The sequence below is a fragment of the Leuresthes tenuis genome, unplaced genomic scaffold (assembly GCF_036924035.1).
Source record: "Leuresthes tenuis unplaced genomic scaffold, fLeuTen1.0.hap1 SCAF_19, whole genome shotgun sequence".
Classification (NCBI taxonomy): Eukaryota; Metazoa; Chordata; class Actinopteri; order Atheriniformes; family Atherinopsidae; genus Leuresthes; species Leuresthes tenuis.
Genome location: NW_027325373.1, coordinates 22,349,817 through 22,421,357, shown reverse-complemented (window position 1 = coordinate 22,421,357; position 71,541 = coordinate 22,349,817). Strand labels below are relative to the sequence as shown.

At 44.0% G+C, this 71,541-nt stretch overlaps 12 non-coding genes and 2 pseudogenes across 12 annotated transcripts; 11 read left to right on the top strand and 3 right to left on the bottom strand.

Annotated features, from left to right (window-relative positions):
- Positions 1-22,951: 22,951 nt before the first annotated feature.
- Positions 22,952-23,064, top strand: LOC140277655 (U5 spliceosomal RNA). The gene has a single exon (XR_011909155.1). It is a non-coding gene; the product is annotated as a U5 spliceosomal RNA (small nuclear RNA).
- Positions 23,065-23,362: 298 nt separating this feature from the next.
- On the top strand, positions 23,363-23,554 carry LOC140277618 (U2 spliceosomal RNA). Its single transcript, XR_011909123.1, has one exon. It is a non-coding gene; the product is annotated as a U2 spliceosomal RNA (small nuclear RNA).
- A 413-nt stretch (positions 23,555-23,967) lies between these two features.
- On the top strand, positions 23,968-24,081 carry LOC140277643 (U5 spliceosomal RNA). Its single transcript, XR_011909144.1, has one exon. It is a non-coding gene; the product is annotated as a U5 spliceosomal RNA (small nuclear RNA).
- Positions 24,082-24,388: 307 nt separating this feature from the next.
- Positions 24,389-24,580, top strand: LOC140277597 (U2 spliceosomal RNA). Its single transcript, XR_011909104.1, has one exon. It is a non-coding gene; the product is annotated as a U2 spliceosomal RNA (small nuclear RNA).
- Positions 24,581-24,993: 413 nt separating this feature from the next.
- On the top strand, positions 24,994-25,107 carry LOC140277642 (U5 spliceosomal RNA). Its single transcript, XR_011909143.1, has one exon. It is a non-coding gene; the product is annotated as a U5 spliceosomal RNA (small nuclear RNA).
- A 277-nt stretch (positions 25,108-25,384) lies between these two features.
- LOC140277625 (U2 spliceosomal RNA) lies at positions 25,385-25,576 on the top strand. The gene has a single exon (XR_011909130.1). It is a non-coding gene; the product is annotated as a U2 spliceosomal RNA (small nuclear RNA).
- A 403-nt stretch (positions 25,577-25,979) lies between these two features.
- LOC140277641 (U5 spliceosomal RNA) lies at positions 25,980-26,093 on the top strand. The gene has a single exon (XR_011909142.1). It is a non-coding gene; the product is annotated as a U5 spliceosomal RNA (small nuclear RNA).
- A 277-nt stretch (positions 26,094-26,370) lies between these two features.
- Positions 26,371-26,562, top strand: LOC140277623 (U2 spliceosomal RNA). Its single transcript, XR_011909128.1, has one exon. It is a non-coding gene; the product is annotated as a U2 spliceosomal RNA (small nuclear RNA).
- A 390-nt stretch (positions 26,563-26,952) lies between these two features.
- LOC140277657 (U5 spliceosomal RNA) lies at positions 26,953-27,065 on the top strand. Its single transcript, XR_011909157.1, has one exon. It is a non-coding gene; the product is annotated as a U5 spliceosomal RNA (small nuclear RNA).
- A 3,911-nt stretch (positions 27,066-30,976) lies between these two features.
- LOC140277634 (U2 spliceosomal RNA) lies at positions 30,977-31,153 on the bottom strand (annotated as a pseudogene).
- A 5,001-nt stretch (positions 31,154-36,154) lies between these two features.
- LOC140277635 (U2 spliceosomal RNA) lies at positions 36,155-36,328 on the bottom strand (annotated as a pseudogene).
- Positions 36,329-36,639: 311 nt separating this feature from the next.
- On the bottom strand, positions 36,640-36,750 carry LOC140277658 (U5 spliceosomal RNA). Its single transcript, XR_011909158.1, has one exon. It is a non-coding gene; the product is annotated as a U5 spliceosomal RNA (small nuclear RNA).
- A 24,137-nt stretch (positions 36,751-60,887) lies between these two features.
- Positions 60,888-60,997, top strand: LOC140277601 (U5 spliceosomal RNA). Its single transcript, XR_011909108.1, has one exon. It is a non-coding gene; the product is annotated as a U5 spliceosomal RNA (small nuclear RNA).
- A 308-nt stretch (positions 60,998-61,305) lies between these two features.
- On the top strand, positions 61,306-61,496 carry LOC140277616 (U2 spliceosomal RNA). Its single transcript, XR_011909121.1, has one exon. It is a non-coding gene; the product is annotated as a U2 spliceosomal RNA (small nuclear RNA).
- Positions 61,497-71,541: the final 10,045 nt, after the last annotated feature.

Here is a 71,541-nt window from a genome sequence, read left to right as displayed (position 1 = left end):
CGGAGGTGTTCGGCTGCAAGAAGGTGTGAACGTCCGACCAAAGTTTGTAAAAAGCAGTTAAGAAAAGGTTCGAATATCCAACCAAACATAATCAAAAGCGGGAGCAGAGCTGTTCGACTGCAAGTAGGTGTGAATGTCCAGCCATAATTACTCACAAAGGGGTAAGAAAAGGTAGTATTGCCAGACCATACATGATCAAAACAGGGAGCTGAGGTGGTTCAGCTGCAAGGTGTGAATGTCTGACTATAGTTTGTAAAAAGCGGGTAAGATAAGGTGCGAATGCCCGACAATGTATAATCAAAAGAGGGAGCAGAGGTTTTCGGCTACACGAAGGTTTGAATGTCCGACCATAGTTTGTAAAAAGCGGGTAAGAAAAGGTTCAAATGCCTGACTATACACCATCAAAAGCGGGAGCGGAGATGTTCCGCTGTAAGACGGTGTGAATGTCCGACCATAGTTGGTAAAAAGCGGGTAAGAAAAGGTTAAAATACCCGACTGTACACAATCAATAGCGGGAGCGGAGTTGTTCGGCTACAAGAAGGTGTGAAAGTCCAACCATCGTTTGTAAAAAGCTGGTAAGAAAAGGTTCGAATGCCCGAATATATACCATCAAAAGCGGAAGCGGAGGTGTTCGGCTGCAAGAAGGTGTGAACGTCCGACCAAAGTTGGCAAAAAGCAGTAAAGAAAAGGTTCGAATATCCAAACATAATTAAAAGCGAGAGAGATTGTGTTCAGCTGCAAGTAGGTGTCAATATCCAGCCATAATTACTCACAAACGGGTAAGAAAATGTAGTATTGCCAGACCATACATGATCAAAACAGGGAGCGGAGGTGGTTTAGCTGCAAAAAGGGGTGAATGTCCAACTAAAGTTCAAATATATTAACAAAAGCGGGAGGAGAGGTCTTCGGATTAGAGTGGTTGAAATTTCCAACCATAATCTATAAAATGCGGTGAAAAAAAAAGGTGTGAAGGAATGAATTTTATAGCAAAATCCGAAATCATGCATAACTCCGCATAAGGAACGTATTGCTCAACCAAAGGGATGCTTCTTTCTCATTCAGGGTAATATGAGGAACTTTATGCTTGATACATTTTAGACATGGATAACTATGAAGGACAAAGCAATTTTAACTTGGTTTGAGCAAAGCAATTCATTTTATAGGAAAATCCGAAATCGTGCAGGACTCATGAAAGTAAGTTTATTCTCGGATTCCTGATCCTCCAGTGTTGCTCTTTCCTATACTGCAAAATACAGCCTTGTTCTTTGTTGAAATCGATATAGACATTGATAAATATGAAGGACAAAGCAGTTTCCACTTTGTTTGAGTGAAGGAATTAATTTTATAGCAAAATCCCAAATCAAGCAGAACGTATGAAAATAAGCGTGTTTTCGGATTCCTGATCCTTCAGTGTTGCTATTTCTTCTACTGCAAAATACAATGTTGTTCTTTGTTGAAGTCAATCTAGACATTGATAAATATGAAGGACAAAGCAGTTTTAACATAGTTTGAGTAAAGGAATTCATTTTATACATAAAATCCCAAATCATGCAGAACGTATGAAAATAAGCTTATTCTCGGATTCCTGTTCCTTCAAGTGTTGCTCTTTCTACTACTGCAAAATACAATGTTGTTCTTTGTTGAAGTAAATCTAGACATTGATAAATATGAAGGACAAAGCAGTTTTCACTTGGTTTGAGTGAAGGAATTCATTTTATACATAAAATCCCAAATCATGCAGAACGTATGAAAAGAAGCTTATTCTCGGATTCCTGATCCTTCAGTGTTGCTTTTTCTTCTACTGCAAAATACAATGTTGTTCTTTGTTGAAGTCGATCTAGACATTGATAAATATGAAGGACAAAGCAGTTTTCACTTGGTTTGAGTGAAGGAATTCATTTTATACATAAAATCCCAAATCATGCAGAACGTATGAAAAGAAGCTTATTCTCGGATTCCTGATCCTTCAGTGTTGCTTTTTCTTCTACTGCAAAATACAATGTTGTTCTTTGTTGAAGTCGATCTAGACATTGATAAATATGAAGGACAAAGCAGTTTTAACTTGGTTTGAGTGAAGGAATTCATTTTATACATAAAATCCCAAATCATGCAGAACGTATGAAAATAAGCTTATTCTCGGATTCCTAAAACTTTTGATTTGCTCTTTCTTTACTGCAAAGTACAATGTTGTTCTTTGTTGAAGTCGATCTAGACATTGATAAATATGAAGGACAAAGCAGTTTTCACTTGGTTTGAGTGAAGGATTTGCAGCTGAAAACCTCCCGCTCCCGCTTTTGATTGTGTATAGTCGGAATTTCGAGCCTTTTCTTACCCGGTTTTTAGAAATTATGGTTGGACATTCAGACCTTGCAGCCGAAGACCTCCACTCCCTCTTTTGATCATATATTGTCGGGCATTCGCACCTTGTCTTACCCGCTTTTTACAAACTATAGTCAGACATTCACACCTTGCAGCTGAACCACCTCAGCTCCCTGTTTTGATCATGTATGGTCTAGCAATACTACCTTTTCTTACCCGTTTGTGAGTAATTATGGCTGGACATTCACACCTACTTGCAGTCGAACACCTCCGCTTCCGCTTTTGATGGTATATATTCGGGCATTCGAACATTTTCTTACCAGCTTTTTACCAACTGCGGTTGGACATTCACACCTTCTTACAGCGGAACACCTCCGCTCCCGCTTTTGATGGTGTATAGTCAGGCATTTGAACCTTTTCTTACCCGCTTTTTACCAACTATGGTCGGACATTTACACCTTCTTACAGCGGAACACCTCCGCTCCCTCTTTTGAATGTCTATATTCGGGCATTCGAACCTTTTCTTACCCGCTTTTTACAAACTATGGTCGGACATTCAAACTTTCTTGTAGCCGAACACATCCACTCCTGCTTTTGATGATGTATGGTTGGGCATTTTCACCTTTTATTACCCATTTTTCAGTAATTATGGGTGGACATTCACACCTTCTTGCAGCTGAACAACTCCTCTCCCGCTTATGATCATGTGCGGTTTGATATTCGAAAATTTTCTTTCATGTTTTAAAGCAATTATTGATGGACATTCAAATCTTCTTGAAGCCGAACACATCCACTCCTGCTTTTGATGATATATGGTAACCTTTTCTTACCCGCTTTTTACAAACTATGGTCGGATATTCAAACCTTCTTGTAGCCAAAACACTCCGCTCCCTCTTTTGATCATACATTGTCGGGCATTCGCACCTTATCTTACCCGCTTTTTACAAACTATAGTCAGACATTCACACCTTGCAGCTGAACCACCTCCGCTCCCTGTTTTGATCATGTATGGTCTGGCAATACTACCTTTTCTTACCCGTTTGTGAGTAATTAATCCCAAAATATTGAGCATAAAATAAGTCTTTATGCTGATGATGTATTACTTTTCCTTCAGAACTCACAGACGTCTCTCAGTCACACGATCACACTCATAAATAAATTCTCAGCACTTTCTGTCTAAGACCACAGTTCTGCCCATTAACTGTAGGGTTCATAATATACCTGCGATCACTTTACAGTCAGGAAATATTAGATATTTAGGCATAAACATTTCCTCCAGGCTATCAGAGCTAACAAAGCTAAATTATGTGCAATTATTAAAGACAGTAGAGGACGATCTCTCGTTGGAAGTCCTTACCAGCCGCAACGGTTGTAGCGTTATACAGCCTGTTGATATCTTAAGGACCTAACTGGTCACACCTGGGACTAAATGTCATGTAGAGATTGTTTTTACATGACATTACAGCTGAACATATAGCTTTCATCCACAAACCAACGTGGGAGAGCCCGAAGACGCATGTGCCAGACGCACATAGGCATGCGTAAAACCAATTTTGACCACTTCATACTGTTTATTTGCTTTCTTTTAGTTAACTTTCGTTTCTTTTGGATTCTTGTGCGTGTTATGGAGCCGTTTTGGTCCATGTTTGTAAGCCTTTTTTTCCTGGATTAAATTTTCGGAAGTTGAAACAAGTGGCATTGGAGTGTGTGATTGAAAACCACCGCGGACTGCTTCGCCTCCTCCAGTTGCCGAGACTTTGTGTTTTTAATAACGCTTGTCTATAAACATGTTAAACATATAAATTGCATGAACAGAAAGAAGGGACTCACCTGTTGAGTAACACACATTTCCTTATACGGAAAGCCTTGTCGGAATGGTGGGACATTTGAACGTCAGAATAGCGGGATGTCGCAATGGTGGGATGTCGGAATGGTGGGACGTTTGCATGTCGGAATGGTGGTATGTCGGAATGGTGGTATGTCGGAATGGTGGGATGTCGGAATAGCGGGATTTCGGAATGGCGGGATTTCGGAATGGGTGTTGCCACCCCCTTCATCATATACACAGTTATTTATACATCACCTTCCACCATGAAGCGTTGTCCCTTTTTGTTTCTCTCTTTGTTCTTAAAATGCTGTTATGCATGTCTAAACCAATCCATTAAATTAGATCATTTTGGCAGTAAAGCGATCTACAATGTGCTTGGTCGCAAAGCTGCTCATCTGTGGTAAACAGCTCTTCAGAAAGGCATTCTTCAATTGATTTCACTAATTCTATGTAATAATTTTGTGATTTCCTACAAAACTACACTTCTTCTCCCATCTGTCTGAGTATTTAATATTGTCTGGGTCCCGTTAAAACATGTATTTTTCCCATCTAATTCCTTGTTTGCTTTAAAACAAGTATTCCCCATTTTCTATCCCTTCAGTAGCCAACCAGTTTGTATGGAGTACACTGGAGCAACTTGACTGATCAGTAAAACACTGCTTTTGTTGTCACCGCAAGGCTTCCCCCGTCGGTTGCTTCACTGAGACACTACTGAGTAACTATAACTCAACACAGTTTATACACATAACATTCCTATACATACTAACAAACAAACAAACAATTATTTATCGCAATTTTCTCATCTCTGTTTGAACGTACACCCAGGTAAATATTCCTGTAGTCTTCTCATACCGACTATGGACCCATTCATTGTTTAACTTCACTGTTTTGCAAATCCTAATTGAATATTACACATTGACATTGAACTTTACTTGATAAGCAGGTCTTCATTGCATTCAGCAGCCTATATGTGAGCATCTATGTGTAAGCTGTTCTTCTTTGCATTTATCAGCAGCAAGCAATTCTTCATTGCACATGCATATGAAAATAGTAAAACAATTCCAATGCGTTAGCGAAACCTTCTATATCAGGAGTGTCCATCATGATGCTGGGAATAGAACCTCTTTCCCAGAATAGTTCAACCTTCATTACTCAACTGATCATAACTCCGCAATGAGCACATTTCAAAGTATCATTCCTCTACATATATTCAAAAATCTATGTGTAAATGTTTAATATTTCTTATATTTGTTGATGTCATTCTGTGTGCATGTGGCCTAAACCCAATCTCTGTGTGGCAATTTTAATTTAAACAAGTTGAACTCTGCCTCTGATCATTTAAAAAAGGTGTGTACCAATATCAACCTTTCTCAGGTAATTACAGATCCTACAAAACCAAAGAGATCCTTCAAGGTTGTCCCTTATTGGCTCAATCTTAACAAATCAAAGGTAGAAAATCCGCAGTATCTGAACTTGGTGTTAGTTATCACTGCTCAATAGCCTGTATCAGAATTGCAAAAATGAAAACATTAGGTCCACGCTTGGTATCCAGATCCTGAAACATCTCCATGAGCAGGCTTTTTTTTAACTGATCTGTTGAATAGTTATATGACACTGTTAAAATCCCAGATGAAGATCTAGCACTTGACCATTTTTGTAAATCTTCTAATTCCATAGTTGATAAACACGCCCCTTTTAAAAAGTATAGAACTTAGAACAGGTCTATCCCTGGCTTTCGGCAGAACTGTCTTCTTTACTTTTTTTTCCCCTTGTCCTGTTCAGCATTATGTCAGAAGAATTGTAGTCTGAATACCTTTGATGCCAAACAGATTTGTTTTGCCAAGGGAAGTTTTATAAATGTAAAGCTCCCCTTGATGCCCATTTATTTATTTCTGTTTACAATATATGACATGAACTGAACTGAACCGGACCGGGGGACAAGGAAAGAAGAAGAGGAAAGAAGAGGAAACAGAACAAAAATAGAAACAAAAACCAGACAACCAGCTGCTACACCTGTAAAAAACAAAACAGACAACAATCCATGGCCTATGAGGGGAATCCAGCCTTAGCGCCACCAGGAGCACCTGAAAGCAGACAAGCAGAGAAAAAACAAACACACAAACAAACAAAAACAAGCACAAGAAGCGGCAATCGCATACAACACAGCTGTGGATATAGATGACCTGAGACGACATGATAATACATCAACTGCTTAGTGACCATGCTACTGGACTAATGAATGTGTGTGTGTGTGTGTGAGAACATGCAACACCCATGGCACAGGACCTACATGATAACCGTGCTTAGTTATGAGTGTATAAGCGTACAGGGCCACAATCCACAGCCCCCCCCCCCCCCCCCCCCCCCCCCCCCCCCCCCCCAAGCAATCAGAAGCAGGCAGAGAGGGCCACAAGACCCAGGCCACCAGCAGCCCCCACAGAGCATAGAACCTAGGCAAACCACCGCAGGGGCAACCACGCATCCACCCAGAAGACTGCAGAGGAAGCCCCCGGAAAGAGCCCCCATAAGCATAGGGCAGAGGCACTCCGGGAACCAGGGGTAACAGCCCACCGACCCCGCCAGGCCCCAGCCGCCCAGACATGGGCCGTGCACTGGACCTGGGCCCCAGGAGCCCGAGCGCCCCCAAACCCCCCGGCAGAGGCCCCACCCAATACCCAGGAGGGCCAAGCGCCCCAGACAGCCACAAAGTGGGTCAGCGCCTGCCCCAGCGCCCCTGGCCAAGTGCCCTGGGAGTCAAGACGTGCCCACAGGTGGGTGAAGTCACGAGCAGTGGGGAGAGGCAACGCTGATGCCCCATCGGGAGAAACACAGGCAGGCCAGGCGACAGCAAGTCCCAGATCCAGGCCCAATCATTACCACACACACTTTCACGTCCCATACATCCACACATCCACACATCCTACCTCCCTCGACTCTGCTGGGGTGTAGTGCAGCGGGCACACCAGGAGGCCAGCAACCCCCCAGCCACCACAGACCCCGAACCAGCAGAACAATTAATTAATCCTCCTGGCCCCTCCTGCCCCGAGCAGACACCAGGAAGCAGGGGTGTGCGAAGAAGACCCCTCCCCTCACCCTTCTGGCTCTTCAATATTTTCTAATAGTGAGCAATTAAAATTGAGGGGCAGCCAAACTTGTAGAACTGGGAGCGCGGCACTCTGGGCAGCCTACATACCCAAAGAGCCCCGCCCACCAGATGCCACTCAGTGTAACCACCCCCCAAGACCTAATGTGTGTGTGTGAGTGTGTTTGATAAGTACTAATGTCTAAGGTGTAATTAAAACAGGGGCAGGGAACTGCAGAGTGCAACCAAAGGGGACCACCTACGTGGCCCCATCCACTGCACCCCACCGAACACACACGCCCCCAAAACCCTTCATGTGTGAGTGTGTGCTGTGTACAGGAGCCAGAAGGGAGAGGGGTATGGGGATATATAACGGGGGAGCTACTCTCCCCCAGAGAGGGCAGCCAGGGACTGGCTGCAATAGGCATCCCCGCTACCTGGGAGCCAACAATGGGCAGGAGGGCCTGATGTCCACCAGGCTCGGGGCCTGCAGCGACCATATTCCGGGAGCTACTGTACCCCCAGAAGGTACCCATCCCGCCCCACCCCACTCAACCCAACCCCACCCAGGAGGACCTCTACAAAAAACAAACAAACAACATCAAAAAACAAACAAACAAACCACCCGGTCACACCAGTCGCAGCAGCCCGGGCCTGAGACCCACCATCACCCAGCAACCCACCACCACCACTATGTGATAAAACTAATCAGAGGGGACCAGAGAGAATGAAATCCAGCCAATTGATGTTTTGAGGAGGCAGACATTGTTTCCATGCTAATATAATCTAAAAGAAAATTTCTAAACTGGTTAATACACAGATTGTTCTTCGCTTTCCAGTTCATGAGAATAGTTTTCTTTGCGATACATAACACTGTGACAACCATGTGTGCTGAGTTAATTTCCATGTTGATGTTGTCTAAGTCACCCAGTATGCACAGTGTGGGGCATGCAGGGATGCTACACTTTAGCCATGTTGATAGGTCCTCACAGACTTCAAGCCACAACTTCTGGACAGGCGCAGAAAAACCCCAAAGCGTGTGCATAATCATCAGGTGTGTTATCTGTGCAATGTGAGCAGATGTTTGAGTGTGTTAGACCCATCCTGAACATCCTTTGTCCTGTATAGTGTGTTCTATGAAGGATTTTGTATTGTATGAGCTGTAAATTAGGATTTCGAGTCTTTATGAAGGTGTTCAAACATATTTGTGGTTAGAAGCTATGACCAGAACTGATGGATAAATCTGCCTCCCATTTTGAGGATGGAAGAGACATTGTGTCATCTATCTTAGACAATAATTTATATATTTTTGATAGTAGTTTTGGGGTACAGATGCTTAGAAATTCTGCTACCCTAGTCGGGGGTTGTAAGTCTGGTTGGTGGAGGATATATCCATCCATCCATCCATCATCTGCCGCTTATCCGGGGGTCGGGTCGCGGGGGCAGGAGCTTGAGCAGAGAAACCCAGACGTCTCTGTCCCCGGCCACTTCCTCCAGCTCTTCCGGGGGGACCCCGAGGCGTTCCCAGGCCAGCCGAGAGACATAGTCTCTCCAACGTGTCCTGGGTCTCCCCCGGGGTCTCCTCCCAGTGGGACGTGCCCGGAACACCTCCCCAGGGAGGCGCCCAGGGGGCATCCTAACCAGATGCCCGAGCCACCTCATCTGACTCCTCTCAATGCGGAGGAGCAGCGGTTCTACTCCGAGCCCCTCCCGGATGACTGAGCTTCTCACCCTATCTCTAAGGGAGAGCCCAGACACCCTGCGGAGGAAACCCATTTCGGCCGCTTGTATTCGCGATCTTGTTCTTTCGGTCACTACCCACAACTCGTGACCATAGGTGAGGATGGGAACGTAGATTGACCAGTAAGTACGCAGAGCCTGCAACACTGCAGGCGCCGCACCGATCCGCCCGTCAATCTCCCGCTCCATTCGTCCGTCATTCGTGAACAAGACCCCGAGATACTTGAACTCCTCCTCTTGGGGAAGGATCTCATTCCCGACCCGGAGAGAGCATTCCACCCTTTTCCGGCTGAGAACCATAGTCTCGGATTTGGAGGTGCTGATTCTCATCCCAGCCGCTTCACACTCGGCTGCGAATCACTCCAGTGAGAGCTGAAGGTCACGGCCTGACGACGCTAATAGAACCACATCATCTGCAAAAAGCAGAGACCCGATTCTGAGGTCGCCAAATGGGACACCCTCAACGCCCTGGCTCCGCCTAGAAATTCTGTCCATAAAAGTTAGGAACAGAATCGGTGACAAAGGGCAGCCCTGACGGAGTCCAACTCTCACCGGAAACGTATCCGACTTACTGCCGGCAATGCGGACCAAACTCTGGCACCGGTCATACAGAGACCGAACGGCCCCTATCAAGGGGTCCGGCACTCCATATTCCCGGAGCACCCCCCACAGGACTCCACGAGGGACACGGTCGAACGCTTTCTCCAAGTCCACAAAACACATGTAGACTGGTTGGGCGAACTCCCATGCACCCTCCAGGATCCTGCCGAGGGTATAGAGCTGGTCCACTGTTCCACGGCCAGGACGAAAGCCACACTGCATCTCCTGAATCCGAGGCTCGATTATCCGACGGATCCTCCTCTCCGATACCCCCGACTAGACCTTACCAGGGAGACTGAGGAGTGTGATACCCCTATAGTTGGAACACACCCTCCGGTCCCCCTTTTTAAAGAGGGGGACCACCACCCCAATCTGCCAGTCCAGAGGCACTGTCCCCGATGTCCACGCGATACTGCAGAGGCGTGTCAGCCAAGACAGCCCTACAACATCCAGAGCCTTGAGAAACTCAGGACGGACCTCATCCACCCCCGGGGCCTTGCCACCGAGGAGCTTTTTAACCACCTCGGCAACCTCAGCCCCAGAAATGGGTGGCCCCGTCTCCGAGCTCTCCGACTCTGCCTCTTCCGAGCACGTGTTGGTAGGATTGAGGAGTTCCTCGAAGTACTCCCCCCACCGACTCACAACATCCCTAGTTGAGGTCAGCAAAGCCCCGTCCCCACTGTAAACAGTGTTGACTGTGAGCCGCTCCCCCCCCCCTGAGACGCCGGATGGTGGACCAGAATCTTTTCGAGGCCGTCCGGAAATCGTTCTCCATGGTCTTGCCGAACTCCTCCCAGGCCCGAGTTTTTGCCTCACAACCGCCGAAGCCGTGGCCCGTCTGGCCCGTCGGTACCTATCAGCTTCTTCCAGGGTCCCACTGGCCAAAAAGGCCCGATAGGACTCCTTCTTCAGCTTGACGGCTTCCCTCACCACTGGTGTCCACCAGCAGGTTCGAGGGTTGCCGCCACGACAGGCACCGACCACCTTACGGCCACAACTCCGACCAGCTGCCTCGGCAATGGAGTCACGGAACATGGCCCATTCGGACTCAATGTCCCCCACCTCAAATATGGTTGAAGCTCTGCCAGAGGTGGGAGTTAAAGCTCCTTCTGACGGGGGATTCTGACAAACGCTCCCAGCAGACCCTCACAATACGTATGGGCCTGCCAGGTCTGATCGGCATCCTCCCCCACCAGCGGAGCCAACTCACCACCAGGTGGTGATCAGTTGACAGCTCCGCCCCTCTCTTCACCCGAGTGTCCAGGACATACGGCCGCAAGTCCGATGATACAACCACAAAGTCGATCATCGAACTGCGGCCAAGGGTGTCCTGGTGCCAAGTGCACATATGGACACCCTTATGCCTGAACATGGTGTTCGTTATGGACAGTCTATGACTGGCACAGAAGTCCAACAACATAACACCACTCTGATTCAGATCGGGGGGGCCGTTCCTCCCAATCACACCCCTCCAGGTCTCACTGTCATTGCCCACGTGAGCATTGAAGTCCCCCAGCAGAATGAGGGAGTCTCCGGTAGGAGCATTCTCCAGTGCCTCCCCCAGAGACTCCAAAAAGGGTAGGTACTCTGAACTGCTGTTTGGCGCATAGGCACAAACAACAGTCAGGACTCGTCCCCCCACCCAAAGGCGGAGGGAGGCTACCCTCTCGTTCACTGGGGTAAACCCCAATGTACTGGCACACAGCCGGGGGGCAATAAGTATGCCCACACCTGCTCTGCGCCTCTCACCACGGGCAACTCCAGAGTGGAAGAGAGTCCAACCCCTCTCAAGAGTACTGGTTCCAGATCCCAAGCCGTGCGTCGAGGTGAGTCTGACTATATCTAACGGTCTGATGAAGTTTCAACAATAAACAACAAACTTTGTATTATGAGAAAGAACCAGACTCATTCTTCAGGAATCCGAAAATAAGCTCTATTTTACGAGTTATGCACGAATTCGGATTCTCCTATAAAACGAATTCCTTAACTCAAACCATGTTAAGACTGCTTTGTCCTTCATATTTATTCATGTCTAATCAAGTTTCAATGATAAACAACGTTGTACTTTGTAGAATGAGAAAGAACTTCTTCAGCAATAAGCATCTCTCGACAAATGACGAAATACAGATTTTGCTATAAAATTAATTGCTATCAGCCTGACTTAAAACTGTTTGTCTTCCTTATTTATCCACTTCAAATCAAGTTTCAACAACTAAAAAAATTTTGTAGTTTGAGAAAGAACAACTTAATCTTGAGCAATCAGTATAAAAAGAGGGTAAGCAAAGGTGCGAATGTCAAACCATACATGATCAAAACAGGGAGCGGAGGTGTTTGGCTGAGACAAGGTGTGAATGTCCACCCATAATTAATGAAAAGCGGGCAACAAGTAGGTTCGAATGCCCAACCATACATCATCAAAAGCAGGTCTGACCATAGTTTGTAAAAAGCGGGTAAGAAAAGGTTCGAATGCCCGAACATACACCATCAAAGGAGGGAGCGGAGGTGTTCCGCTGTAAGAGGGTGTGAATGTCCGACCATAGTTGGTTAAAAACGGGTAAGAAAAGGTTAAAATACCCGACTGTACACAATCAGTAGCGGGTACGGAGTTGTTCGGCTACTAAAAGGTGTGAAAGTCCGACCATGGTTTGTAAAAAGCGGATAAGAAAAGGTGCTAATGCCCGAAAATGTATGATCAAAAGAGGGAGCGGAGGTGCTTGGCTGCAAGAAGGTGTGAATGTACACCCATAATTACTGAAAAATGGGTAAGAAAAGGTGCGAATGCCCAACTATACATAATCAAAAGCAGGAGTGGATGTGTTCGGCTCCAAGAAGGGTTGAATGTCTGACCATAGTTTGTAAAAGCAGGTAAGAAAAGGTTTGACTGCCCGAACATACACCATCAAAAGAGGGAGCGGAGGTGTTCCGCTGTAAGAAGGTGTGAATGTCCGACCATAGTTGGTAAAAAGCGGGTAAGAAAAGGTTAAAATACCCAACTGTACACAATCAATAGCGGGAGCGGAGTTGTTCGGCTACTAAAAGATGTGAAAGTCCAACCATGGTTTGTAAAAAGCGGGGAAGAAAAGGCTCGAAAGCCCGACTATACACCATCAACAGCTGGAGCGGAGGTGTTCAGCTGCAAGAAGGTCTGAATGTCCATCAATAATTGCTAGAAAACATGGAAGAGAATTTTCGAATATCAAACCGCACATGATCATAAGCGGGAGAGGAGGTGCTCAAATGCAAGAAGGTGTGAATGTCCACCCATAATTACTGCAAAATGGGTAAGAAAAGGTACGAATGCCCAACCATACAACATCAAAAGCAGGAGTGGATGTGTTCGGCTACAAGAAGGTTTTAATGTCCGACCATAGTTTGTAAAATGCGGGTAAGAAAAGGTTAGAATGCCCGAACATACACCATCAAAAGAGGGAGCGGAGGTGTTCCGCTGTAAGAAGGTGTGAATGTCCGACCATAGTTGGTAAAAAGTGGGTAAGAAAAGGTGAAAATACCCGACTGTACACAATCAATAGTGGGAGCGGAGTTGTTCGGCTACTAAAAGGTGTGAAAGTCCGACCCTGGTTTGTATAAAGCGGGTAAGAAAAGGTGCCAAAGCCCGACAATATATGATCAAAAGAGGGAGCGGAGGTTTTCGGCTGCAAGGTCTGAATGCCCAACCTTACATCATCAAAAGCGGGAAAAGTGGTGTTCGGCTGCAAGTAGGTGTGAATGTCCAGCCATAATTACTCACAAACGGGTAAGAAAAGGTAGTATTGCCAGACCATACATGATCAAAACAGGGAGCGGAGGTGGTTCAGCTGCAAGGTGTGAATGTCTGACTAAAGTTTATAAAAAGCGGGTAAGACAAGGTGCGAATGCCTGACAATGTATGATCAAAAGAGGGAGCGGAGGTTTTCGGCTGCAAGAAGGTCTGAATGTCCACCCATAATTCCTGAAAAATGGATAAAAAAAAGGGTGCGAATGCCCAACCATACATCATCAAAAGCAGGAGTGGATGTGTTCGGCTACAAGAAAATTTTAATTCAATCAATAATTGCTTTAAAACATGAAAGAAAATTTTGGAATATCAAACCGCACATAATCATAAGCGGGAGAGGAGTGGTTCAGCTGAGAGACGGTGTGAATGTCCACCAATAATTACTGAAAAATGGTTAAGAAAAGGTGCGAATGCCCAACCATACATCATCAAAACAGGAAGCGGAGGTGTTCCGCTGTAAGAAGGTGTGAATGTCCGACCATAGTTGGTAAAAAGAGGGTAAGAAAAGGTTAAAATTCCCGACTGTACACAATCAAAAGAAGGAGCGGAGTTGTTCAGCTACAAGAAGGTGTGAAAGTCCGACCATATTTTGTAAAAAGCGGGTAAGAAAAGGTCCGTATGCACGAATATACACCATCAAAAGCGGAAGTGGAGGTGTTCAGCTGCAAGAAGGTGTGAACGTCCGACCAAAGTTTGTAAAAAGCAGTTAAGAAAAGTTCGAATATCCAACCAAACATAATCAAAAGCGGGAGCAGAGCTGTTCGACTGCAAGTAGGTGTGAATATCAGATCATAATTTGCAAAAAGCTGATGAGAAAAGGTAAGAATGCCGGACCATATATCATCAAAAGCGGGAGAGGTTGTGTTCGGCTGCAAGAAGGTGTGAATGTCCAGCCATAATTACTCACAAACGGGTAAGAAAAGGTAGTATTGCCAGACCATACATGATCAAAACAGGGAGCGGAGTTAGTTCAGCTGTGAGAAGGTGTGAATGTCCAACTAAAGTTTGTAAAAAGCGGGTAAGAAAAGGTAAGAATGCCCAACCATAAATTATCAGAAGCGGATGAGAAAGAACCACACTTGTCATTAAGCCATACGCCCCTTTTGAGGAGTTCTGCATGATTTGAGATTTTATTTATAAAATTAATTCCTTCACTCAAACTATGTTAAAACGGCTTTTACCTTCATATTTATCAATGTCTCGATAGATTTAAACAAAAAAACAACGTTGTACTTTGCAGTAAAAGAAAGAGCAAATCAAAAGTTTTAGGAATCCGAGAATAAGCTTATTTTCATGAGTTCTGCACGATTTCGGATTTTATGTATAAAATGAATTCATTCACTCAAACTAAATTAACACTGCTTTGTCCTTCATATGTACCCAATTCTACATATATTTCAAGCATAAACTTCCTCATACTACCCTGAATGCGCAAGAACCACACTTGTGATTAAGCCATACGCCCCTTTTGAGGAGTTCTGCATGATTTGGGATTTTATCAATGTCTCGATAGATTTAAACAAAAAAACAACGTTGTACTTTGCAGTAAAAGAAAGAGCAAATCAAAAGTTTTAGGAATCCGAGAATAAGCTTATTTTCATGAGTTCTGCTCGATTTCGGATTTTATGTATAAAATGAATTCATTCACTCAAACCAAGTTAAAACTGCTTTTTCCTTCATATTTATCAATGTCTAGATCAACTTCAACAAAGAACAACATTGTATTTTGCAGTAGAAGAAAGAGCAACACTGAAGTATCAGGAATCCGAGAATAAGCTTCTTTTCATACGTTCTGCATGATTTGGGATTTTATGTATAAAATGAATTCCTTCACTCAAACCAAGTGAAAACTGCTTTGTCCTTCATATTTATCAATGTCTAGATCGACTTCCACAAAGAACAACATTGTATTTTGCAGTAGAAGAAAGAGCAACACTGAAGGATCAGGAATCCGAGAATAAGCTTATTTTCGTATGGGCAAGTGGGAACTGCTTTGTCCTTCATATTTATCAATGTGTAGATGGATTTCAACTTCTTCTACTGCAAAGTCCAATGTTTTTCTTTGTTGAAGTCGATCTAGACATTGATAAATATGGAAGGACAAAGCAGTTTTAACTTGGTTTGAGCAAAGCAATTCATTTTATAGCAAAATCCGAAATCGTGCAGAACTCATGAAAGCAGGCTTATACTCGGATTCCTGAAACTTTAGATTTGCTCTTTCTTTTACTGCAAAGTACAACGTTGTTTTTTTTGTTTAAATCTTTCTAGACATGGTAAATATGAAGGACAAATCAGTTTTAACATAGTTTGAGTGAAGGAATGCATTTTATAAGCAAAATCCCAAATCATGCAGAACTCACGAAAAGCTTTTTCTCGCTTTTCCCTGCTTTTTACAAACTTTGGTCGGACGTTCACACCTTCTTGCATCCGAACACCTCCGCTTCTGCTTTTGATGATGTATATTCGGGCATTCGAACCTTTTCTTACCCGCTTTTTACAAACCATTGTCGGACTTTCACACCTTCTTGCAGCCGAACACCACCTCTCCCGCTTTTGATGATGTATGGTCCGGCATTCTTACCTTTTCTAACACATTTTTCAGCAATTATGGTCGGACATTCACACCTACTCACAGCTGAACACCTCCGCTCCCGCTTTTGATCATACAATGTCGGGCCATCGCTCCTGGTCTTACCAGCTTTTTACAAACTTTAGTCGAACTTTCACACCTTCTTGCAGCTGAACACCTCCAATCCCGCTTTTGATGATGTATAGTCGGGCTTTCAAGCCTTTTCCTACCCGGTTTTTACAAATTATGGTTGGACATTCAGACCTTGCAGCCGAACACCTCCGCTCCCTCTTTTGATCATACATTGTCGGGCATTCGCAACTTGTCTTACCCGCTTTTTACAAACTATAGTCAGACATTCACACCTTGCAGCTGAAGCTACCTTCCCTGTTTTGATCATGTATGGTCTGGCAATACTACCTTTTATTACCCGTTTGTGAGTAATTATGGCTGGACATTCACACCTACTTGCAGTCGAACAGCTCTGCTCCCGCTTTTGATTATGTTTGGTTGGATATTCGAACCTTTTCTTAACTGCTTTTTACAAACTTTGGTCGGACGTTCACACCTTGCAGTCGAACCTCTCCGCTTCCGCTTTTTATGGTATATATTCGGGCATTCGAACCTTTTCTTACCCGCTTTTTACAAACCATGGTCGGACTTTCAAACCTTCTTGTAGCCGAACACATCCGCTCCCGCTATTGATTGTGTACAGTCGGGTATTTTCACCTTTTCTTACCTGCTTTTTACCAACTATGGTCGGACATTCACACCCTCGTACAGCGGAACACCTCCGCTCCCTCTTTTGATGGTGTATGTTCGGGCATTCAAACCTTTTCTTACCCGCTTTTTCCAAACTATGGTCGGCTATTCACAGCTTCCTCTCCACCATACTTGTATGGTGGGATATTCACACCCACTTGCATCCGAAGACCTCCGCCCCAAATTTTGTTGATATTTAGTCGGACATTTGCACCTTACCCGCTTTTGTCAAATTATGGCCTTCTTGCAGCCAAACACCTCTGATCTCACTTTTGATGATGTATATTCTGGCATTTGAACCTTTTCTTACCCGCTTTTTACAAACCATTGTCGGACTTTCACACCTTCTTGCAGCCGAACACCACCTCTCCCGCTTTTGATGATGTATGGTCCGGCATTCTTACCTTTTCTAACACATTTTTCAGCAATTATGGTCGGACATTCACACCTACTCACAGCTGAACACCTCCGCTCCCGCTTTTGATCATACAATGTCGGGCCATCGCTCCTGGTCTTACCAGCTTTTTACAAACTTTAGTCGAACTTTCACACCTTCTTGCAGCTGAACACCTCCAATCCCGCTTTTGATGATGTATAGTCGGGCTTTCAAGCCTTTTCCTACCCGGTTTTTACAAATTATGGTTGGACATTCAGACCTTGCAGCCGAACACCTCCGCTCCCTCTTTTGATCATACATTGTCGGGCATTCGCAACTTGTCTTACCCGCTTTTTACAAACTATAGTCAGACATTCACACCTTGCAGCTGAAGCTACCTTCCCTGTTTTGATCATGTATGGTCTGGCAATACTACCTTTTATTACCCGTTTGTGAGTAATTATGGCTGGACATTCACACCTACTTGCAGTCGAACAGCTCTGCTCCCGCTTTTGATTATGTTTGGTTGGATATTCGAACCTTTTCTTAACTGCTTTTTACAAACTTTGGTCGGACGTTCACACCTTGCAGTCGAACCTCTCCGTTTCCGCTTTTTATGGTATATATTCGGGCATTCGAACCTTTTCTTACCCGCTTTTTACAAACCATGGTCGGACTTTCAAACCTTCTTGTAGCCGAACACATCCGCTCCCGCTATTGATTGTGTACAGTCGGGTATTTTCACCTTTTCTTACCTGCTTTTTACCAACTATGGTCGGACATTCACACCCTCGTACAGCGGAACACCTCCGCTCCCTCTTTTGATGGTGTATGTTCGGGCATTCAAACCTTTTCTTACCCGCTTTTTCCAAACTATGGTCGGCTATTCACAGCTTCCTCTCCACCATACTTGTATGTTGGGATATTCACACCCACTTGCATCCGAAGACCTCCGCCCCAAATTTTGTTGATATTTAGTCGGACATTTGCACCTTACCCGCTTTTGTCAAATTATGGCCTTCTTGCAGCCAAACACCTCTGATCTCACTTTTGATGATGTATATTCTGGCATTTGAACCTTTTCTTACCCGCTTTTTACAAACCATTGTCGGACTTTCACACCTTCTTGCAGCCGAACACCACCTCTCCCGCTTTTTATGATGTATGGTCCAGTATTCTTACCTTTTCTAACACATTTTTCAGCAATTATGGTCGGACATTCACACCTACTCACAGCTGAACACCTCCGCTCCCGCTTTTGATCATACAATGTCGGGCCATCGCTCCGTGTCTTACCAGCTTTTTACAAACTTTAGTCGAACTTTCACACCTTCTTGCAGCTGAACACCTCCAATCCCACTTTTGATGATGTATAGTCGGGCTATCGAGCCTTTTCCTACCCGGTTTTTACAAATTATGGTTGGACATTCAGACCTTGCAGCCGAACACCTCCGCTCCCTCTTTTGATCATACATTGTCGGGCATTCGCAACTTGTCTTACCCGCTTTTTACAAACTATAGTCAGACATTCACACCTTGCAGCTGAAGCTACCTTCCCTGTTTTGATCATGTATGGTCTGGCAATACTACCTTTTATTACCCGTTTGTGAGTAATTATGGCTGGACATTCACACCTACTTGCAGTCGAACAGCTCTGCTCCCGCTTTTGATTATGTTTGGTTGGATATTCGAACCTTTTCTTAACTGCTTTTTACAAACTTTGGTCGGACGTTCACACCTTCTTGCAGTCGAACATCTCCGCTTTCGCTTTTTATGGTATATATTCGGGCATTCGAACCTTTTCTTACCCGCTTTTTACAAACCATGGTCGGACTTTCACACCTTCTTGTAGCCGAACACATCCGCTCCCGCTATTGATTGTGTACAGTCAGGTATTTTCACCTTTTCTTACCCGCTTTTTACCAACTATGGTCGGACATTCACACCCTCGTACAGCGGAACACCTCCGCTCCCTCTTTTGATGGTTTATGTTCGGGCATTCAAACCTTTTCTTACCCGCTTTTTCCAAACTATGGTCGGCTATTCACAGCTTCCTCTCCACCATACTTGTATGGTGGGATATTCACACCCACTTGCATCCGAAGACCTCCGCCCCAAATTTTGTTGATATTTAGTCGGACATTCGCACCTTACCCGCTTTTGGCAAATTATGGCCTTCTTGCAGCCAAACACCTCTGATCTCGCTTTTGATGATGTAAGGTTGGGCATTCAGACCTTGCTTCACCTGCTTTTCACCAAATATAGTCGGACATTCACACCTTCTTGCAGCCGAACACTTCCGCTCCACCTTTTAGTGTTCTATCACACCTTTTTTTTCACCGCATTTTATACATTATGGTTGGAAATTCTCAACCACTCTCATCCGAAGACCTCTCCTCCCGCTTTTGTTAATATATTTGAACTTTAGTCGGACATTCAAACCTTCTTGCAGCTGAACCACCTCCGCTCCCTGTTTTGATCATATATAGTCTGGCAATACTACCTTTTCTTACCCGTTTGTGAGTAATTATGGCTGGACATTCACACCTACTTGCAGCCGAACACAACCTCTCTCGCTTTTGATGATGTATGGACCGGCATTCTTACCTTTTCTAACACATTTTTCAGCAATTATGGTCGGAGATTCACACCTACTCACAGCCGAACAACTCCGCTCCCGCATTTGATGGTGTATAGTCGGGCATTCTCACCCTTTCTCATCAGCTTTTTGCAAATTATGATCTGACATTCACACCTACTTGCAGTCGAACAGCTCTGCTCCCGCTTTTGATTATGTTTGGTTGGATATTTGAACCTTTTCTTAACTGCTTTTTACAAACTTTGGTCGGACGTTCACACCTTCTTGTAGCCGAACACATGCACTCCTGCTTTTGATGATGTATGGCTGAGCATTCGCACCTTTTTTTACCCATTTTTCAGGTATTATGGCTGGACATTCACACCTACTTGCAGTCGAACAGCTCTGCTCCCGCTTTTGATTATGTTTGGTTGGATATTCGAACCTTTTCTTAACTGCTTTTTACAAACTTTGGTCGGACGTTCACACCTTCTTGCAGTCGAACATCTCCGCTTTCGCTTTTTATGGTATATATTCGGGCATTCGAACCTTTTCTTACCCGCTTTTTACAAACCATGGTCGGACTTTCACACCTTCTTGTAGCCGAACACATCCGCTCCCGCTATTGATTGTGTACAGTCAGGTATTTTCACCTTTTCTTACCCGCTTTTTACCAACTATGGTCGGACATTCACACCCTCGTACAGCGGAACACCTCCGCTCCCTCTTTTGATGGTGTATGTTCGGGCATTCAAACCTTTTCTTACCCGCTTTTTCCAAACTATGGTCGGCTATTCACAGCTTCCTCTCCACCATACTTGAATGGTGGGATATTCACACCCACTTGCATCCGAAGACCTCCGCCCCCACTTTTGTTGATATTTAGTCGGTCATTCGCACCTTATCCGCTTTTGGCAAACTATGGCCTTCTTGCAGCCAAACACCTCTGATCTCGCTTTTGATGATGTAAGGTTGGGCATTCAGACCTTGCTTCACCTGCTTTTCACCAAATATAGTTGGACATTCACACCTTCTTGCAGCCGAACACTTCCGCTCCACCTTTTAGTGTTCTATGAGGCATTCACACCTTTTTTTTCACCGTATTTTATAGATTTTGGTTGGAAATTCTCACCCACTCTCATCCGAAGACCTCTCCTCCCGCTTTTGTTAATATATAGTCGGGCATTCTAACCTTTTCTTACCCGCTTTTTACAAATTATGGTCGAACATTCACACCTACTTGCAGCTGAATACTTCCGCTCCACCTTTTAGGTATGTATGGTTGGCATTTGCACCTTTTCTTACCCTCTTTTTATACTGATTGCTGAAGATTAAGTTGTTCTTTCTCAAACTACAAAATTTTTTTAATTGTTGAAACTTGATTTGAAGTGGATAAATAAGGAGGACAAACAGTTTTAAGTCAGGCTGATAGAAGGAATTAATTTTATAGCAAAGTATGTATTTCGTCATATGTCATGATGCTTATTGCTTATTGCTGAAGAAGTTCTTTCTCATTCTACAAAGTACGACGTTGTTTATCATTGAAACTTGATTAGACATTAATAAATATGAAGGACAAAGCAGTCTTAACTTGGTTTGAGTTAAGGAATTCGTTTTATAGGAGAATCCGAATTCGTGCATAACTCGTAAAATAGAGCTTATTTTCGGATTCCTGAAGAATGGTTCTTTCTCATAATACAAAGTTTCTTGTTTATTGTTGAAACTTCATCAGAAGGGAAGAAATAAATGAATGCCTATCAACAAATGTGGGATCTAAACTCTAGTGCTTCCTCTAAAATAATTTCCTTTCTCAATTCAGAAATGTGTGTGTGTAAGTCACAACACCCGTGACACCAAAACGGCTTTCTTTTCTCTCTTTTCTCTACACTCTGCACTGTGAGCACACACACCAAATCAGAAAGGCTTTTTTCTCTCTTTTCTACATTATGGACTGTGGGGACACAAAACCGCTCTCTCTTTTTTTTTTTGATTGTGTGCAAGGGCGTTGTCTCACGTATTAGATTATGCTTAAGATACGAATGGGTTTATCAGTCACATCAGAATCCATACATACTGATCCTCCCGTAATAAAATGGTCGGATCTTATCAAACACGCTTTGTTTCTTGTGACAATCAAGTCAGTGAAACAGCGTATACACGTCAAGACACTGAATCAAGTTTGCCACAAGAACTCATAAGTTTGGCAGAATTGCTCTGCCATCAGCAATCATACACCCATTTTATTTTCGTGAGACATGTGCAGGCACCTGTTCATCTACTGTTCTATCACTATGAATTAGTTTATCTATTATCAGTAAGGATACTTCTACAACTACTATCAAAGTATGTCCAGACTTCTTATGTTGTCAGTTGCTATATATGAATAAGTGGATAGCTACTGACAAGCATTAAGCATGTCACACAGCCCAAACATATAACATTTCAGGACACACCACACAGTTAACAACCACAGTGAAGTGTCAACCCCAAACATGTAAAATTCAACAGGACACTTACACAACACATTCAAATCAAACAGTCAGACAACATACAAGAACATATACCCCAGCCGGCATTGCTCCCTGCCTATTTTCCTACAGCTCACTATGTGTGCGCACACCTTTATTCACAAACTCTTCAACTTATACTCTTTTACCGAATCTGCTACAGCTCGATTGGCCGAATACCGAATAATCCTATTTCGGTGAATTTGACATCTGCCTTACATGTAACAGATTAGCGGTTTAGCAGTTTTAATTTAGTTTGAGTGAAGGAATTCATTTTATAGCAAAATCCGAAATCGTGAAGAACTAATGAAAGTAAGCTTATTCTCGGATTCCTGAAACTTTAGATTTGCTCTTTCTTTTATTGCAAAGTACAACGTTGGTTTATTTGTTTAAATCTTTCAAGACATGGTAAATATTAAGGACAAAGCAGTTTTAACATAGTTTGAGTGAAGGAATTCATTTTATAGATAAAATCCCAAGAGTCTGCTGAGAAAAGAGAGTGAATGCGAAGTAGACTTTAACACGGCTCTGGGAGCGAGCCGAGTGCGGGCTAACCGGGAGAATTGCTTGAAAGAAACGCGACACCGAACAAAGAACAAAGCCTCAATACGGTGTTCCCGTGGTGTTTTTGTTGCTGCCTTGTCTTTTGCACAGAGTAAAAGACAAGGCAGCCATCGAATAGGGCCCGATTGTTCCTACTTGGTCAGCCGAGGAGCAAGGGGGGGGAGCAAGCGTCTCAACCAAGCAAAGCTCACCATGGGGAAGGTGGCTATGCCAACTAGCCTGATGCCCTGCTCCCGCAGTGACGGATAATCGTACTCTGGTTTCTCTTCATAACAACAAGTCTTTCGCCTTTTACTAAAGACTTCCGTGGAGAGCAGCACTAATGAGTTGTTTCTATTTTTGGCAGGCTTTACCTTTGCGGGTGAACCCCTTTCTGTCTGTGCAAAAGAAATCTTCTTACTATGCAGAGTGACTTCTCTGAGTAGAGTCGCCTTACTTGTTGCGACTGTGCCGATGTTCGAAGCTGTAGTGCAAAGTTGTTGCTTGAATGGTGCGTGCGGGAGTGCAAAGTTATACCATTTAAAAGGGCTGAAGAGTGCTCAGTGCAGCGGGTGGGCGGAGGTGCAAAGTGACACTCTGGCCACCTATGGCCATAAAAAGAACATCGCTACAAGTGCGCATTGTGCCTGGAAGGGCCCTCGGACGTGAACCAGTGGACAGTTATCGCTTCTCGGCCTTTTTGGCTAAGATCAATTGTAGTATCTGTTCTTATCAGTTTAATATCTGATATGTCCTCTATACGAGGACTACATATTAAATGGATTTTTAGGAATAGGAGTTGAGAAAGGAGCTTGCTCTGTTCACTCCAAGCATCGACCCAGTACTGCAGTGCCGCTGGGAACGGTGCGCTCTTCTCTGCTCTTGTGAAAAAGCAAACAGCGGTGCAGGATGGATGTTTCAGGGAGCCCAAGATGAAACTTTCTTTTAATCTGCTGAGAAAAGAGAGTAAATGCAAAGTAGACTTTAACACGGCTCTGGGAGCGAGCCGAGTGCGGGCTAACCGGGAGAATTGCTTGAAAGAAACGCGACACTGAATGAGCGGTCAGAACAAAGCCTCAATACGGTGTTCCCGTGGTGTTTTTGTTGCTGCCTTGTCTTTTGCACAGAGTAAAAGACAAGGCAGCCATCGAATAGGGCCCGATTGTTCCTACTTGGTCAGCCGAGGAGCAAGGGGGGGGAGCAAGCGTCTCAACCAAGCAAAGCTCACCATGGGGAAGGTGGCTATGCCAACTTGCCTGATGCCCTGCTCCTGCAGTGACGGATAATCGTACTCTGGTTTCTCTTCATAACGTACAAGTCTTTCGCCTTTTACTAAAGACTTCCGTGGAGAGCAGCACTAATGAGTTGTTTCTATTTTTGGCAGGCTTTACCTTTGCGGGTGAAGCTCTTTCTGTCTGTGCAAAAGAAATCTTGTTACTGTGCAGAGTGACTTCTCTGAGTAGAGTCGCCTTACTTGTTGCGACTGTGCCGATGTTCGAAGCTGTAATGCAAAGTTGTTGCTTGAATGGTGCGCGCTGGAGCGTGCAGGAGTGCAAAGTTATACCATTTAAAAGGGCTGAAGAGTGCTCAGTGCAGCAGTTGGGCGGAGGTGCAAAGTGACACTCTGGCACCTATGGCCATAAAAAAAACACCGCTACAAGTGCGCATTATGCCTGGAAGGGCCCTCGGACGTGAACCAGTGGACAGTTATCGCTTCTCGGCCTTTTTGGCTAAGATCAAGTGTAGTATCTGTTCTTATCAGTTTAATATCTGATATGTCCTCTATACGAGGACTACATATTAAATGGATTTTTAGGAATAGGAGTTGAAAAAGGAGCTTGCTCCGTTCACTCCAAGCATCGACCCAGTACTGCAGTGCCGCTGGGAACGGTGCGCTCTTCTCTGCTCTTGTGAAAAAGCAAACAGCGGTGCAGGATGGATGTTTCAGGGAGCCCAAGATGAAACTTTCTTTTAATCTGCTGAGAAAAGAGAGTAAATGCAAAGCAGACTTTAACACGGCTCTGGGAGCCAGCCGAGTGCGGGCTAACCGGGAGAATTGCTTGAAAGAAACGCGACACCGAATGAGCGGTCAGAACAAAGCCTCAATACGGTGTTCCCGTGGTGTTTTTGTTGCTGCCTTGTCTTTTGCACAGAGTAAAAGACAAGGCAGCCATCGAATAGGGCCCGATTGTTCCTACTTGGTCAGCCGAGGAGCAAGGGGGGGGAGCAAGCGTCTCAACCAAGCAAAGCTCACCATGGGGAAGGTGGCTATGCCAACTAGCCTGATGCCCTGCTCCTGCAGTGACGGATAATCGTACTCTGGTTTCTCTTCATAACGTACAAGTCTTTCGCCTTTTACTAAAGACTTCCGTGGAGAGCAGCACTAATGAGTTGTTTCTATTTTTGGCAGGCTTTACCTTTGCGGGTGAAGCCCTTTCTGTCTGTGCAAAAGAAATCTTGTTACTGTGCAGAGTGACTTCTCTGAGTAGAGTCGCCTTACTTGTTGCGACTGTGCCGATGTTGCTTGAATGGTGCTCGCTGGAGCGTGCGGGAGTGCAAAGTTATACCATTTAAAAGGGCTGAAGAGTGCTCAGTGCAGCGGAGGTGCAAAGTGACACTGTGGCCACCTATGGCCATAAAAAGAACACCGCTACAAGTGCACATTGTGCCTGGAAGGGCCCTTGGACGTGAACCAGTGGACAGTTATCGCTTCTCAGCCTTTTTGGCTAAGATCAAGTGTAGTATCTGTTCTTATCAGTTTAATATCTTTTATGTCCTCTATACGAGGACTACATATTAAATGGATTTTTAGGAATAGGAGTTGAAAAAGGAGCTTGCTCCGTTCACTCCAAGCATTGACCCAGTACTGCAGTGCCGCTGGGAACGGTGCGCTCTTCTCTGCTCTTGTGAAAAAGCAAACAGCGGTGCAGGATGAAACTTTCTTTTAATCTGCTGAGAAAAGAGAGTGAATGCAAAGTAGACTTTAACACGGCTCTGGGAGCGAGCCGAGTGCGGGCTAACCGGGAGAATTGCTTGAAAGAAACGCGACACCGAATGAGCGGTCAGAACAAAGCCTCAATACGGTGTTCCCGTGGTGTTTTTGTTGCTGCCTTGTCTTTTGCACAGAGTAAAAGACAAGGCAGCCATCGAATAGGGCCCGATTGTTCCTACTTGGTCAGCCGAGGAGCAAGGGGGGGGAGCAAGCGTCTCAACCAAGCGTCTCAACCAAGCAAAGCTCACCATGGGGAAGGTGGCTATGCCAACTAGCCTGATGCCCTGCTCCTGCAGTGACGGATAATCGTACTCTGGTTTCTCTTCATAACGTACAAGTCTTTCGCCTTTTACTAAAGACTTCCGTGGAGAGCAGCACTAATGAGTTGTTTCTATTTTTGGCAGGCTTTACCTTTGCGGGTGAAGCCCTTTCTGTCTGTGCAAAAGAAATCTTGTTACTGTGCAGAGTGACTTCTCTGAGTAGAGTCGCCTTACTTGTTGCGACTGTGCCGATGTTGCTTGAATGGTGCTCGCTGGAGCGTGCGGGAGTGCAAAGTTATACCATTTAAAAGGGCTGAAGAGTGCTCAGTGCAGCGGAGGTGCAAAGTGACACTGTGGCCACCTATGGCCATAAAAAGAACACCGCTACAAGTGCACATTGTGCCTGGAAGGGCCCTTGGACGTGAACCAGTGGACAGTTATCGCTTCTCAGCCTTTTTGGCTAAGATCAAGTGTAGTATCTGTTCTTATCAGTTTAATATCTTTTATGTCCTCTATACGAGGACTACATATTAAATGGATTTTTAGGAATAGGAGTTGAAAAAGGAGCTTGCTCCGTTCACTCCAAGCATTGACCCAGTACTGCAGTGCCGCTGGGAACGGTGCGCTCTTCTCTGCTCTTGTGAAAAAGCAAACAGCGGTGCAGGATGAAACTTTCTTTTAATCTGCTGAGAAAAGAGAGTGAATGCAAAGTAGACTTTAACACGGCTCTGGGAGCGAGCCGAGTGCGGGCTAACCGGGAGAATTGCTTGAAAGAAACGCGACACCGAATGAGCGGTCAGAACAAAGCCTCAATACGGTGTTCCCGTGGTGTTTTTGTTGCTGCCTTGTCTTTTGCACAGAGTAAAAGACAAGGCAGCCATCGAATAGGGCCCGATTGTTCCTACTTGGTCAGCCGAGGAGCAAGGGGGGGGAGCAAGCGTCTCAACCAAGCAAAGCTCACCATGGGGAAGGTGGCTATGCCAACTAGCCTGATGCCCTGCTCCCGCAGTGACGGATAATCGTACTCTGGTTTCTCTTCATAACAACAAGTCTTTCGCCTTTTACTAAAGACTTCCGTGGAGAGCAGCATTAATGAGTTGTTTCTTTTTTTGGCAGGCTTTACCTTTGCGGGTGAAGCCCTTTCTGTCTGTGCAAAAGAAATCTTGTTACTGTGCAGAGTGACTTCTCTGAGTAGAGTCGCCTTACTTGTTGCGACTGTGCCGATGTTCGAAGCTGGAGTGCAAAGTTGTTGCTTGAATGGTGCTCGCTGGAGCGTGCGGGAGTGCAAAGTTATACCATTTAAAAGGGCTGAAGAGTGCTCAGTGCAGCGGGTGGGCGGAGGTGCAAAGTGACACTCTGGCCACCTATGGCCATAAAAAGAACACCGCTACAAGTGCGCATTGTGCCTGGAAGGGCCCTCGGACGTGAACCAGTGGACAGTTATCGCTTCTCGGCCTTTTGGCTAAGATCAAGTGCAGTAAGTGGTTTAAGTTACCAGAGCCAAGCGATGTAAGGAGCCTGGATGATTTAGGTGTATCGTTTTTTGGAGGAAAAAATGGTCATTAAACATCCATCCCAGACAGCATTTTATGCTGGTCTGCGAAATTCTTTGAGGTTTGTTATAAAAGACAAGAAAAGTCACTTTGGAGATCGGGAGTGTTTCGTCAGAACTGTCATCGTCGCAGGTTTGAAAGTTGATCCAGCACAGATTTTCTGTTTGCAATGGAACGCAGCCGATGGGGGATATGATCTCACTTTGAACAGCCAGCAGCAGTCCGATCAGATCCAAGCAACATTTCAGGAAAAGGCAGAGATGGAGCCCTTTTCCAGGTTCAGAGTGGTGCCTCTTTGCCAGAGAAATTTGAGGATTGTGACTATCCACGTTTACAACCCATATGTCGGGGACGAGGCAGTGGCTGGGTTCCTCAAGAGGTACGGGAAAGTGGACATGCAGCCGAAATATCTGCGGGACAGTTTTGGGATCTGGACAGGTCGGAGGCAGTTCAGGGTGCTGTTGGGGGAGGATCCAGACAGCATGGACGGATTAAAGCACCCCCCTGCATACTCTTCAATTGGGGCGGACAGGGGATTTCTTTTTTACTCCGGGCAGCCACTGTTTTGCAGACAATGTCGTAGGTTTGGACACCTGGCAACGGGCTGCGTCCAAGTTTGCTGCCGGAACTGTGGGGGAAGTGGGCACGGTGCTGCCACCTGTGATGCACCCCGGCACTGTCATGGGTGCGGGGATGCGGGGCACCTGCTTCGGGACTGCCCCAAACGTACCCGCACATACGCCACAGTGGCTGGAGGTTTGGAGATCCGGAGGCAGAGGCCGCAGGTGGAGTTGCGTCAGGAGGTCCACGAGGCAAAGATGGGCCTTGGGACGGGGGCTGCACTCGGCTCGCTCCCAGAGCCATGTTAAAGTCTACTTCGCATTCACTCTCTTTTCTCAGCAGACTCTTGGGATTTTATCTATAAAATTCCTTCACTCAAACTATGTTAAAACTGCTTTGTCGTTCATATTTACCATGTCTAGAAAGATTTAAACAAAAAAAACATCGTTGTACTTTGCAGTAAAAGAAAGAGCAAATCTAAAGTTTCAGGAATCCGAGAATAAGCTTACTTTCATGAGTGCTTCACGATTTCGGATTTTGCTATAAAATTAATTCCTTCACTCAAACTAAGTTAAAACTGCTAAACCGCTAATCTGTTACATGTAAGGCAGATGTCAAATTCACCGAAATAGGATCTAAGGGTATTCGGCCAATCGAGCTGTAGCAGCTTTGGTAAAAGAGTATAAGTTGAAGAGTTTGTGAATAAAGGTGTGCGCACACATAGTGAGCTGTAGGAAAATAGGCAGGGAGCAATGCCGGCTGGGGTATATGTTCTTGTATGTTGTCTGACTGTTTGATTTGAATGTGTTGTGTAAGTGTCCTGTTGAATGTTACATGTTTGGGCTTTGACACTTCACTGTGGTTGTGCGCTTCAGTGTGGCTGTATACGCTGTTTCGCTGACTTGATTGTCACAAGAAACAAAGTGTGTTTGATAAGATCCGACCATTTTATTACGGGAGGATCAGTATGTATGGATTCTGATGTGACTGATAAACCCATTCGTATCTTAAGCATAATCTAATACGTGAGACAACGCCCTGGCACACGATAAAAAAAAAAAAAGAGAGAGCGGTTTTGTGTCCCCACAGTCCATAATGTAGAAAAGAGAGAAAAAAGCCTTTCTGATTTGGTGTGTGTGCTCATAGTGCAGAGTGTAGAGAAAAGAAAGCCGTTTTGGTGTCACGGGTGTTGTGACTTACACACACACATTTCTAAATTGAGAAAGGAAATTATTTTAGAGGAAGCACTAGAGTTTAGATCCCACATTTGTTGATAGGCATTCATTTATTTCTTCACTTCTGATGAAGTTTCAACAATAAACAACAAACTTTGTATTATGAAAAAGAATCAGACTCATTCTTCAGGAATCCGAAAATAAGCTCTATTTTACGAGTTATGCACGAATTCGGATTCTCCTATAAAACGAATTCCTTAACTAGAACCAAGTTAAGACTGCTTTGTCCTTAATATTTATTCATGTCTAATCAAGTTTCAACGATAAACAACGTTGTACTTTGTAGAATGAGAAAGAACTTCTTCAGCAATAAGCATCTCTCGACATATGATGAAGTACAGATTTTTCTATAAAATTAATTCCTTCTATCAGGCTGACTTAAAACTGTTTGTCCTTGTAATTTATCCACTTCAAATCAATTTTCAACAATTAAAAAAATGTTGTAGTTTCAGAAAGTACAACTTAATCTTCAGCAATCAGTATAAAAAAGAGGGTAAGAAAAGGTGCAAATGCCAACCATACATACATAAAAGGTGGAGCGGAAGTATTCGGCTGCAAGTAGGTGTGAATGTCCGACCATAATTTGTAAAAAGTGGGTAAGAAAAGGTTTGAATGCCCGACTATATATTAACAAAAGCGGGAGGAGAGGTCTTCAGATGAGAGTGGGTGAGAATTTCCAACCATAATCTATAAAATACGGTGAAAAAAAAGGTGTGAATGCCCATAGAACACTAAAAGGTGGAGTCGGAAGTGTTCGGCTGCAAGAAGGTGTGAATGTCCGACTATATTTGATGAAAAGCAGGTGAAGAAAGGTCTGAATGCCCAACCTTACATCATCAAAAGCGAGATCAGAGGTGTTTGGCTGCAACAAGGCCATAGTTTGCCAAAAGCGGGTAAGGTGCGAATGACCGACTAAATATCAACAAAAGTGGGGGCGGAGGTCTTCGGATGCAAGTGGGTGTGAATATCCCACCATACAAGTATGGTGGAGAGTGCAACTACTGCAGAGTCCACTATTGCAGAGTCCACTACACCCCAACGAACACACACGCCCCCAAAACCCTTCATGTGTGAGTGTGTGCTGTGTACAGGAGCCAGAAGGGGGAGGGGTATGGGGATATACACTGGGGCTACTCTCCCCCAGAGAGGGCAGCCAGGGACTGGCTGCAATAGGCATCCCCGCTACCAGGGAGCCAAAACAGGACAGGAGGCTCGGGGCCTGCAGCGACCATATTCCGGGAGCTACTGTACCCCCAGAAGGTACCCATCCCGCCCCACCCCACTCAACCCAACCCCACTCCGGAGGACCTCTACAAAAAACAAACAAACAACAACAAAAAACAAACAAACAAACCACCCGGTCACACCAGTCGCAGCAGCTCGGGCCTGAGACCCACCATCACCCAGGCCCCCCCAGGCCCCCCCTCAACAGGTGCGCTCTTGTGAAAAAGCAAACAGCGGCAGCAACAAAAACACCACGGGAACACCGTATTGAAGCTTTGTTCTGACCGCTCATTTGGTATGGCGTTTCTTTCAAGCAATTCTCCCGGTTAGCCCGCACTCGGCTCGCTCCCAGAGCCATGTTATAGTCTACTTCACATTCACTCTCTTTTCTCAGCAGACTAAAAGAAAGTTTCATCTTGGGCTCCCTGAAACTTGCATCCTGCACCGCTGTTTGCTTTTTCACAAGAGTAGAGAAGAGCGCACCGTTCCCAGCGGCATTGCAGTACCGGGTCAATGCTTGGAGTGAACGGAGCAAGCTACTTTTTCAACTCCTATTGCTAAAAATCCATTTAATATGTAGATATTAAACTGATAAGAACAGATTTTTTTTATTTTTTTTTTTATTACAAAACTTCCAAGAAACATTTAGAACAACATGACAAAACAGTCAAAGCAATGCTTTACATGTCCGACACAAAAACCATACAAACATAAGAAACAACCACAAAGAAACACTACCCGCTCATGAAAATAAAGTCTTCCATCGCTCTCTTGCAGCGTGATACCCGTACTTTTCCTCCTCCATTCTTCTCATGCATCCAATCTCTGCCTTCACCCTTGCCACCACCCTTCCCACCTGCCAGTCCACATTGTTTTTAATCAACGCCGTCCTTGCATCCCACAGCGCCACCTTTCCCATAGACAGAACCAACCATAACAGAAAACCCTCCCTACCTTTCCCCCTTAAACCCAAGCCCAGCATTATCATGTCATACTTTAAAGACCCCAATCTTGGAAAAAAAAGAACCAACTCAACCCACACTTTTGTTGCAAACCCACATTCCCAAAACACATGCTCAATTGTCTCATCAGCCCCACACCCCTCCCTTGGGCACAAACTCCCCCGTGTCAACCCGTGTCTATTTAAAACTTCCCTGACTGGCAACCTCCTGTGTAAGGCGAGCCAATTTATATCCCTCGCCCTGTTTGTGAGACCTTTCTGCTGTGTGAAAACCCACCCTTGTTGCCCCACCCCATACACCCCCACCGGCCCCCTTTTTTCCACCAGAGCCCTGTACAGGCGCCGGTGACTGAAGCACAGGTCCCCCTCCTGACACTCTGGGTGCTTTTTCCCCCAGCATACCACCTGCCTATAATACGGGGGTAAGACATCCCCCTTTGGCTTTCTATTGTCCCATGACACCAATCTCCTGAAGGGGAATGACAACCAAAACAGCAAAAGTGCCTGAAAATGATGGCCACTGGTCTGTTGCATAGACCTGCACAAAAAGGAAAAGAAAACCACATCCAACTTAAGTGGGATGTCCGGCACACCCCTCCCTCCCATCCGAACTTCCTGGTACATCCACTCCCTTCTCACATATTCACACCCCCCCCATACAAAGGAAAAAACATCTCTCATGAAACTTCTCCTATATTGAGGAGGTAAAGGAAAAACATACGCTAGGTATACCAAAAATGGCAAAATATCAGCCTTCAAAACCAGCACTCTACCACTTAAGGAAAGTTGCCGGGATTTCCACAGCCCCATCCGCGAACGGGCTGCAGCCAGACGCCTTCCCCAATTTAATTCTGCACTCCCCTCTCCCTGAAACTCTACCCCCAGGACTCTCACTGGGCCCTGGCACTGGGGCAGACCAGCTAGGCCTCCCACCCTACCAGCCCATGGTCCAAAAAACTTAATGGTGGACTTCCCTAAGTTTACCTTGGCCCCCGACACTATCGAAAAACTCTCCACCACTTCCAACAGCCGTGTGACCGACCTCTCTGTTGTCAAAAAAAAGGTCATGTCATCCGCATACTGCATCACTGTCAACTTGTCTGGACCTGCTCCAGGAAGGTGCAGACCCACCACACCCGGGTCCCCCCGCACCACCGAACCCAGCGGCTCCATGTAAGCCACAAAGAGCAGCGGGGAGAGTGGGCATCCCTGCCTCACCCCAGTTCTCTGTGCCACCATTGTACCCAAGTGCCCGTTCACCATAACTCTGCTCCCCACCCCCTTGTACATGATCTCCAACCACTCTATGAAACGGGGCCCAAATCCCATCCTCTCCAAAACTGCAAAAAGAAACCTGTGGTTCACCCTGTCAAACGCTTTCTCCATATCTAACCCCACCAAACTCATATTGATCCCCCGCTCCTCCACCCAATGAATACAGTCCCTCACCAATCCCAGATTCCACTGTATTAGCCTTCCCTCCACCCCACACGTCTGATCCTCATGGATTACATGAGGTAGAGCCTTCCGAAGACGACCAACTAGGACTCGAGCCACAATTTTGTAGTCCACACAGAGCAACGTGATCGGCCTATAGCTTTCCATTCGCTCCCTGTCCCCTTTCTTATACAAGAGAGATATGACCCCCTCCCTCATTGTTTTCCCTAAGCCCCTCCCTTCCAAAACAGATTTAACCACCTCCCACACATCCCTCCCCAAAATCCCCCCAAAAAACCAAAAAAAATTCCTTGGGCAGTCCATCAATCCCAGGCACCTTGCCTGATGGCAGCCCCTTCATGGCCTCCTCCACCTCTGCCATGGTCACCGGGCCCTCCATCCCCTCAACTATATCTCCAGGAACCCTTCTCTGCAGAGACCCTAAAAACCTTCCAAGGCCATCCTCACCTACAGCCCCCTCCCCAAAAACTTCCCCAAAAAACAGAGAAGCTACCTCCACCATCTCCAGTGGGTCTGTCACAGAACCCCCACCTTTCCCACGCAGCTGCGGGATACATGCCCTTGCCTGGGCTGTCTTAACCTGCTTGAAAAAGTAAGCACTGCAGCGTTCCCCCAACTCAAACTTCTCCTTTCTACACCGAAATAAAAACACCCTAGCCCTCTCCCTAAAATAAATCCCTAACTTACCCTTTACCGCTTCAACTGCCTCCCTATCCAACGTCTCCCCCTTATTCCCTGCTGTCACCAAAAATTGTAGTCTTCTCTGTAAGTGCACAAACTCCCTTCTCCTCTCCCGTGCTCTCACTGTGCCATATGAGATCGCCAATAGGCGAGTATTGTGTTTTACCCCCTCCCACCAGTCCACCACTGATCCGAAACAAGGTTTAAGCTGTTCCCACACCCCATAATGGAAAGAAAAACTTTTCCGGAAAAACTTTTCCGGAAAGCCTTTTCCTTCAAGATTTCACAATTTAGCCTCCAAAACCCCCTCCCAAAAAGGGGTGCCTCCACCTCAAAGGTCACCCGGAGTTGGCCGTGATCTGTGAACCAGAGGGGCGACACTGCAGCATCTTTCACCTCCACCACATTTGGCAAAAAAACGAAATCTATCCTACTGCGTGAACCCCTAGAATTTGACCATGTGAATCCTTCCCCTGACTTATCCACCACCCTGAAACTATCCTGTAAATTAAAGTCCATCACTACATCCCTCAAATAAGGCAAACTAAAATCCCCAATGCCTTCAAAAGAGACATTAAAATCCCCCCCCACAACCAAAACCCTGTTGGTAACACAAACATCAGACAACGCCAAAAAAAGATCCCTCCGTCCCTGTGGTTCTGCTGGGGCATAAACAGTGATAAACCGAAAATAGACCCCCCTCCAGTCCGCATCAACCACTAGTACCCTCCCCTGTACCACAGAAAAACTCCCCGACACATGAAAATCCCTATCCCCAAATAAAATACCCACCCCACAAGAGTGAACCCCTCCCACCCCCCACCTTGAAATCCCCCTCTTCCATCCATCAGAGAAGACCCTTACATCTCCCCCATCCCTTAAATGAACCTCCTGTAAAAAACAAACCTGGAAAGGGACCTGGGCCAAATAATGAAAAATCCCCCCCTCTTCCCCTTATCTCTCATCCCCCTCACATTGACTGTTAAAACTGTAAAGGTCCCTTTCAGGCCTTCTCTTTCTCTCCCAGTAGGCCCTCGGAACCACTCCCCACAGACCCCCCCGATCCGTAGACCTCGCACTCCTCAAGGTAGGTCATACTGCTGGGCGACCTGGCCTCAAAAACAGAGCGTGACGAGCTCAGGGGTGAAACAGCCCCCCCCTCCCCTGGCCCAGTCCCCCCATCTATGTTATCAGCCCTCGCACCATCTTGGGTGCCCACGGAGGCCCCGCCCTCCCCTTCCGCACCCCTGCTTACTCCTTGATGCCTCTCGGAGGCCGCAGGTACCCCCTCCATTACATCAGACCCCCTGCAGGAACCCTTCGGCCCCAAGTCCACACCCAATGACCCCGAATGTCCTGGTGAAGTCGAAGGCACCTCTCCTTCACACGCACTGTCCATCGACTGAACGGCACCCTCTCGCTGTTTCTTCGTCCTCCTTCTTCCCTTCACCTGTGTTTCAGCACGGACCGCTTCAGCTGAGGACTCTGTGTAGTCCTCACCTGAAGAGACCCTCTGCCTCCTCACTCCACCGATCGCTGCCATCACCATCTCCACCGTCTCCTCCTCCGAACTCGCCGCACAATCTGCCCAGGATCCTATCAGCGGCAGACAGTCTCCAAAGCTCACCATAACACTCACACCTTCACGATCACCTCCCAAGTCCGATGGGTCTGCCGCTCCTTCTACGTTGCTCTTCCCTGGGACATCTCCATCTGCCATGAGCCCTTCCCCAGCCGGCGAGGCTGCGGCCGCCTCCGCAATCCGGACAGCAGCCCCCGTCCCAAGGCCCATCTTTGCCTCGTGGACCTCCTGACGCAACTCCACCTGCGGCCTCTGCCTCCGGATCTCCAAACCTCCAGCCACTGTGGCGTATGTGCGGGTACGTTTGGGGCAGTCCCGAAGCAGGTGCCCCGCATCCCCGCACCCATGACAGTGCCGGGGTGCATCACAGGTGGCAGCACCGTGCCCACTTCCCCCACAGTTCCGGCAGCAAACTTGGACGCAGCCCGTCGCCAGGTGTCCAAACCTGCGACATTGTCTGCAAAACAGTGGCTGCCCGGAGTAAAAAAGAAATCCCCTGTCCGCCCCAATTGAAAAGTATGCAGGGGGGTGCTTTAATCCGTCCATGTCTGGATCCTCCCCCAACAGCACCCTGAACTGCCTCCGACCTGTCCAGATCCCAAAACTGTCCCGCAGATATTTCGGCTGCATGTCCACTTTCCCGTACCTCCTGAGGAACCCAGCCACTGCCTCGTCCCCGACGTATGGGTTGTAAACGTGGATAGTCACAATCCTCAAATTCCTCTGGCAAAGAGGCACCACTCTGAACCTGGAAAAGGGCTCCATCTCTGCCTTTTCCTGAAACGTTGCTTGGATCTGATCGTACTGCTGCTGGCTGTTCAAAGTGAGATCATATCCCCCATCGGCTGCGTTCCATTGCAAACAGAAAATCTGTGCCGGATCAACTTTCAAACCTGCGACGATGACAGTTCTGACGAACCACTCCCGATCTCCAAAATGACTTTTCTTGTCTTTTAAAACAAACCTCAAAGAATTTCGCAGACCAGCATAAAATGCTGTCTGGGATGGATGTTTAATGACCTTTTTTCCTCCAAAAAAAAAAAAACGATACACCTAAATCATCCAGGCTCCTTACATCGCTTGGCTCTGGTAACTTAAACCACTTACTGCACTTGATCTTAGCCAAAAGGCCGAGAAGCGATAACTGTCAACTGGTTCACGTCCGAGGGCCCTTCCTGGCACAATGCGCACTTGTAGCGGTGTTCTTTTTATGGCCAAAAGTGGCCAGAGTGTCACTTTGCACCTCCGCCCACCTGCTGCACTGAGCACTCTTCAGCCCTTTTAAATGGTATAACTTTGCACTCCCGCACGCTCCATCGAGCACCATTCAAGCAACAACTTTGCACTCCAGCTTCGAACATCGGCACAGTCGCAACAAGTAAGGCGACTCTACTCAGAGAAGTCACTCTGCACAGTAACAAGATTTCTTTTGCACAGACAGAAAGGGCTTCACCGGCAAAGGTAAAGCCTGCCAAAAATAGAAACAACTCATTAGTGCTGATCTCCACAGAAGTCTTTAGTAAAAGGCGAAAGACTTGTACGTTATGAAGAGAAACCAGAGTACGATTATCCGTCACTGCGGGAGCAGGGCATCAGGCTAGTTGGCTTAGCCACCTTCCCCATGATGAGCTTTGCTTGGTTGAGACGCTTGCTCCCCCCACCTTGCTCCTCGGCTGACCAAGTAAGAACAATCGGGCCCTATTCGATGGCTGCCTTGTCTTTTACTCTGTGCAAAAGACAAGGCAGCAACAAAAACACCACAGGAACACCGTATTGAGGCTTTGTTCTGACCGCTCATTCGATGTCGCGTTTCTTTCAAGCATTTCTCCCGGTTAGCCCGCACTCGGCTCGCTCCCAGAGCCGTGTTAAAGTCTACTTTGCATTCACTCTCTTTTCTCAGCAGACTCTTGGGATTTTATCTATAAAATGAATTCCTTCACTCAAACTATGTTAAAACTGCTTTGTCCTTCATGTTTACCATGTCTTGAAATATTTAAACAAAAAAACCAACGTTGTACTTTGCAGTAAAAGAAAGAGCAAATCTAAAGTTTCAGGAATCCGAGAATAAGCTTACTTTCATGAGTTCTTCACGATTTCGGATTTTGCTATAAAATTAATTCCTTCACTCAAACTAAATTAAAACTGCTAAACCGCTAATCTGTTACATGTAAGGCAGATGTCAAATTCACCGAAATAGGATTATTCGGTATTCGGCCAATCGAGCTGTAGCAGCTTCGGTAAAAGAGTATAAGTTGAAGAGTTTGTGAATAAAGGTGTGCGCACACATAGTGAGCTGTAGGAAAATAGGCAGGGAGCAATGCCGGCTGGGGTATATGTTCTTGTATGTTGTCTGACTGTTTGATTTGAATGTGTTGTGTAAGTGTCCTGTTGAATGTTACATGTTTGGGCTTTGACACGCTTCACTGTGGTTGTTAACTGTGTGGTGTGTCCTGAAATGTTATATGTTTGGGCTGTGTGACATGCTTAATGCTTGTCAGTAGCTACCCACTTATTCATATATAGCAACTTACAACATAAGAAGTCCGGACATACTTTGATAGAGTAGTTGTAGAAGTATCCTTATTGATAATAGATAAACTAATTCATAGTGATAGAACAGTAGATGAACAGGTGCCTGCACATGTCTCACGAAAATAAAATGGACGTATGATTGCTGACGGCAGAGCAATACTGCCAAACTTATGAGTTCTTGTGGCAAACTTGATTCAGTGTCTTGACGTGTATACGCTGTTTCGCTGACTTGATTGTCACAAGAAACAAAGTGTGTTTGATAAGATCCGACAATTTTATTACGGGAGGATCAGTATGTATGGATTCTTATGTGACTGATAAACCCATTCGTATCTTAAGCATAATCTAATACGTGAGACAACGCCCTGGCACACAATCAAATAAAAAAAAGAGAGAGCGGTTTTGTGTCCCCACAGTCCATAATGTAGAAAAGAGAGAAAAAAGCCTTTCTGATTTGGTGTGTGTGCTCATAGTGCAGAGTGTAGAGAAAAGAAAGCCGTTTTGGTGTCATGGGTGTTGTGACTTACACACACACATTTCTAAATTGAGAAAGGAAATTATTTTAGAGGAAGCACTAGAGTTTAGATCCCACATTTGTTGATAGGCATTCATTTATTTCTTCACTTCTGATGAAGTTTCAACAATAAACAACAAACTTTGTATTATGAAAAAGAACCAGACTCATTCTTCAGGAATCCGAAAATAAGCTCTATTTTACGAGTTATGCACGAATTCGGATTCTCCTATAAAACGAATTCCTTAACTCAAACCAAGTTAAGACTGCTTTGTCCTTCATATTTATTCATGTCTAATCAAGTTTCAACGATAAACAACGTTGTACTTTGTAGAATGAGAAAGAACTTCTTCAGCAATAAGCATCTCTCGACATATGACGAAGTACATATTTTTCTATAAAATTAATTCCTTCTATCAGGCTGACTTAAAACTGTTTGTCCTCGTAATTTATCCACTTCAAATCAATTTTCAACAATTAAAAAAATGTTGTAGTTTCAGAAAGTACAACTTAATCTTCAGCAATCAGTATAAAAAGAGGGTAAGAAAAGGTGCAAATGCCAACCATACATACCTAAAAGGTGGAGCGGAAGTATTCGGCTGCAAGTAGGTGTGAATGTCCGACCATAATTTGTAAAAAGTGGGTAAGAAAAGGTTCGAATGCTCGACTATATATTAACAAAAGCGGGAGGAGAGGTCTTCGGATGAGAGTGGGTGAGAATTTCCAACCATAATCTATAAAATGCGTTGAAAAAAAAGGTGTGAATGCCCATAGAACACTAAAAGGTGGAGTCGGAAGTGTTCGGCTGCAAGAAGGTGTGAATGTCCGACTATATTTGGTGAAAAGCAGGTGAAGAAAGGTCTGAATGCCCAACCTTACATCATCAAAAGCGAGATCAGAGGTGTTTGGCTGCAAGAAGGCCATAGTTTGCCAAAAGCGGGTAAGGTGCGAATGAACGACTAAATATCAACAAAAGTGGGGGCGGAGGTCTTCGGATGCAAGTGGGTGTGAATATCCCACCATACAAGTATGGTGGAGAGGAAATTGTGAATGGCCGACCATAGTAAAAGGCAGTTAGAGAAGGTGCGAATGTCAAACCATACATAATCAAAACAGGGAGCGGAGTAGTTCAGCTGAGAGAAGGTGTGGAATGTCCACCCATAATTACTGAAAAATGGGTAAGAAAAGTTGAGAATGCCCAACCATACATCATCAAAAGCAGGAGTGGATGTGTTCGGCTACAAGAAGGTTTGAATGTCCGACCATAGTTTGTAAAAAGCGGGTAAGAAAAGGTTAAAATACCCGACTGTACACAATCAATAGCAGGAGCGGAGTTGTTCGGCTACAAGAAGGTGTGAAAATCCGACCATGGTTTATAAAAAGCCGGTAAGAAAAAGTTCGAATGCCCGAATATATACCATCAAAAGTGGAAGCGGAGGTGTTCGGCTGCAAGAAGGTGTGAATGTCCGACCAAAGTTTGTAAAAAGAAGTTAAGAAAAGGTTCGAATATCCAACAAAACATAATCAAAAGCAGGAGCAGAGCTGTTCGACTGAGGTGTTCCGCTGTAAGAAGGTTTGAATGTCCGACCATAGTTGGTAAATTAATTAATAGCGGGAGCGGAGTTGTTCGGCTAGTAAAAGGTGTGAAAGTCCAACAATGGTTTGTAAAAAGCGGGTAAGAAAAGGTGCGAATGCCCGACAATGTATGATCAAAACAGGGAGCGGAGTAGTTCAGCTGAGAGAAGGTGTGGAATGTCCACCCATAATTACTGAAAAATGGGTATGAAAAGGTGCGAATGCCTAACCATACATCATCAAAAGAGGGAGCGGAGGTGTTCCGCTGTAAGACGTTGTGAATGTCCGACCATAGTTGGTAAAAAGCGGGTAAGAAAAGGTTCAAATACCCGACTGTACACAATGAAAAGAGGGAGCGGAGTTGTTCAGCTAAGAGAAGGTGTGAAAGTCCGACCATGGTTTGTAAAAAGCGGGTAAGAAAAGGTTCGTATGCCCGAATATACACCATCAAAAGCGGAAGCGGAGGTGTTCGGCTGCAAGATATTGTGAACGTCCGACCAAAGTTTGTAAAAAGCAGTTAAGAAAAGGTTCGAATATCTAACTAAACATAATCAAAAGCGGGAGCAGAGCTGTTCGACTGCAAGTAGGTGTGAATGTCAGATCATAATTTGCAAAAAGCTGATGAGAAAGGGTGAGAATGCCCGACTATACACCATCAAATGCGGTAGCGGAGTTGTTTGGCTGTGAGTAGGTGTGAATCTCCGACCATAATTGCTGAAAAATGTGTTAGAAAAGGTAAGAATGCCGGTCCATACATCATCAAAAGCAGGAGAGGTGGTGTTCAGCTGCAAGAAGGTCTAAATGTCCATCAATAATTGCTAGAAAACATGAAAGAAAATTTTCGAAAATCAAACCGCACATGATCATAAGTGGGAGAGGAGGTGTTCAGCTGCAAGAAGGTATGAATGTCCACCCATAATACCTGAAAAATGGGTAAAAAAAGGTGCGAATGCTCAGCCATACATCATCAAAAGCAGGAGTGCATGTGTTCGGCTACAAGAAGGTGTGAACGTCCGACCAAAGTTTGTAAAAAGCAGTTAAGAAAAGGTTCAAATATCCAACCAAACATAATCAAAAGCGGGAGCAGAGCTGTTCGACTGCAAGTAGGTGTGAATGTCAGATCATAATTTGCAAAAAGCTGATGAGAAAGGGTGAGAATGCCCGACTATACACCATCAAATGCGGGAGCGGAGTTGTTCGGCTGTGAGTAGGTGTGAATCTCCGACCATAATTGCTGAAAAATGTGTTAGAAAAGGTAAGAATGCCGGTCCATACATCATCAAAAGCGAGAGAGGTTGTGTTCGGCTGCAAGTAGGTGTGAATGTCCAGCCATAATTACTCACAAACGGGTAAGAAAAGGTAGTATTGCCCGACTATATATGATCAAAACAGGGAGCGGAGGTGGTTCAGCTGCAAGAAGGTTTGAATGTCCGACTAAAGTTCAAATATATTAACAAAAGCGGGAGGAGAGGTCTTCGGATGAGAGTGGTTGAGAATTTCCAACCATAATGTATAAAATGCGGTTAAAAAAAAGGTGTGATAGAACACTAAAAGGTGGAGCGGAAGTGTTCGGCTGCAAGAAGGTGTGAATGTCCGACTATATTTGGTGAAAAGCAGGTGAAGCAAGGTCTGAATGCCCAACCTTACATCATCAAAAGCGAGATCAGAGGTGTTTGGCTGCAAGAAGGCCATAATTTGCCAAAAGCGGGTAAGGTGCGAATGTCCGACTAAATCTCAACAAAATTTGGGGCGGAGGTCTTCGGATGCAAGTGGGTGTGAATATCCCACCATACAAGTATGGTGGAGAGGAAGCTGTGAATAGCCGACCATAGTTTGGAAAAAGAGGGTAAGAAAAGGTTTAAATGCCCGAACATACACCATCAAAAGAGGGAGCGGAGGTGTTCCGCTGTACGAGGGTGTGAATGTCCGACCATAGTTGGTAAAAAGCGGGTAAGAAAAGGTGAAAATACCCGACTGTACACAATCAATAGCGGGAGCGGATGTGTTCGGCTACAAGAAGGTGTGAAAGTCCGACCATGGTTTGTAAAAAGCGGGTAAGAAAAGGTTCGAATGCCCGAATATATACCATAAAAAGCGGAAGCGGAGATGTTCGACTGCAAGAAGGTGTGAACGTCCGACCAAAGTTTGTAAAAAGCAGTTAAGAAAAGGTTCGAATATCCAACCAAACATAATCAAAAGCGGGAGCAGAGCTGTTCGACTGCAAGTAGGTGTGAATGTCCAGCCATAATTACTCACAAAAGGGTAATAAAAGGTAGTATTGCCAGACCATACATGATCAAAACAGGGAAGGTAGCTTCAGCTGCAAGGTGTGAATGTCTGACTATAGTTTGTAAAAAGCGGGTAAGACAAGTTGCGAATGCCCGACAATGTATGATCAAAAGAGGGAGCGGAGGTGTTCGGCTGCAAGGTCTGAATGTCCAACCATAATTTGTAAAAACCGGGTAGGAAAAGGCTCGAAAGCCCGACTATACATCATCAAAAGCGGGATTGGAGGTGTTCAGCTGCAAGAAGGTGTGAAAGTTCGACTAAAGTTTGTAAAAAGCTGGTAAGACAAGGAGCGATGGCCCGACATTGTATGATCAAAAGCGGGAGCGGAGGTGTTCAGCTGTGAGTAGGTGTGAATGTCCGACAATAATTGCTGAAAAATGTGTTAGAAAAGGTAAGAATGCCGGACCATACATCATCAAAAGCGGGAGAGGTGGTGTTCGGCTGCAAGAAGGTGTGAAAGTCCGACAATGGTTTGTAAAAAGCGGGTAAGAAAAGTTTCGAATGCCCGAATATACATCATCAAAAGCGGAAGCGGAGGTGTTCGGATGCAAGAAGGTGTGAACGTCCGACCAAAGTTTGTAAAAAGCAGTGAAAAGCGATAAAAAGCTTTTCGTGAGTTCTGCATGATTTGGGATTTTGCTTATAAAATGCATTCCTTCACTCAAACTATGTTCAACAAAGAACAACATTGGACTTTGCAGAAGAAGAAGTTGAAATCGATCTAGACATAGATAAATATGAAGGACAAAGCAGTTTCCACTTGGTTTGAGTGAAGGAATTAATTTTATAGCAAAATCCCAAATCAAGCAGAACGTATGAAATTAAGCTTATTCTCGGATTCCTGATCCTTCAGTATTGCTCTTTCTTCGATTGCAAAATACAATGTTGCTCCTTGTTGAAGTCGATCTAGACATTGATAAATATGAAGGACAAAGCAGTTTTCACTTGGTTTGAGTGAAGGAATTCATTTTATACATAAAATCCCAAATCATGCAGAACGTATGAAAATAAGCTTATTCTCGGATTCCTGATCCTTCAGTGTTGCTCTTTCTTCCATTGCAAAATACAGTGTTGTTCTTTATTGAAGTCGATCTAGACATTGATAAATATGAAGGACAAAGCAGTTTTAACTTGGTTTGAGTGAAGGAATTCATTTTATACATAAAATCCCAAATCATGCAGAACGTATGAACAGAAGCTTATTCTCGGATTCCTGATCCTTCAGTGTTGCTCTTTCTTCTACTGCAAAATACAATGTTGTTCTTTGTTGAAGTCGATCTAGACATTGATAAATATGAAGGACAAAGCAGTTTTAACTTGGTTTGAGTGAATGAATTCATTTTATACATAAAATCCGAAATCGTGCAGAACTCATGAAAATAAGCTTATTCTCGGATTCCTGATCCTTCAGTGTTGCTCTTTCTTCTACTGCAAAATACAATGTTGCTCTTTGTTGAAGTCGATCCAGACATTGATAAATATGAAGGACAAAGCAGTTTTAACTTTGTTTGAGTGAATGAATTCATTTTATAGCAAAATCCCAAATCATATAGAACGTATGAAAATAAGCTTATTCTCGGATTCCTGATCCTTCAGTGTTGCTCTTTCGTCTGCTGCAAAATACAATATTGTTCTTTGTTGAAGTCGATCTAGACATTGATAAATATGAAGAACAAAGCAGTTTTCTCTTGGTTTGAGTGAAGGAATTAATTTTATAGCAAAATCCCAAATCAAGCGGAACGTATGAAAAGAAGCTTATTCTTGGATTCCTGATCCTTCAGTGTTGCTCTTTCTTCTACTGCAAAATCCAATGTTGTTCTTTGTTGAAGTCGATCTAGACATTGATAAATATGAAGGACAAAGCAGTTTTAACTTAGTTTGAGTGAAGGAAATCATTTTATAGCAAAATCCGAAATCGTGCAGAACTCATGAAAGCAAGCTTATACTCGGATTCCTGAAACTTTAGATTTGTTCTTTCTTTTCCTGCAAAGTACAACGTTGTTTTTTGTTGATATCTATCTAGACATTGATAAATACCAGCCGAACATCTCTGCTGTTCCTTCTTATGATCATATGCGGTTTGATATTCGAAAATTTTCTTTCATGTTTTCTAGCCATTATTGATGGACATTCAGACTGTCTTACAGCGGAGCTCCTCCGCTCTATCTTTTGATGGTGTATGTTCGGGCATTCGAACCTTTCCTTACCCGCTTTTTACAAACTATGGTCGGACATTCAAACCTTCTTGTAGCAGAACGCATCCACTCCTGCTTTTGATGATGTATGGTTGGGCATTCGCACCTTTTCTTACTAATTTTTCAGTAATTATGGGTGGACATTCACACCTTCTTGCAGCTGAACACCTCCTCTCCCGCTTATTATCATGTGTGGTTTGATATTCGAAAATTTTCTTTCATGTTTTCTAGCAATTATTGATGGACATTCAGACCTTCTTGCAGCTGAACACCTTCGCTCCCGCTTTTGATCATGTATTGTTTGATATTCGCACCTTTTCTCACCCGCTTTTTACTATGGTCGGCCATTCACAGCTGACTCTCCACCATACTTGTATGATGGGATATTCAAACCCACTTGCATCCGAAGACCTCCGCCCCCACATTTGTTGATATTTAGTCGGTCATTCGCACCTTACCCGCTTTTGTCAAACTATGGCCTTCTTGCAGCCAAACACCTCTAATCTCGCTTTTGATGATGTAAGGTTGGGCATTCAGACCTTGCTTCACCTGCTTTTCACCAAATATAGTCGGACATTCACACCTTCTTGCAGCCGAACACTTCCGACTCCACCTTTTAGTGCGGTTTGATATTAGAAGGTTTTTCTTTCATGTTTTAAAGCAATTATTGATGGACATTCAAACCTTCTTGTAGCCGAACAAATCCACTCCTGCTTTTGATGATGTATGGTTGGTTATTCGCAACCTTTTTCTACCCATTTTTCAGGAATTATGGGTGGACATTCAGACCTTCTTGCAGCTGTACCACCTCCACTTCCTGTTTTGATCATGTATGGTCTGGCAATACTACCTTTTCTTACCCGTTTGTGAGTAATTATGGCTGGACATTCACACCTACTTGCAGCCGAACACCACCTCTCTCGCTTTTGATGATGTATGGACCGACATTCTTACCTTTTATAACACATTTTTCAGCAATTATGGTTGGAGATTCACACCTACTCACAGCCGAACACCTCCGCTCCCGCATTTGATGGTGTATATTCGGGCATAAAAACCTGTTCTTACCCGCTTTTTACAAACCATGGTCGGACTTTCACACCTTCTTGTAGCTGAACAACTCCGCTCCCTCTTTTGATTGTGTACAGTCGGGTATTTTAACCTTTTCTTACCCGCTTCTTACAAACTATGGTCGGACATTCAAACCTTCTTACAGCGGAACACCTCCGCTCTCTCTTTTGATGGTGTATGTTTGGGCATTCGAACCTTTTCTTATCCGCTTTTTACAAATTATGGTTGGACATTCAAACCTTCTTGTAGCCGAACACATCCACTCCTGCTTTTGATGATGTATGGTTGGGCATTCGCACCTTTTATTACTCATTTTTCAGTAATTATGGGTGGACATACACACCTTCTTGCAGGTGAACACCTCCTCAGGTGTAATGATCATATGTGGTTTGATATTCGAAAATTTTCTTTCATGTTTTCTAGCAATTATTGATGGACATTCAGACCTTGCAGCTGAACACCTCCGCTCCCGCTTTTGATGGTGTATAGTCGGGCTTTCGAGCCTTTTCTTCCCCGGTTTTTACAAATTATGGTTTGACATTCAGACCTTCTTGCAGCCGAAAACCTCCGCTCCCTCTTTTGATCATACATTGTCAGGCATTCGTACCTTTTCTTACCCGCTTTTTACAAACCATGGTCGGACTTTCACACCTTTTAGTAGCGGAACAACTCCGCTCCCGCTATTGATTGTGTACAGTCGGGTATTTTAACCTTTTCTTACCCGCTTTTTACCAACTATGGTCGGACATTCACACCTTCTTACAGCGGAACACCTCCGCTCCCTCTTTTGATGGTGTATGTTCGGGCATTCGAACCCTTTCTTACCCGCTTTTTACAAAATATGGTCGGACATTCAAACCTTCTTGTAGCCGAACACATCCACTCCTGCTTTTGATGATGTATGGTTGGGCATTCACACCTTTTCTTACCCAGCCAGGGACTGGCTGCAATAGGCATCCCCGCTACCTGGGAGCCAACACAGGGCATGATGTCCACCAGGCTCAGGGCCTGCAGCGACCATATTCCGAGAGATACTGTACCCCCAGAAGGTACCCATCCCGCCCCACCCCACTCAACCCAACCCCACCCTGGAGGACCTCTACAAAAAAAAAACAAACAACAACAAAAAACAAACAAACAAACCATCTGGTCACACCAGTCGCAGCAGCCCTGGCCTGAGACCCACCATCACCCAGCCCCCCCCCAACAGGGGAAAAGCACCGCCCCCCACCGCACGCCCTAACACCCTGAAAAAAAAACAACCATCTTCGGACACCTTGGAGGTCCCAGAGCAACAAGCCCAGCACCAGGACCTGCACCAACCCACCCATATTGTGGCGCGTCCAGGGCAACCCAGCCCCCCCAGGCACAGGCAGGGCCCCCCCCCGGGCGCAAGGCAGTTCCCAGCCACCAGGGCCCAGGCACAGCACCGCCACCCACGCCAGAGCGGCCCGGCCACCCGGCATAGAGCCAGCAGCCACCACCCCAAGGCCCCTAATGGACCCCGCCCCACACCGCAAGACAGCCCCACCCGCAAGCCCCCAAAACTGCCCTCCAAGCCCGACACACAGTCCCCCCCAGCAATGACCAACCCGGTCCCCACGACCCGAGAGACCACCAGACGCCCGATGCCACACAGCCCCCCCCATCACATTCCCAACCGCCCAGAGCGACGGGACAGCAACCCACCTACACCACTATGTGATAAAGCTAATCAGAGGTACAAATGAGCGAAGACCCAAGGAGTTGAGTCGTAAACGAATCAATACTGTTTCCTGTGCGAGGACCCGTCAGCCGAGGAGTTGAGTCATGAACGAATCAATACTGTTTCCTGTGCGAGGACCCGTCACCCGAGGAGTTGAGTCGTGAACGAATCAATATTGTTTCTTGTCCTGCTGACTGAGCTTATGAAGCTGCCGCCTGCCATGTGGTGAGGAAGGGTACTGCATGAAAATGAACGAATCACTCACTGAGACAACTCGTTACTCCCGAGTCATATAAAAAATTTGTTCATATCGAACGAATCGCTCACGAACGACACATCACTATCTATTTGACAAGTTATGCATGAATTCAGATTTTGCAATAACATTAATTCCTTCTCTCAAACCAAGTTCAAACTGCTTTGTCCTTCATATTTATCTACTTCTAATGTAGTTTCAACAATAAACAACACTGTATTTTGTAGTATGAAAAAGAACCAGACCTAATTTTCAGCAATAAGCTTCTCTCGAGGAGATATGAAGGAATACAGATTTTGCTATAAAATTAAATCCTTCTATCAAACTGACTTAAAATTTCTTCACTTCTGATGAAGTTTCAACAATAAACAACAAACTTTGTATTATGAGAAAGAACCAGACTCATTCTTCAGGAATCCGAAAATAAGCTCTATTTTACGAGTTATGCACGAATTCGGATTCTCCTATAAAACGAATTCCTTAACTCAAACCAAGTTAAGACTGCTTTGTCCTTCATATTTATTCATGTCTAATCAAGTTTCAACGATAAACAACGTTGTACTTTGTAGAATGAGAAAGAACTTCTTCAGCAATAAGCATCTCTCGACATATGACGAAATACAGATTTTGCTATAAAATTAATTCCTTCTATCAGCCTGACTTAAAACTGTTTGTACTCCTTATTTATCCACTTCAAATCAAGTGTCAACAATTAAAAAAATTTTGTAGTTTAAGAAAGAACAACTTAATCTTCAGCAATCAGTATAAAAAGAGGGTAAGAAAAGGTGCAAATGCCAACCATACATCACTAAAAGGTGGAGCGGAAGTATTCGGCTGCAAGTAGGTGCGAATGCCTGACAATGTATGATCAAAAGAGGGAGCGGAGGTTTTCGGCTGCAAGGTCTGAATGTCCAACCATAATTTGTAAAAACCGGGGAAGAAAAGGCTCGAAAGCCCGACTATACACCATCAAAAGCGGGAGCGGAGGTGTTCGGCTGCAAGTAGGTGTGAATGTTCGACCATAATTTGTAAAAAGCGGGTAAGAAAAGGTTCGAATGCCCGACTATATATTAACAAAAGCAGGAGGAGAGGTCTTCGGATAAGAGTGGGTGAGAATTTCCAACCATAATCTATAAAATGCTGTGAAAAAAGGTGTGAATACCCCATAGAACACTAAAAGGTGGAGCAGAAGTGTTCGGCTGCAAGAAGGTGTGAATGTCCGACTATATTTGGTGAAAAGCAGGTGAAGCAAGGTCTGAATGCCCAACCTTACATCATCAAAAGCGAGATCAGAGGTGTTTGGCTGCAAGAAGGCCATAGTTTGCCAAAAGCGGGTAATCTGCGAATGACTGACTAAATATCAACAAAAGTGGGGGCGGAGGTCTTCGGATGCAAGTGGGTGTGAATATCCCACCATACAAGTATGGTGGACAGGAAGCTGTGAATGGCCGACCATAGTAAAAAGTGGGTGAGAAAAGGTGCGAATGTCCAACCATACATGATCAAAACAGGGAGCGGAGGTGTTTGGCTGCGACAAGGTGCGAATGTCCTCCCATAATTAATGAAAAGCGGGCAACAAGTAGGTTTGAATGCCCATCCATACATCATCAAAAGCAGGAGTGGATGTGTTCGGCTAAAAGAAGGTTTGAATGTCCGACCATAGTTTGTAAAATGCGGGTAAGAAAAGGTTCGAATGCCCGAATATACACCATCAAAAGAGGGAGCGGAGGTGTTCCGCTGTAAGACGGTGTGAATGTCCGACCATAGTTGGTAAAAAGCGGGTAAGAAAAGGTTAAAATACCCGACTGTACACAATCAATAGCTGGAGCGAAGTTGTTCGGCTACACGAAGGTGTGAAAGTCCGACCATGGTTTGTAAAAAGCAGGTAAGAAAAGGTTCGAATGCCCGAATATATACCATCAAAAGCGGAAGCGGAGGTGTTCGGCTGCAAGAAGGTGTGAACGTCCGACCAAAGTTTGTAAAAAGCAGTGAAGAAAAGGTTCGAATATCCAATCAAACATAATCAAAAGCGGGAGTAGGACTGTTCGACTCCAAGTAGGTGTGAATGTCAGATCATAATTTGCAAAAAGCTGATGAGAAAGGGTGAGAATTCCCGACTATACACCATCAAATGCGGGAGCGGAAGTGTTCGGCTGTGAGTAGGTGTGAATGTCAAACCATAATTGCTGAAAATTGTGTTAGAAAAGACTAGAATGCCGGACCATACATCATCAAAAGCGGGAAAAGTGGTGTTAGGCTGCAAGTAGGTGTGAATGTCCAGCCATAATTACTCACAAACGGGTAAGAAAAGGTAGTATTGCCAGACCATACATGATCAAAACAGGGAGCGGAGGTGGTTCAGCTGCAAGGTGTGAATGTCTGACTAAAGTTTATAAAAAGCGGGTAAGACAAGGTGCGAATGCCTTACAATGTATGATCAAAACAGGGAGCGGAGGTGCTTCAGCTGCAAGAAGGTGTGAATGTCCGACCATAGTTTGTAAAAAATGGGTAAGAAAAGGTGCGAATGCCCAACCATATATCATCAAAAGAAGGAGTGGATGTGTTCGGCTACAAGAAGGTTAGAATGTCCGACCATAGTTTGTAAAAAGCGGGTAAGAAAAGGTTCGAATGCCCGAACATACACCATCAAAAGAGGGAGCGGAGGTGTTCCGCTGTAAGAAGGTTTTAATGTCCGACCATAGTTGGTAAAAAGCGGGTAAGAAATGGTTAAAATACCCGACTGTACACAATCAATAGCTGGAGCAGAGTTGTTCCGCTACTAAAAGGTGTGAAAGTCGGACCATGGTTTGTAAAAAGCTGGTAAGAAAAGGTTCGAATGCCCGAATATATACCATCAAAAGCGGAAGCGGAGGTGTTCGGCTGCAAGAAGGTGTGAACGTCCGACCAAAGTTTGTAAAAAGCAGTGAAGAAAAGGTTCGAATATCCAATCAAACATAATCAAAAGCGGGAGTAGGACTATTCGACTGCAAGTAGGTGTGAATGTCAGATCATAATTTGCAAAAAGCTGATGAGAAAGGGTGAGAATGCCCGACTATACACCATCAAATGCGGGAGCGGAAGTGTTCGGCTGTGAGTAGGTGTGAATGTCAAACCATAATTGCTGAAAATTGTGTTAGAAAAGACTAGAATGCCGGACCATACATCATCAAAAGCGGGAAAAGTGGTGTTCGGCTGCAAGTAGGTGTGAATGTCCAGCCATAATTACTCACAAACGGGTAAGAAAAGGTAGTATTGCCAGACCATACATGATCAAAACAGGGAGCGGAGGTGGTTCAGCTGCAAGGTGTGAATGTCTGACTAAAGTTTATAAAAAGCGGGTAAGACAAGGTGCGAATGCCTGACAATGTATGATCAAAACAGGGAGCGGAGGTGCTTCAGCTGCAAGAAGGTGTGAATGTCCGACCATAGTTTGTAAAAAATGGGTAAGAAAAGGTGCGAATGCCCAACAATATATCATCAAAAGCAGGAGTGGATATGTTCGGCTACAAGAAGGTTAGAATGTCCGACCATAGTTTGTAAAAAGCGGGTAAGAAAAGGTTCGAATGCCCGAACATACACCATCAAAAGAGGGAGCGGAGGTGTTCCGCTGTAAGACGGTGTGAATGTCCGACCATAGTTGGTAAAAAGCGGGTAAGAAAAGGTTAAAATACCCGACTGTACACAATCAATAGCTGGAGCAGAGTTGTTCCGCAACTAAAAGGTGTGAAAGTCCGACCATGGTTTGTAAAAAGCGGGTGATAAAAGGTGCGAATGCCCGACAATGTATGATCAAAAGAGGGAGCGGAGGTTTTCGGCTGCAAGAAGGTCTGAATGTCCAACCATAATTTGTAAAAACCGGGGAAGAAAAGGCTCGAAAGCCCGACTATACATCATCAAAAGCGGGAGCGGAGGTGTTCAGCTGCAAGAAGGTCTGAATGTCCATCAATAATTGCTAGAAAACATGGAAGAGAATTTTCGAATATCAAACCGCATATGATCATAAGCGGGAGAGGAGGTGTTCAAATGCAAGAAGGTGTGAATGTCCACCCATAATTACTGCAAAATGGGTAAGAAAAGGTACGAATGTCCAACCATACATCATCAAAAGCAGGAGTGGATGTGTTCGGCTACAAGAAGGTTTTAATGTCCGACCATAGTTTGTAAAAAGCGGGTAAGAAAAGGTTCGAATTCCCGAACATACACCATCAAAAGAGGGAGCGGAGTTGATCGGCTACTAAAAGGTGTGAATGTCCGACCATAGTTTGTAAAAAGCGGGTAAGAAAAGGTGCGAATGCCCGACGATGTATGATCAAAAGAGGGAGCGGAGGTTTTCGGCTGCAAGAAGGTCTGAATGTCCAACAATAATTTGTAAAAAGCGGGGAAGGAAAGGCTCGAAAGCCTGACTATACATCATCAAAAGCGTGAGCAGAGGTGTTCAGCTGCAAGAAGGTCTTAAAGTCCGACCAATAATTACTGAAAAATGGGTAAGAAAAGGTGCGAATGCCCAACCATACATCATTAAAAGCAGGAGTGGATGTGTTCGGCTACAAGAAGGTTTGAATGTCCGACCATAGTATGTAAAAGGCGGGTAACAAAAGGCTCCAATGCTCGACTATACACCATCAAAAGCGGCAGCGGAGGTGTTCGGCTGTAAGAAGGTCTGAATGTCCACCCAAAATTACTGAAAAATGGGCAAGAAAAGGTGCGAAAGCCCTTTTTCCTTCATATTTATCAATGTCTAGATCGACTTCAACAAAGAACAACATTGTATTTTGCAGTAGAAGAAAGAGCAAAACTGAAGGATCAGGAATCCGAGAATAAGCTTCTTTTCATACGTTCTGCATGATTTGGGATTTTTTTATAAAATGAATTCCTTCACTCAAACTATGTTAAAACGGCTTTGTCCTTCATATGTACCCATTTCTACATATATTTTAATCATAAACTTCCTCATTTTACCCTGAATGAGAAAGAACCACACTTGTGATTAAGCCATCCGCCCCTTTTGAGGAGTTCTGCATGATTTGGGATTTTATCTATAAAATTAATTCCTTCACTCAAACTATGTTAAAACGGCTTTTACCTTCATATTTATCAATGTCTCGATAAATCTAAACAAAAAACAACGTTGTACTTTGCAGTAAAAGAAAGAGCAAATCAAAAGTTTTAGGAATCCGAGAATAAGCTTATTTTCATACGTTCTGCATGATTTGGGATTTTATGTATAAAATGAATTCCTTCACTCAAACCAAGTATAAACTGCTTTGTCCTTCATATTTATCAATGTCTAGATCGACTTCCACAAAGAACAACATTGTATTTTGCAGTAGAAGAAAGCGCAACACTGAAGGATCAGTAATCCGAGAATAAGCTTCTTTTCATACGTTCTGCATGATTTGGGATTTTATGTATAAAATGTATTCCTTAACTCAAACCAAGTGAAAACTGCTTTGTCCTTCATATTTATCAATGTCTAGATCGACTTCAACAAAGAACAACATTGTATTTTGCAGTAGAAGAAAGAGCAACACTGAAGGATCAGGAATCCGAGAATAAGCTTATTTTCTTACGGGCAAAGTGGGAACTGCTTTGTCCTTCATATTTATCAATGTGTAGATGAATTTCAACTTCTTGCAGCTGAACCACCTCCGCTCCCTGTTTTGATCATGTATGGTCCGGCAATACCACCTTTTCTTACCCGTTTGTGAGTAATTATGGCTGGATATTCACACCTACTTGCAGCCGAACACCACCTCTCTCGCTTTTGATGGTGTATAGTCGGGCATTCTCACCCTTTCTCATCAGCTTGTATCAAATTATGATCCGACATTCACACCAACTTGCAGTCGAACAGCTCTGCCCCCGCTTTTGATTATGTTTGGTTGGATATTTGAACCTTTTCTTAACTGCTTTTTACAAACTTCGGTCGGACGTTCACACCTTCTTGCAGTCGAACATCTCCGCTTCCGCTTTTTATGGTATATATTCGGGCATTCGAACCGTTTCTTACCCGCTTTTTACAAACCATGGTCGGACTTTCACACCTTCTTGTAGCCGAACAACTCCGCTCCCGCTATTGATTGTGTACAGTCGGGTATTTTAACCTTTTCTTACCCGCTTTTTACCAACTATGGTCGGACATTCACACCGTTTTACAGCGGAACACCTCCGCTCCCGCTTTTGATGGTGTATAGTCGGGCATTCGAAACTTTTCTTACCCGCTTTTTACAAACTATGCTCGGACATTCAAACCTTCTTGTAGCCGAACACATCCACTCCTGCTTTTGATGATGTATGGTTGGGCATTCGCACCTTTTTTTTACCCATTTTTCAGGTATTATGGGTGGACATTCACACCTTCTTGCAGCTGAACAACTCCTCTCCCACTTATGATCATGTGCAGATTGATTTTCGGAAATTTTCTTTCATGTTTTCAAGCAATTATTGATGGACATTTAGACCTTCTTGCAGCTGAACACCTCCGCTTCCGCTTTTTATGGTATATATTCGGGCATTCGAACCGTTTCTTACCCGCTTTTTACAAACCATGGTCGGACTTTCACACCTTTTAGTAGCGGAACACCTCCGCTTCCGCTTTTTATAGTATATATTCGGGTTTTTTAACCTTTTCTTACCCACTTTTTACCAACTATGGTCGGACATTCACACCTTCTTCCAGCGGAACACCTCCGCTCCCTCTTTTGATGGTGTATGTTCGGGCATTCAAACCTTTTCTTACCCGCTTTTTACAAACTATGGTCGGACATTCAAACCTTCTTGTAGCCGAACACATCCACTCCTGCTTTTGATGATGTATGGTTGGGCATTCGCACCTTTTCTTACCCGCTTTTTACAAACTATGGTCGGACATTCAAACCTTCTTGTAGCCGAACACATCCACTCCTGCTTTTGATGATGTATGGTTGGGCATTCGCACCTTTTCTTACACCCATTTTTCAGTAATTATGGGTGAACATTCACACCTTCTTGCAGCTGAACACCTCCTCTCCCGCTTATGATCATATGTGGTTTGATATTCGAAAATTTTCTTTCATGTTTTCTAGCAATTATTGATGGACATTCAGACCTTCTTGCAGCTGAACACCTCCGCTCCCGCTTTTGATGGTGTATTGTTGGGCTTTCGAGCCTTTTCTTCCCCGGTTTTTACAAATTATGGTTGGACATTCAGACCTTCTTGCAGCCGAAAACCTCCGCTCCCTCTTTTGATCATGTATGGTTTGACATTCGTACCTTTTCTCACGCGCTTTTTACTATGGTCGGCCATTCACAGCTTCCTTTCCACCATACAAGTATGGTGGGATATTCAAACCCACTTTCATTCGAAGTCCTCCGCCCCCACTTTTGTAGATATTTAGTCGGTCATTCGCACCTTACCCGCTTTTGGCAAACTATGGCCTTCTTGCAGCCAAACACCTCTGATCTCGCTTTTGATGATGTAAGGTTGGGCATTCAGACCTTGCTTCACCTGCTTTTCACCAAATATAGTCGGACATTCACACCTTCTTCCGTTCCACCTTTTAGTGTGGTTTGGTATTCGAAAATTTTCTTCCATGTTTTCTAGCAATTATTGATGGACATTCACACCTTCTTGCAGCTGAACACCTCCGCTCCCGCTTTTGATGGTGTATGTTCGGGCATTCGAACCTTTTCTTACCCGCTTTTTACAATCTATGGTCGGACATTCAAACCTTCTTGTAGCCGAACATATCCACTCCTGCTTTTGATTATGTATGGTTGGGCATTCGCACCTTTTCTTACCTATTTTTCAGTAGTTATGGGTGGACATTCACACCTTCTTGCAGCTGAAGACCTCCTCTCCCGCTTATGATCATGTGTGGTTTGATATTCGAAAATTTTCTTTCATGTTTTCTAGCAATTATTGATGGACATTCTGACCTTCTTGCAGCTGAACACCTCCGCTCCCGCTTTTGATGGTGTATAGTTGGGCTTTCGAGCCTTTTCTTCCCCGGTTTTTACAAACTATGGTTGGATATTCACACCTTCTTGCAGCCGAAAACCTCCGCTCCCTCTTTTAATCATAAATTGTCGGGCATTCGCACCTTCTCTTACCCGCTTTTTACAAACCATGGTCGGACTTTCACACCTTTTAGTAGCGGAACAACTCCGCTCCCGCAGATGAGAAAGGGTGAGAATGCCCGACTATACACTATCAAATGTGGGAGCGGAGGTGTTTGTCTGTGAGTAGGTGTGAATGTCCGACCGTAATTGCTGAAAAATGTGTTAGAAAAGGTAAAAATTCCGGACCATATATCATCAAAAGCGGGAGAGGTTGTGTTCGGCTGCAAGAAGGTGTGAATGTCCAGCTTTAATTACTCACAAACGGGTAAGAAAAGGTAGTATTGCCAGACCACACATGATCAAAACAGGGAGCGGAGTTAGTTCAGCTGCAAGAAGGTGTCAATGTCCGACTAAAGTTTGTAAAAAGCGGGTAAGAGAAGGTGCGAATGCCCGACAATGTATGATCAAAAGAGGAGCGGAGGTTTTCGGCTGCAAGTAGGTCTGAATGTCCACCCATAATTTTTAAAAATCGGGGAAGAAAAGGCTCGAAAGCCCGACTATACACCATCAAAAGCGGCAGCGGAGGTGTTCGGCTGTAAGAAGGTCTGAATGTCCACCCAAAATTACTGAAAAATGGGTAAGAAAAGTTGCGAAAGCCCAACCATAAATTATCAAAAGCGGCAGCAGAGATGTTCGGCTGGTATTTATCAATGTCTAGATAGATTTCAACAAAAAACAACGTTGTACTTTGCAGTAAAAGAAAGAGCAAATCTAAAGTTTCAGGAATATAAGCTTACTTTCATGAGTTCTGCACGATTTCGGATTTTGCTATAAAATGAATTCCTTCACTCAAACTATGTTAAAACGGCTTTGTCCTTCATATGTACCCATTTCTACATATATTTAAATCATAAACTTCCTCATTTTACCCTGAATGAGAAAGAACCACACTTGTGATTAAGCCATCCGCCCCTTTTGAGGAGTTCTGCATGATTTGGGATTTTATCTATAAAATTAATTCCTTCACTCAAACTATGTTAAAACGGCGTTTACCTTCATATTTATCAATGTCTCGATAGATCTAAAAAAAAAAAAACAACGTTGTACTTTGCAGTAAAAGAAAGAGCAAATCAAAAGTTTTAGGAATCCGAGAATAAGCTTATTTTCATGCGTTCTGCATGATTTGGGATTTTATGTATAAAATGAATTCCTTCACTCAAACCAAGTATAAACTGCTTTGTCCTTCATATTTATCAATGTCTAGATCGACTTCCACAAAGAACAACATTGTATTTTGCAGTAGAAGAAAGAGCAACACTGAAGGATCAGGAATCCGAGAATAAGCTTCTTTTCATACGTTCTGCATGATGTTATTTTATGTATAAAATGTATTCCTTAACTCAAACCAAGTATAAACTGCTTTGTCCTTCATATTTATCAATGTCTAGATCGACTTCAACAAAGAACAACATTGTATTTTGCAGTAGAAGAAAGAGCAACACTGAAGGATCAGGAATCCGAGAATAAGCTTATTTTCTTATGGGCAAAGTGGGAACTGCTTTGTCCTTCATATTTATCAATGTGTAGATGGATTTCAACTTCTTCTACTGCAAAGTCCAATGTTTTTCTTTGTTGAAGTTGATCTAAACATTGATAAATATGGAAGGACAAAGCAGTTTTAACTTGGTTTGAGCAAAGCAATTCATTTTATAGCAAAATCCGAAATCGTGCAGAACTCACGAAAAGCTTTTTCTCGCTTTTCACTGCTTTTTACAAACTTTGGTCGGACGTTCACATCTTCTTGCATCCGAACACCTCCGCTTCCGCTTTTGATGGTGTATATTCGGAAATTCGAACCTTTTCTTACCCGCTTTTTACAAACCATTGTCGGACTTTCAAACCTTCTTGCAGCCGAACACCACCTCTCCCGCTTTTGATTATGTATGGTCCAGTATTCTTACCTTTTCTGACACATTTTTCAGCAATTATGGTCGGACATTCACACCTTCTTGCAGCTGAACACCTCCGCTCTCGCTTTTGATGATGTATAGTCGGGCTTTCGAGACTTTTCTTACCCGGTTTTTACAAATTATGGTTGGACATTCAGACCTTGCAGCCGAACACCTCCGCTCCTTCTTTTGATCATACATTGTCGAGCATTCGCACCTTGTCTTACCCGCTTTTTACAAACTATAGTCAGACATTCACACCTTGCAGCTGAACCACCTCCGCTCCCTGTTTTGATCATGTATGGTCTGGCAATACTACCTTTTCTTACGCGTTTGTGACTAATTATGGCTGGACATTCACACCTACTTGCAGTCGAACAGCTCTGCTCCCGCTTTTGATTATGTTTGGTTGGATATTTGAACCTTTTCTTAACTGCTTTTTACAAACTTCGGTCAGACGTTCACACCTTCTTGCAGTCGAACATCTCCGCTTCCGCTTTTTATGGTATATATTCGGGCATTCGAACCGTTTCTTACCCGCTTTTTACAAACCATGGTCGGACTTTCACACCTTCTTGTAGCCGAACAACTCCGCTCCCGCTATTGATTGTGTACAGTCGGGTATTTTAACCTTTTCTTACCCGCTTTTTACCAACTATGGTCGGACATTCACACCGTTTTACAGCGGAACACCTCCGCTCCCGCTTTTGATGGTGTATAGTCGGGCATTCGAAACTTTTCTTACCCGCTTTTTACAAACTATGCTCGGACATTCAAACCTTCTTGTAGCCGAACACATCCACTCCTGCTTTTGATGATGTATGGTTGGGCATTCGCACCTTTTTTTTACCCATTTTTCAGGTATTATGGGTGGACATTCACACCTTCTTGCAGCTGAACAACTCCTCTCCCACTTATGATCATGTGCAGATTGATTTTTGAACATTTTCATTCATGTTTTCAAGCAATTATTGATGGACATTTAGACCTTCTTGCAGCTGAACACCTCCGCTCCCGCTTTTGATCATACATTGTCAGGCATTCGCACCTTGTCTTACCTGCTTTTTACAAACTTTAGTCGAACAGTCAAACCTTTTTGCAACCGAATACGACCTATCCCGCATTTGATGATGTATGGTCCGGCATTCTTAAATTTTCTAACACATTTTTCAGCAATTATGGTCGGAGATTCACACCTACTCACAGCCGAACAACTCTGCTACCGCAATTGATGGTGTATAGTCGGGCATTCCTACCCTTTCTCATCAGCTTTTTGCAAATTATGATCTAACATTCACACCTACTTGCAGTCGAACAGCTCTGCTCCCGCTTTTGATTATGTTTGGTTAGATATTCAAACCTTTTCTTAACTGCTTTTTACAAACTTTGGTCGGACGTTCACAATATCTTGCAGCCGAACACCTCCGCTTCCGCTTATGATCATGTGTGGTTTGATATTCGAAAATTTTCTTTCATGTTTTCTAGCAATTATTGATGGACATTCAGACCTTCTTGCAGATGAACACCTCCACTCCCGCTTTTGATGGTGTATAGTCGGGCTTTCGAGCCTTTTCTTACCCACTTTTTACAAATTATGGTCGGACATTCACACCTACTTGCAGCCGAATACTTCCGCTCCACCTTTTAGGTATGTATGGTTGGCATTTGCACCTTTTCTTACCCTCTTTTTATACTGATTGCTGAAGATTAAGTTGTACTTTCTGAAACTACAACATTTTTTTAATTGTTGAAAATGGATTTGAAGTGGATAAATTACGAGGACAAACAGTTTTAAGTCAGCCTGATAGAAGGAATTAATTTTATAGAAAAATCTGTACTTCGTCATATGTCGAGAGATGCTTATTGCTGAAGAAGTTCTTTCTCATTCTACAAAGTACAACGTTGTTTATTCCTGAAGAATGAGTCTGGTTCTTTTTCATAATACAAAGTTTGTTGTTTATTGTTGAAACTTCATCAGAAGTGAAGAAATAAATGAATGCCTATCAACAAATGTGGGATCTAAACTCTAGTGCTTCCTCTAAAATAATTTCCTTTCTCAATTTAGAAATGTGTGTGTGTAAGTCACAACACCCGTGACACCAAAACGGCTTTCTTTTCTCTACACTCTGCACTATGAGCACACACACCAAATCAGAAAGGCTTTTTTCTCTCTTTTCTACATTATGGACTGTGGGGACACGAAACCGCTCTCTCTTTTTTTTATTTGATTGTGTGCCAGGGCGTTGTCTCACGTATTAGATTATGCCTAAGATACGAATGGGTTTATCAGTCACATAAGAATCCATACATACTGATCCTCCCGTAATAAAATGGTCGGATCTTATCAAACACACTTTGTTTCTTGTGACAATCAAGTCAGCGAAACAGCGTATACACGTCAAGACACTGAATCAAGTTTGCCACAAGAACTCATAAGTTTGGCAGTATTGCTCTGCCGTCAGCAATCATACATCCATTTTATTTTCGTGAGACATGTGCAGGCACCTGTTCATCTACTGTTCTATCACTATGAATTAGTTTATCTATTATCAATAAGGATACTTCTACAACTACTCTATCAAAGTATGTCCGGACTTCTTATGTTGTAAGTTGCTATATATGAATAAGTGGGTAGCTACTGACAAGCATTAAGCATGTCACACAGCCCAGACATATAACATTTCAGGACACACCGCACAGGTAACAACCACAGTGAAGCGTGTCAAAGCCCAAACATGTAACATTCAACAGGACACTTACACAACACATTCAAATCAAACAGTCAGACAACATACAAGAACATATACCCCAGCCGGCATTGCTCCCTGCCTATTTTCCTACAGCTCACTATGTGTGCGCACACCTTTATTCACAAACTCTTCAACTTATACTCTTTTACCGAAGCTGCTACAGCTCGATTGGCCGAATACCGAATAATCCTATTTCGGTGAATTTGACATCTGCCTTACATGTAACAGATTAGCGGTTTAGCAGTTTTAATTTAGTTTGAGTGAAGGAATTCATTTCATAGCAAAATCCGAAATCGTGAAGAACTCATGAAAGTAAGCTTATTCTCGGATTCCTGAAACTTTAGATTTGCTCTTTCTTTTACTGCAAAGTACAACGTTGGTTTTTTTGTTTAAATATTTCAAGACATGGTAAACATGAAGGACAAAGCAGTTTTTAACATAGTTTGAGTGAAGGAATTCATTTTATAGATAAAATCCCAAGAGTCTGCTGAGAAAAGAGAGTGAATGCGAAGTAGACTTTAACACGGCTCTGGGAGCGAGCCGAGTGCGGGCTAACCGGGAGAATTGCTTGAAAGAAACGCGACACCGAATGAGCGGTCAGAACAAAGCCTCAATACGGTGTTCCTGTGGTGTTTTTGTTGCTGCCTTGTCTTTTGCACAGAGTAAAAGACAAGGCAGCCATCAAATAGGGCCCGATTGTTCTTACTTGGTCAGCCGAGGAGCAAGGGGGGGGGGGAGCAAGCGTCTTAACCCAGCAAAGCTCATCATGGGGAAGGTGGCTATGCCAACTAGCCTGATGCCCTGCTCCCGCAGTGACGGATAATCGTACTCTGGTTTCTCTTCATAACGTACAAGTCTTTCGCCTTTTACTAAAGACTTGGAGAGCAGCACTAATGAGTTGTTTCTATTTTTGACAGACTTTACCTTTGCGGGTGAAGCCCTTTCTGTCTGTGCAAAAGAGATCTTGTTACTGTGCAGAGTGACTTCTCTGAGTAGAGTCGCCTTACTTGTTGCGACTGTGCCGATGTTCGAAGCTGGAGTGCAAAGTTGTTGCTTGAATGGTGCTCGCTGGAGCGTGCGGGAGTGCAAAGTTATACCATTTAAAAGGGCTGAAGAGTGCTCAGTGCAGCAGGTGGGCGGAGGTGCAAAGTGACACTCTGGCCACCTTTGGCCATAAAAAGAACACCGCTACAAGTGCGCATTGTGCCAGGAAGGGCCCTCGGACGTGAACCAGTTGACAGTTATCGCTTCTCGGCCTTTTGGCTAAGATCAAGTGTAGTATCTGTTCTTATCAGTTTAATATCTGATATGTCCTCTATACGAGGACTACATATTAAATGGATTTTTAGCAATAGGAGTTGAAAAAGTAGCTTGCTCCGTTCACTCCAAGCATTGACCCGGTACTGCAATGCCGCTGGGAACGGTGCGCTCTTCTCTACTCTTGTGAAAAAGCAAACAGCGGTGCAGGATGCAAGTTTCAGGGAGCCCAAGATGAAACTTTCTTTTAGTCTGCTGAGAAAAGAGAGTGAATGCGAAGTAGATTTTAACATGGCTCTGGGAGCGAGCCGAGTGCGGGCTAACCGGGAGAATTGCTTGAAAGAATTGCCATACCAAATGAGCGGTCCGAACAAAGCCTCAATACGGTGTTCCCGTGGTGTTTTTGTTGCTGCCGCTGTTTGCTTTTTCACAAGAGCGCACCTGTTGAGGGGGGGCCTGGGGGGGCCTGGGGGGGCCTGGGTGATGGTGGGTCTCAGGCCCGAGCTGCTGCGACTGGTGTGACCGGGTGGTTTGTTTGTTTGTTTTTTGTTGTTGTTTGTTTGTTTTTTGTAGAGGTCCTCCGGAGTGGGGTTGGGTTGAGTGGGGGGGGGCGGGATGGGTACCTTCTGGGGGTACAGTAGCTCCCGGAATATGGTCGCTGCAGGCCCCGAGCCTCCTGTCCTGTGTTGGCTCCCTGGTAGCGGGGATGCCTATTGCAGCCAGTCCCTGGCTGCCCTCTCTGGGGGAGAGTAGCCCCAGTGTATATCCCCATACCCCTCTCCCTTCTGGCTCCTGTACACAGCACACACTCACACATGAAGGGTTTTGGGGGCGTGTGTGTTCGGTGGGGTGTAGTGGACTCTGCAGTAGTTGCACTCTGCAGTTCCCCACCCCTGTTTTAATTACACCTTAGACATTACTACTTATCAAACACACTCACACACACACATTAGGTCTTGGGGGGTGGTTACACTGAGTGGCATCTGGTGGGCGGGGCTCTTTGGGTATGTAGGCTGCCCAGAGGGCCACGCTCCCCGTTCTACAAGTTTGGCTGCCCCTCAATTTTAATTGCTCACTATTAGAAAATATTGAAGAGCCAGAACGGTGAGGGGAGGGGTCTTCTTCGCACACCCCTGCTTCCTGGTTGCTGCTCGGGGCGGGAGGGGCCAGGAGGATTAATTAATTGTTCTGCTGGTTTGGGGTCTGTGGTGGCTGGGGGGCTACTGGCCCCCTGGTGTGCCCGCCGCACTACACCCCAGCGGAGTCGAGGGAGGGAGGACGTGTGGATGTATGGGACATGAAAGTGTGTGTGTTAATGATTGGGCCTGGATCTTGGACTTGCTGTCGCCTGGCCTGCCTGCGCTTCTCCCGATGGGGGGGGCGGCGTGGCCTCTCCCCGCCTCTCGCGACTTCACCCACCTGTGGGCACGTCTTGACTCCCAGGGCACTTGGCCAGGGGTGCTGGGGCAGGCGCTGATCCACTGTGTGGCTGTCTGGGGCGCTTGGCCCTCCTGGGTATTGGGTGGGGCCTCTGCCGGGGGGTTTGGGGGCGCTCGGGCTCCTGGGACCCGGATCCAGTGCACGGCCCATGTCTGGGCGGCTGGGGCCTGGCGACGTCGGTGGGCTGTTGCCCCTGGCTCCCGGAGGGCCTCTGCCCTATGCTTATGGGGGCTCTTTCCGGGGGCTTCCTCTGCAGTCTTCTGGATGGATGCGTGGTTGCCCCTGCGGTGGGCTTCCTGGGTTCTGTGCTCTGTGGGGGCTGCTGGTGGCCTGGGTCTTGTGGCCCTCTCTGCCTGCTTCTGATTGCTTGGGGGGGCTGTGGATTGTGGCCCTGTACGCTTATACACTCATAACTAAGCACGGTTATCATGTAGGTCCTGTGCCATGGGTGTTGCATGTTCTCACACACACACAACCACATTCATTAGTCCAGTAGCATGGTCGCTAAGCAGTTGATGTATTATCATGTCGTCTCAGGTCATCTATATCCACAGCTGTGTTGTATGCGATTGCCGCTTCTTGTGCATGTTTTTGTTTGTTTGTGTGTTTGTTTTTTCTCTGCTTGTCTGCTTTCAGGTGCTCCTGGCGCTAAGGCTGGATTCTCCTCAGAGGCCATGGATTGTTGTCTGTTTTGTTTTTTACAGGTGTAGCAGCTGGTTGTCTGGTTTTTGTTTCTATTTTTGTTCTGTTTCCTCTTCTTTCCTCTTCTTCTTTCCTTGTCCCCCGGTCCGGTTCAGTTCTATTACATGTCATATATTGTAAACAGAAATAAATAAATGGGCATCAAGGGGAGCTTTACATTTATAAAACTTCCCTTGGCAAAGCAAATCTGTTTGGCATCAAAGGTATTCAGACTACAATTCTGCTGCCATAATGCTGAACATCATAAGGGGAAAAAAAAAAAAAGTAAAGAAGACAGTTCTGTCGAAAGCCAGGGACTAGACCTGTTCTAAGTTCTATACTTTTTAAAAGGGGCGTGTTTATCAACTATGGAATTAGAAGATTTACAAAAAGTATAACTATTCAACAGATCAGTTTAAAAAAAAGCCTGCTCATGGAGATGTTTCAGGATCTGGATACCAAGCGTGGACCTAATGTTTTCATTTTTGCAATTCTGATACAGGCTATTGAGCAGTGATAACTAACACCAAGTTCAGATACTGCGGATTTTCTACCTTTGATTTGTTAAGATTGAGCCAATCAGGGACAACCTTGAAGGATCTCTTAAGTTTGGTTTTGTAGGATCAGTAATTACCTGAGAAAGGTTGATATTGGTACACACCTTTTTTAAATGATCAGAGGCAGAGTTCAACTTGTTTAAATTAAAATTGCCACACAGAGATTGGGTTTAGGCCACATGCACACAGAATGACATCAACAAATATAAGAAATATTAAACATTTACACATAGATTTTTGAATACACGTAGAGGAATGATACTTTGAAATGTGCTCATTGCGGAGTTATGATCAGTTGAGTAATGAAGGTTGAACTATTCTGGGAAACAGGTTCTATTCCCAGCATCATGATAGACACTCCTGATATAGAAGGTTTCGCTAACGCATTGGAATTGTTTTACTATTTTCATATGGATGTGCAATGAAGAATTGCTTGCTGCTGATAAATGCAAAGAAGAACAGCTTACACATAGATGCTCACATATAGGCTGCTGAATGCAATGAAGACCTGCTTATCCAGTAAAGTTCAATGTCAATGTGTAATATTCAATTAGGATTTGCAAAACAGTGAAGTTAAACAATGAATGGGTCCATAGTCGGTATGAGAAGACTACAGGAATATTTACCTGGGTGTACGTTCAAACAGAGATGAGAAAATTGCGATAAATAATTGTTTGTTTGTTTGTTAGTATGTATATGAATGTTATGTGTATAAACTGTGTTGAGTTATAGTTACTCAGTAGTGTCTCAGTGAAACAACCGACGGGGGAAGCCTTGCGGTGACCACAAAAGCAGTGTTTTACTGATCAGTCAAGTTGCTCCAGTGTACTCCATACAAACTGGTTGGCTACTGAAGGGATAGAAAATGGGGAATACTTGTTTTAAAGCAAACAAGGAATTAGATGAGAAAAATACATGTTTTAACAGGACCCAGACAATATTAAATACTCAGACAGATGGGAGAAGAAGTGTAGTTTTGTAGGAAATCACAAAATTATTACATAAAATTAGTGAAATAAATTGAAGAATGCCTTTCTGAAGAGCTGTTTACCACAGATGAGCAGCATTGCGACCAAGCACATTGTAGATCGCTTTAGTGCCAAAATGATCTAATTTAATGGATTGGTTTTAGACATGCATAAAAGCATTTTAAGAACAAAGAGAGAAACAAAAAGGGACAACGCTTCATGGTGGAAGGTGATGTATAAATAACTGTGTATATGATGAAGGAGAGACCATTTGAGCAGCACAGCCATTTCGCAGCACAGGGACAGCAGTCCAAGTTAAAGGATCTCCCACGTGGTATCACCTGTCACACTGTGTCAAGGCATCAAAAGAAGAAAAAATCACCAAACTCAAGGACAAAGAGACGAAGACTCCGGTGAACGAAGAGAGAGGACTGACAAACCAGAAATACAAAAGGATGCTGGGAATGATGCCAGCAATGAACAGAGAAGAAGATTCAGTGTCATCAATCTGCAACACGTGCCTCTAATGAGGGGGTGAATATAGAATCCTCAACGATTACAACGTCTCTGGGAACTGTGACAACAACAAGGTTTAAACCATTTTGATATATATTGTAACCTATTGGCTAAGGAATAGTGCTGAAAATTAGGTAAATCTAATCCACCACTGTCTGTAGGGTTTTTAAACTAATACGTGGTGGTTTGTCTTTCCACAGAAATTTGGAGATGCATGAATCTAGTGACTTAAACCAAGTAGCAGATGGTTTTATGGGGATCATTGAGAACATATAGTTAACTTTTGGTAGTAACATCATTTTAATGGTTGTAACTCTCCCCATAAGTGATATAGGTAAGGACTTCCAACGAGAGAGATCGTCCTCTACTCTCTTTAATAATTGCACTTAATTTAGCTTTGTTAGCTCTGAGAGCCTGGAGGAAATGTTTATGCCTAAATATCTAATATTTCCTGACTGTAAAGTGATCGCAGGTATATTCTGGACCCTACAGTTAATGGGCAGAACTGTGGTCTTAGACCAGTTGATAGAGTAGTCAGAAAGTGCTGAGAATTTATTTATGAATGTGATCATGTGAGTGAGAGACATCTGTGAGTTCTGAAGGAAAAGTAATACATCATCAGCATAAAGACTTATTTTATGCTCAATATTTTGGGATTGGATGCCTTTAATATTTCTATCTTGTCTGATAGAAGCTGCTAAAGGTTTGATGAAAATAGCAAAAAGTGAGGGAGAAAGTGGGCAACCCTATCGTGTACCTCTCTGCAGACTGAAGCTTGGAGAAGTTTGATCATTTGTCCTGACACATGTATTTGGGGAGCTATTTAATATCCTCATCCAGTTGATAAAGTGTGACCCAAACCCGAATTTGTTTAATGCTGCGAATTAAAATTTCCAGTTCACTCCATCAAATGCTTTTTCTGCATCTAGAGAGTCGATTGTGGTTTCCAAGTTGTTGATGGTAGAATAGTCTATGAGATTAATGATCCGGTTTGTGAACGAACTGTTGTGCCTACTGCTCTTCAGCCTGTCAAATGAAACGTAGAATTTGAAAAGTGACAAATGAACGAAGACCCAAGGAGTTGAGTCGTAAACGAATCAATACTGTTTCCTGTGCAAGGACCCGTCAGCCGAGGAGTTGAGTCATGAACGAATCAATACTGTTTCCTGTGCGAGGACCCGTCACCCGAGGAGTTGAGTCGTGAACGAATCAATACTGTTTCCTGTCCTGCTGACTGAGCTTATGAAGCTGTCGCCTGCCATGTGGTGAGGAAGGGTACTAAATGAAAATGAACGAATCACTCACTGAGACAACTCGTTACTCCCGAGTCATATAAAAAATTAGTTCATATCGAACGAATCGCTCACGAACGACACATCACTATCTATTTGACGAGTTATGCATGAATTCGGATTTTGCAATAAAATTAATTCCTTCTCTCAAGCCAAGTTCAAACTGCTTTGTTCTTCATATTTATCTACTTCTAATCTAGTTTCAACAATAAACAACACTGTATTTTGTAGTATGAAAAAGAACAAGACCTAATTTTCAGCAATAAGCTTCTCTCGAGGAGATATGAAGGAATACAGATTTTGCTATAAAATCAAATCCTTCTATCAAACTGACTTAAAATTTCTTCACTTCTGATGAAGTTTCAACAATAAACAACAAACTTTGTATTATGAGAAAGAACCAGACTCATTCTTCAGGAATCCGAAAATAAGCTCTATTTTACGAGTTATGCACGAATTCGGATTCTCCTATAAAACGAATTCCTTAACTCAAACCAAGTTAAGACTGCTTTGTCCTTCATATTTATTCATGTCTAATCAAGTTTCAACGATAAACAACGTTGTACTTTGTAGAATGAGAAAGAACTTCTTCAGCAATAAGCATCTCTCGACATATGACGAAATACAGATTTTGCTATAAAATTAATTCCTTCTATCAGCCTGACTTAAAACTGTTTGTCCTCCTTATTTATCCACTCCAAATCAAGTTTCAACAATTAAAAAAAAATTGTAATTTGAGAAAGAACAACTTAATCTTCAGCAATCAGTATAAAAAGAGGGTAAGAAAAGGTGCCAATACCAACCATACATCACTAAAAGGTGGAGCGGAAGTATTCGGCTGCAAGTAGGTGCGAATGCCTGACAATGTATGATCAAAAGAGGGAGCGGAGGTTTTCGGCTGCAAGGTCTGAATGTCCAACCATAATTTGTAAAAACCGGGGAAGAAAAGACTCGAAAGCCCGACTATACACCATCAAAAGCGGGAGCGGAGGTGTTCGGCTGCAAGTAGGTGTGAATGTTCGACCATAATTTGTAAAAAGCAGGTAAGAAAAGGTTCGAATGCCCGACTATATATTAACCAAAGCAGGAGGAGAGGTCTTCGGATAAGAGTGGGTGAGAATTTCCAACCATAATCTATAAAATGCGGTGAAAAAAAAGGTGTGAATACCCCATAGAACACTAAAAGGTGGAGCGGAAGTGTTCGGCTGCAAGAAGGTGTGAATGTCCGACTATATTTGGTGAAAAGCAGGTGAAGCAAGGTCTGAATGCCAAACCTTACATCATCAAAAGCGAGATCAGAGGTGTTTGGCTGCAAGAAGGCCATAGTTTGCCAAAAGCGGGTAAGCTGCGAATGACCGACTAAATATCAACAAAAGTGGGGGCGGAGGTCTTCGGATGCAAGTGGGTGTGAATATCCCACCATACAAGTATGGTGGAGACGAAGCTGTGAATGGCCGACCATAGTAAAAAGCGGGTGAGAAAAGGTGCGAATGTCCAACCATACATGATCAAAACAGGGAGCGGAGGTGTGTGGCTGTGACAAGGTGTGTATGTCCACCCATAATTAATGAAAAGCGGGCAACAAGTAGGTTTGAATGCCCAACCATACATCATCAAAAGCAGGAGTGGATGTGTTCGGCTACAAGGTTTGAATGTCTGACCATAGTTTGTAAAAAGCGGGTAAGAAAAGGTTCGAATGCCCGAACATACACCATCAAAGGAGGGAGCGGAGGTGTTCCGCTGTAAGAAGGTGTGAATGTCCAACCATAGTTGGAAAAAAGCAGGTAAGAAAAGCTTAAAATACCCGATTGTACACAATCAATAGCGGGAGCAGAGTTGTTCCGCTACTAAAAGGTGTGAAAGTCCGACCATGGTTTGTAAAAAGCGGGTGAAAAAAGGTGCGAATGCCCGACAATGTATGATCAAAAGAGGGAGCGGAGGTTTTCGGCTGAAAGAAGATCTGAATGTCCAACCATAATTTGTAAAAACCGGGGAAGAAAAGGCTCGAAAGCCCGACTAAACATCATAAAATGCGAGAGCGGAGGTGTTCAGCTGCAAGAAGGTCTGAATGTCCATCAATAATTGCTAGAAAACATGGAAGAGAATTTTCGAATATCAAACCGCACATGATCATAAGCGGGAGAGGAGGTGTTCAAATGCAAGAAGGTGTGAATGTCCACCCATAATTACTGCAAAATGGGTAAGAAAAGGTACGAATGCCCAACCATACATCATCAAAAGCAGGAGTGGATGTGTTCGGCTACAAGAAGGTTTTAATGTCCGACCATAGTTTGTAAAAAGCGGGTAAGAAAAGGTTCGAATGCGCGAACATACACCATCAAAAGAGGGAGCGGAGGTGTTCCGCTGTAAGAAGGTGTGAATGTCCGACCACAGTTGGTAAAAAGGCGGGTAAGAAAAGGCTCCAATGCTGGACTATACACCATCAAAAGCGGAAGTGGAGGTGTTCGCCTGCAAGAAGGTGTGAACGTCCGACCAAAGTTTGTAAAAAGCAGATGAGAAAGGGTGAGAATGCCCGACTATACACTATCAAATGTGGGAGCGGAGGTGTTCGTCTGTGAGTAGGTGTGAATGTCCGACCGTAATTTCTGAAAAATGTGTTAGAAAAGGTAAAAATTCTGGACCATATATCATCAAAAGCGGGAGAGGTTGTGTTCGGCTGCAAGAAGGTGTGAATGTCCAGCTTTAATTACTCACAAACGGGTAAGAAAAGGTAGTATTGCCAGACCACACATGATCAAAAAAGGGAGCGGAGTTAGTTCAGCTGCAAGAAGGTGTGAATGTCCGACTAAAGTTTGTAAAAAGCGGGTAATAGAAGGTGCGAATGCCCGACAATGTATGATCAAAAGAGGAGCGGAGGTTTTCGGCTGCAAGTAGGTCTGAATGTCCATCCATAATTTGTAAAAATCGGGGAAGAAAAGGCTCGAAAGCCCGACTATACACCATCAAAAGTGGCAGCGGAGGTGTTCGGCTGTAAGAAGGTCTGAATGTCCACCCAAAATTACTGAAAAATGGGTAAGAAAAGGTGCGAAAGCCCAACCATAAATTATCAAAAGCGGCAGCAGAGATGTTCGGCTGGTATTTATCAATGTCTAGATAGATTTCAACAAAAAACAACGTTGTACTTTGCAGTAAAAGAAAGAGCAAATCTAAAGTTTCAGGAATATAAGCTTACTTTCATGAGTTCTGCACGATTTCGGATTTTGCTATAAAATGAATTCCTTCACTCAAACTAAGTTAAAACTGCTTTGTCCTTCATATGTACCCATTTCTACATATATTTCAAGCATAAACTTCCTCATTTTACCCTGAATGAGAAAGAACCACACTTGTGATTAAGCCATCCGCCCCTTTTGAGAAGTTCTGCATGATTTGGGATTTCATCTATAAAATTAATTCCTTCACTCAAACTATGTTAAAACGGCTTTGTCCTTCATATTTATCAATGTCTCCATAGATCTAACAAAAAACAACGTTGTACTTTGCAGTAAAAGAAAGAGCAAATCAAAAGTTTTAGGAATCCGAGAATAAGCTTATTTTCATGAGTTCTGCACGATTTCGGATTTTATGTATAAAATGAATTCATTCACTCAAACCAAGTTAAAACCGCTTTTTCCTTCATATTTATCAATGTCTAGATCGACTTCAACAAAGAACAACATTGTATTTTGCAGTAGAAGAAAGAGCAACACTGAAGGATCAGGAATCCGAGAATAAGCTTCTTTTCATACGTTCTGCATGATTTGGGATTTTTTTATAAAATGAATTCCTTCACTCAAACTATGTTAAAACGGCTTTGTCCTTCATATGTACCCATTTCTACATATATTTAAATCATAAACTTCCTCATTTTACCCTGAATGAGAAAGAACCACACTTGTGATTAAGCCATCCGCCCCTTTTGAGGAGTTCTGCATGATTTGGGATTTTATCTATAAAATTAATTCCTTCACTCAAACTATGTTAAAACGGCGTTTACCTTCATATTTATCAATGTCTCGATAGATCTAAAAAAAAAAAACAACGTTGTACTTTGCAGTAAAAGAAAGAGCAAATCAAAAGTTTTAGGAATCCGAGAATAAGCTTATTTTCATGCGTTTTGCATGATTTGGGATTTTATGTATAAAATGAATTCCTTCACTCAAACCAAGTATAAACTGCTTTGTCCTTCATATTTATCAATGTCTAGATCGACTTCCACAAAGAACAACATTGTATTTTGCAGTAGAAGAAAGCGCAACACTGAAGGATCAGGAATCCGAGAATAAGCTTCTTTTCATAACGTTCTGCATGATTTGGGATTTTTTTATAAAATGAATTCCTTCACTCAAACTATGTTAAAACGGCTTTGTCCTTCATATGTACCCATTTCTACATATATTTAAATCATAAACTTCCTCATTTTACCCTGAATGAGAAAGAACCACACTTGTGATTAAGCCATCCGCCCCTTTTGAGGAGTTCTGCATGATTTGGGATTTTATCTATAAAATTAATTCCTTCACTCAAACTATGTTAAAACGGCGTTTACCTTCATATTTATCAATGTCTCGATAGATCTAAAAAAAAAAAAACAACGTTGTACTTTGCAGTAAAAGAAAGAGCAAATCAAAAGTTTTAGGAATCCGAGAATAAGCTTATTTTCATGCGTTCTGCATGATTTGGGATTTTATGTATAAAATGAATTCCTTCACTCAAACCAAGTATAAACTGCTTTGTCCTTCATATTTATCAATGTCTAGATCGACTT